The sequence below is a fragment of the Rhipicephalus sanguineus genome, unplaced genomic scaffold (assembly GCF_013339695.2).
Source record: "Rhipicephalus sanguineus isolate Rsan-2018 unplaced genomic scaffold, BIME_Rsan_1.4 Seq316, whole genome shotgun sequence".
Lineage (NCBI taxonomy): Eukaryota > Metazoa > Arthropoda > Arachnida > Ixodida > Ixodidae > Rhipicephalus > Rhipicephalus sanguineus.
Window position 1 is genome coordinate 205,504 of NW_023615002.1, and position 72,089 is coordinate 277,592.

Genomic DNA, 72,089 nt, shown 5'->3' on the forward strand with positions numbered 1-72,089 from the left:
AAGCATTCCGCGGAGGCGGCAGCAACCACAGAACAACAGACGTGAGTAAACAAGTATTGCTTATAAAAGTTCCCGACAGTAAAGTACAGAATGCAACAATGCTATCCTATGCAGTCCAGATAAAGCAAAGTGCGAGCAGCTGATCAATGCTAGGCTACTTAAAGATACATATATGGAGTGCATGACAGCCATTTGTACAGGATGAAATCACTCGAATTTGACGCACTTGCGAGACTGCTACAGTTGAATGAGTAAAATTTGGTTAGCAGTGTAAGCCTTATCGTGTAGCCCAGCAGACCGACGCTTCACTCACACCAAGTAAATAACATTAGCAGTTGTAATCTTGGAGATAACATTAACAAATTACTTCAGGGAAAACATTGCTGATATCATTACGTTAACACCGGCGCGGTGTTTCCAAAAACGCTCGTGAAGGGAGTGTGCAAGTGCGCAAGTATGTACATGTGCCCAGTTCTTGTACTGCTGCCCTTCATTTCGGTGGCCGAAAACTGTTGCGCACTGTCGCATTCTGAATGTCCAAGATTATGCAATTTTTGCGGCACAGTGTCTCGCTGTCCTGCGTCCATATATTGCTGCCGGGTACAATCACATTGGATCACACAATAAATAAGCAACATATGGTAGCATATATGTTCCCTTAGCAATAAGCACAAAAAAGCAAATATGGTAGAGCACATCAGTCTCGCATTGAAATAAAACAAGAACTGAATGTTAAGTACACTTCCATGGAGCTACCATAGCTTATCAGAACGCAGTCATAGCAGCGATCACCAAAATATCTCCTGAGCCTCACAATCTCCTAGAAGTCGCTTACTTTGCAACTAAAGCACGCCATTACTCCATCTGCTGGGTGAACCATGGTACATATGTTCAAGAGCACAAGTAGGCGCATGGTAGAGTTAATTACCTGCACAGCTGCAAATAATTCAGCAAAAGCGTGAGCAAAGTACTGTAGATATGACAAACTATTGACATTGCAAGGAAGCTTGCTGAGGTAAATGGTACACGAAAATACATAAACAGTTTGTACAGAGAGCTCCATTTTAAGGGAATACAGGCAGGCAGCGGGATAACATTATACAGGAGATAAAGGAGAGAAAAGTGCACATAAGGAACAGTAAGGATCGTATTTCATAGATATAGGTGCTCCAGAGTTTACACCAGTTCATTTATGCTGTGCGTGTGCTTCTTCAGCAAGAAAGTAAAAAAAATGAAAAAAAAATGGCCCACAGTGCTGGCTTAGCACCTACTGGGTTGCAGCACCAACATGCAAACAGTTTTGATTGCCGAGCACGGCAGCTACTCTGTGGGCGGAAAATGCAAGGGTGCTGGGCACTTTACTTTCAGAGCGCCATAAATGGAACACACTTTCCATATTGAAGTGCAAGGAACTACAGCACGATATACTGCTTAAAGCCTGAAGTGCATGCACACCAGCAGCCACCATACAATTCAAAGTTTTCCAGCCATTGCGAAGTACTTTTCGTTCGGACTTGCGCAGTGAAGAGCCCGGCACAGTCACTGGTAGTCCCTGTTCATTTGTCGCCCTTCCTTGAGCCACAGAGCACATGATGATGACTGTCCGTTGTCATGACATTACTGGAACGTAGAAAAAATACAAATGGTCATTACAGCAGTGGTGTTCACGAAAGTGCACAGGTGATACAATTAGGTGCTAAGAACTTCTGCTCTTGTATTTTCAGAGATATCTGAAATGTTCGAGGAGATCCTCCCGACACAACGGAAGCTCCTGAGGGCTCAAAGGCACACAGCGAGAGATCTCGAAAGAATTGTTGAAGTAAAACTGTATAAATATATTGTACGTTTCGAGGGCAACGTGCTTGTGCCCAATTCCGATGAGCGAAATTAAAACTTTCTTGAACTGAACGTGTGACTCTTGTATTTTCAGAGATATCTGAAATGTTCGAGGAGATCCTCACGCCACAACGGAAGCTCCTGAGGGCTCAAAGGCGCACAGCAAGAGATCTCGAAAGAATTGTTGAAGTAAAACTGTATAAATATATTGTACGTTTCGAGGGCAACGTGCTTGTGCCCAATTCCGATGAGCGAAATTAAAACTTTGTTGAACTGAATGTGTGACTCTTGTATTTTCAGAGATATCTGAAATGTTCGAGGATATCCTCACGCCACAACGGAAGCTCCTGAGGGCTCAAAGGCGCACAGCGAGAGATCTCGAAAGAATTGTTGAAGTAAAACTGTACAAATATATTGTAAGTTTCGAGGGCAACGTGCTTGTGTCCAATTCCGATGAGCGAAATTAAAACTTTGTTGAACTCAATGTGTGACTCTTGTATTTTCAGAGATATCTGAAATGTTCGAGGAGATCCTCACGACACAACGGAAGCTCCTGAGGGCTCAAAGGCGCACAGCGAGAGATCTCGAAAGAGTTGTTGAAGTAAAACTGTATAAATATATTGTACGTTTCGAGGGCAACGTGCTTGTGTCCAATTCCGATGAGCGAAATTAAAACTTTCTTGAACTGAATGTGTGACTCTTGTATTTTCAGAGATATCTGAAATGTCCGAGGAGATCCTCACGACACAACGGAAGCTCCTGAGGGCTCAAAGGCGCACAGCGAGAGATCTCGAAAGAATTGTTGAAGTAAAACTGTATAAATATATTGTACGTTTCGAGGGCAACGTGCTTGTGCCCAATTCCGATGAGCGAAATTAAAACTTTCTTGAACTGAACGTGTGACTCTTGTATTTTCAGAGATATCTGAAATGTTCGAGGAGATCCTCACGCCACAACGGAAGCTCCTGAGGGCTCAAAGGCGCACAGCAAGAGATCTCAGAATCAGAATTAGAATCAGAATTTATTATTAAAAAGTTGAGCGAAGTTACAAGCGTTTAGTATACAGGAGGAGGTCCCATAGTCAAGAGACTGTATCGGGACCTCCTGTACAAAATGAAATAAGGTAATATGCACATCATAGTAGCAACAGTAGCGAGATCAATCATTTAAGCAAAAAAAAAACATAGCATTCACAGAAAAATTATACATGTCATTACATAGACTAATACGCTTTTAAAATTTCACAGCAAAGCAAAAATGATGAGACAAAAGGAAAAGAAAAGAAACAATACAATAGTCAGATAATCTATGTCCAAAATACACTGAACAACTAAGCACACGTACCTTAAATGAAAACACAGTTGCTCTATCGTTATTCAGAATGAAGTAAGTGCATTTTTAGTTCTTTCTTAAAATGATGTAATGGTCTTGTGGTTTTCAAGATAAGCGGAAGAGTGTTCCAAAGGGAAATAGAGGTGAAGGCTACAGATTGCTTCCCATAATTAGTCCGAATTTTGGGTAAAAGAAAATTGTTGTTCATCGCGAATCGAGTAGTGCTGTAGATCATGAGATTAGACGATGGAAAAATGGCTGGCGGAAGTTCGTTATTTATAAGCCTGTAGAAAAAAATACCTAAGTTGTATTTAGTGAGTCCAGTGATAGTGAGAATGTTATTCTCGCGTAGTAGTGCTTTGGCATTACAGAGGCGTGGGCTGCATGTAATTATTCTTATAGCATGATTCTGGACAACCTGGAGGGACGCAATATGAGTATTGTAAGTATTTCCCCAGCAGGTTATACCATAGGTGAAATGAGAATGGACGAAGGAATGATAGATAGACAGTAATGTGGTGCGTGAGAAGTAAGGGCGCGTTTTAATTAGGACGCGTATACCATACGCAATTTTCTTTTATGCCAGCAATATGACTATGATATTTTAAATTATTCCAGAAGAATTCCTAGAAAACAGGAACTTGAGCTATGCGAGAGGGAGTGGGGACCAAAACTGATATGTGGTATTGATGATACGTTTCGCTGATGTGAACTGAATACAACAAATTTGGTTTTAGTAGCATTAATAGATAACATGTTGGTATTACACCAATTTAGAATGTTATTTAAATCTGCATTCAAAATATTTACGAGAGATGAGATATCTTTATGAGAGGTGAATATAGTGGTATCATCGGCATACAAAATGCACTGGGATGAAGAAAGACAATTAGGTAAATCATTAATATAAATCAAAAACAAAAGTGGCCCCAGAATAGAGCCTTGGGGCACACCGATGTTGGTAGTTCGCTGTCGAGAATAAACGTCTGATATAGAAACAACTTGAACTCTGTTATATAAGTAGCTTTTTATTAGTGAAAGAGCGGGGCCAGAGATGCCAATTGACTCAAGTTTAGTGAACAGAATATTATGATTTATACTGTCAAAGGCTTTAGTTAGATCGATGAATACTGAGGCAACTAGGAATCCTTCGTCGATTAACTTTTTTAGCTGGTCAGTAAGATGAATAAGCGCCATCTCAGTTGAATGTCCATGGCGGAACCCAAACTGACAAGAAGAGAGGATGTTAAATTAGAGAGATATTTGTTAACCGTGTTTCAATTAGTTTCTCAATAACTTTTCCAAAGAACGGCAAAATACAAATGGGTCGGTAGTTATGTAATAATGATCTGTCACCTTTTTTTAGAACAGGTATCACTTTGCCACGCTTAAGTTCACAAGGAAATATACCATTTTTAAATAATAAATTAACAATAAATGAAAATAATCAGCTATTAGGTGCACAATTGATTTAATGTTCGCAGGATGGATCTCATCTATTCCAGCACTTGTCAATTTTAAATTACGTATTACGGCAATGATTTCGTTCGGTGTAGTAGGAAATAAGAAGAATGATTGGGGTAAACGACTCAAGTTGATGATTTCTGAAGGAGAATTTGAATTATCACGGAAGAAGAAACTACTGAAAGCCTCAGCTATATCGGAAGGACAATCGTGCTCTATTCCGTCAATTAAAAGTCGACGTACCTCGTCCTGCCGCGTGTTTGTATTTAAGAAGGAGTTGATAATCTCCCATTTCTTTTTAGCGTTGTTAGCCGCCTGTAAGATTCTTTGTTCAAAATAAGACCTTTTTGCAGTTCTAAGTTTGCAGTTAAGAGAATTACATAGGCTCTTGTAACGGGAACGTAATTTCTTGTTAAATGGCTGTTTTTTAGTTTTCCTATATAAATTATCTCTTTTGCGCATTTCCGCGAATAGCTGTTGCGAGATCCACGGATTGTGAGAAAAAGCACAATTTTTTTACATTTCTTTGGACGTGAACTTTCTTAAATGCGATGAAATTAGTGAACTAAATGTGGAAAACGCTTTCTGTGGGTCGTTTATTGACTTAATTTCAGACCAGTTAGTGTTAGCAACAGCGGTTATGAAGCCGTCTTTATCCAATACATATCTGGTGTGTGAAGAGGAACAAGGGAGTACATTGGTTTTGAAGCGTAAGACGATGGGGTAATGATCACTAATGTCTACATGCAGAACTTTCGCCTCTGGTTGGTCAAGCAGGTTAGAGAGAGCGTGATCAATAAGCGTTCCTGAGCCGTTAAAATCTTCACGTGTGGGAATGTCAATTAAACAGTCATATCCATAACCGTGAAACAAACTACTATAGGTAATACAGGCAGGTGATGCTTCATCAAGTAAGTTAATGTTCATGTGACCCATTATGACGACATTTTTATTTTCTAGTGAAACTGTATGCAAAAGATGGTCAAGACAGGTACAGAAATCATTAACCGATGATGAAGGAGAGCGGTAGATGCAGCCAAATATGAGGTTCTTCTTAGCTCTAGTTAGAAAGAAGTTATCAATTTCAATCCAAACAGATTCACAATTGGCAACGGTCAGTACTAGGTCATGTCTTCGTCGATAAGCAATTCCAGAAGAAACATAAATAGCTGCACCACCATGATTGTTCGCAACCCTATTGCAGTATTCAGATTTATAATTATGAAAGCAATACAAATTTTTGTCATCGTCAGATAACCAAGTTTCAGTTATAGCAATTAACGAAAGTGAGCAAGATAGCGAAGTGAAAAAATCGTCAATACTGTCAAAGCGTTTACGAAGACTTCTTGCGTTAAAGTGAATGATAGAATGAAATTCATTTAAGAAAGAATGCACTTGATCCGGTTTTAATACGGAAGCCATACTAGTTGCGCCAAAAAATTTGACAATAAGCTCTATTCTATTCTGTTTAGGTCGGATTCGTCTCGAATGCGCAGTACTTTGCTGTTAATTGTTTTTCTAGCCTTGATTTGGCAGTTGTCCGTCCACAGGAACATCCAGTTTCTTTCTTTTTTCAGTGTTAGAGCTTTGGAGAAGAGAGCCTTGTTACATGCCGTAAGGTGCTCATTTACAAACACGGGATAATTGGAAGGGCCAGAGAAATGTCACTAAGACAGAGCTTGGCTTTACGCGCTTTACTAACAAAGTCAGCCTTCTTGGCTCTAGAACAAAATCGTGCGATGATGTTCTTCTTGTCATTAGAACGAGTAGGCACACGATGAACAATATCGAGGTCATTCGACGATACGGGACAACCAATTTTGTCCCCTACTGATTTCATGATTTCAACACAATCTTTCTTGGGAGCAAGGAACTCCCTTGATTTCGACGTTGCTAAGGCGAGAGTACTGTTCGAGCTCCTCGACTCTGCGGGTCAATGATTGGTTCTGGGATCTCAGTGTTTGTTTTCATCGGTCAACGTAGCGTTCCCGCTACGCAGATCCTCAACAAGACCGTTCAAATGCTCAACACTGGTCCTCAGCGAATCAACTTCTCTCTTAAGTTCAACAACATCGATTCCAGATTCTTTCATCCTCAGTAGGATCTTACCAAACGTGAGCTCATGCGTGCTTTTAGCTAAGTTGCTCAACTTATCTTCCAATTCATCCACCTTTTTAGACAGTTCTACATTCGTCGGCATGGTGCAGGTATGCAAAAAAAAACAGAGAAAAAGAGAAGAACAAGACAACACTTGGTGGCAGCAGCAGCAGCAGTGGAAAATAAATAACAAGGCAAAATTCTACGTAGGAATACCTGCGTAAAACAGAGGATTCAGGCTTAGATGGCGATCATGGGATGCCGCTGCTGCCAGTGAAGAGTGGGCGTCGATGCCGGCTTGTTTATAGGGCTAGCCGCGATAGCAGCGATCTCCAGTGGTGAATTTTCCGATTCTAGTAACACAGCACGAAGTGGCTGCGCAGTCGCAGATTCACCCCGTGTGGGTGATTCAGCGCCGTCCAAGAGAGCGAATCGGCAGTGCAGCACCAACGAAGACGATCACCGAAGAAACAGCTACCGACAAGGACGGCTGCGTAAAACAGAGGATTCAGGCTTAGATGGCGATCATGGGATGCCGCTGCTGCCAGTGAAGAGTGGGCGTCGATGCCGGCTTGTTATAGGGCTAGCCGCGATAGCAGCGATCTCCAGTGGTGAATTTTCCGATTCTAGTAACACAGCACGAAGTGGCTGCGCAGTCGCAGATTCACCCCGTGTGGGTGATTCAGCGCCGTCCAAGAGAGCGAATCGGCAGTGCAGCACCAACGAAGACGATCACCGAAGAAACAGCTACCGACAAGGACGGCTGCGTAAAACAGAGGATTCAGGCTTAGATGGCGATCATGGGATGCCGCTGCTGCCAGTCAAGAATTGACTGGCAGCAGCGGAAGAATTGTTGAAGTAAAACTGTATAAATATATTGTACGTTTCGAGGGCAACGTGCTTGTGCCCAATTCCGATGAGCGAAATTAAAACTTTGTTGAACTGAATGTGTGACTCTTGTATTTTCAGAGATATCTGAAATGTTCGAGGAGATCCTCACGCCACAACGGAAGCTCCTGAGGGCTCAAAGGCGCACAGCGAGAGATCTCGAAAGAATTGTTGAAGTAAAACTGTATAATATTTGTAAGTTTCGAGGGCAACGTGCTTGTGTCCAATTCCGATGAGCGAAATTAAAACTTTGTTGAACTCAATGTGTGACTCTTGTATTTTCAGAGATATCTGAAATGTTCGAGGAGATCCTCACGACACAACGGAAGCTCCTGAGGGCTCAAAGGCGCACAGCGAGAGATCTCGAAAGAGTTGTTGAAGTAAAACTGTATAAATATATTGTACGTTTCGAGGGCAACGTGCTTGTGTCCAATTCCGATGAGCGAAATTAAAACTTTCTTGAGCTGAATGTGTGACTCTTGTATTTTCAGAGATATCTGAAATGTCTGAGGAGATCCTCACGACACAACGGAAGCTCCTGAGGGCTCAAAGGCGCACAGCGAGAGATCTCGAAAGAATTGTTGAAGTAAAACTGTATAAAATATTGTACGTTTCGAGGGCAACGTGCTTGTGCCCAATTCCGATGAGCGAAATTAAAACTTTGTTGAACTGAATGTGTGACTCTTGTATTTTCAGAGATATCTGAAATGTTCGAGGAGATCCTCACGCCACAACGGAAGCTCCTGAGGGCTCAAAGGCGCACAGCGAGAGATCTCGAAAGAATTGTTGAAATAAAACTGTATAAATATATTGTACGTTTCGAGTGCAACGTGCTTGTGCCCAATTCCGATGAGCGAAATTAAAACTTTGTTGAACTGAATGTGTGACTCTTGTATTTTCAGAAATATCTGAAATGTTCGAGGAGATCCTCACGACACAACGGAAGCTCCTGAGGGCTCAAAGGCGCACAGCGAGAGATCTCGAAAGAATTGTTGAAATAAAACTGTATAAATATATTGTACGTTTCGAGTGCAACGTGCTTGTGCCCAATTCCGATGAGCAAAATTAAAACTTTGTTGAACTGAATGTGTGACTCTTGTATTTTCTGAAATATCTGAAATGTTCGAGGAGATCCTCACGACACAACGGAAGCTCCTGAGGGCTCAAAGGCGCACAGCGAGAGATCTCGAAAGAATTGTTGAAATAAAACTGTAAAATATTGTACGTTTCGAGGGCAACGTGCTTGTGCCCAATTCCGATGAGCGAAATTAAAACTTTGTTGAACTGAATGTGTGACTCTTGTATTTTCAGAGATATCTGAAATGTTCGAGGAGATCCTCACGACACAACGGAAGCTCCTGAGGGCTCAAAGGCGCACAGCGAGAGATCTCGAAAGAGTTGTTGAAGTAAAACTGTATAAATATATTGTACGTTTCGAGGGCAACGTGCTTGTGCCCAATTCCGATGAGCGAAATTAAAACTTTGTTGAACTGAATGTGTGACTCTTGTATTTTGAGAGATATCTGAAATGTTCGAGGAGATCCTCACGACACAACGGAAGCTCCTGAGGGCTCAAAGGCGCACAGCGAGAGATCTCGAAAGAGTTGTTGAAGTAAAACTGTATAATATATTGTACGTTTCGAGGGCAACGTGCTTGTGCCCAATTCCGATGAGCGAAATTAAAACTTTGTTGAACTGAATGTGTGACTCCTGTATTTTCAGAGATATCTGAAATGTTCGAGGAGATCCTCACGACACAACGGAAGCTCCTGAGGGCTCAAAGGCGCACAGCGAGAGATCTCGAAAGAATTGTTGAAGTAAAACTGTATAAATATTGTACGTTTCGAGGGCAACGTGCTTGTGTCCAATTCCGATGAGCGAAATTAAAACTTTCTTGAACTGAATGTGTGACTCTTGTATTTTCAGAGATATCTGAAATGTTCGAGGAGCTCCACGCCACAAGGGAAGCTCCTGAGGGCTCAAAGGCGCACAGCGAGAGATCTCGAAGAACTGTTGAAGTAAAACTGTATAAATATATTGTACGTTTCGAGGGCAACGTGCTTGTGCCCAATTTCGATGAGCGAAGTTAAAACTTTCTTGAACTGAATGTGTGACTCTTGTATTTTCAGAGATATCTTAAATGTTCGAGGAGATCCTCACGACACAACGGAAGCTCCTGAGTGCTCAAAGGCGCACAGCGAGAGATCTCGAAAGAATTGTTGAAGTAAAACTGTATAAATATATTGTACGTTTCGAGGGCAACGTGCTTGTGCCCAATTCCGATGAGCGAAATTAAAACTTTCTTGAACTGAATGTGTGACTCTGTAAGAAGCTGACCAAAAATGAGTTCACAATGCTAAAACAAATTGTGTATTTAACACATTTAATGTGTTGGCGTGTGGGAATGTAATGTGGGTGAACCAACTATCTCTGTGTATTTCTCTAATACACTTACTCTGTAATACACTGTACAACACTTTTTGTCAATAGACGTCTGGAGGGACACACTTATCAGAACTGAATCTTTGGTACACAGTCATCATTTAAGCGGTTGCAAGCACCCATCTTTAATTTCTCAGCAACATCATAAACTTGAATACGGCAAGTAAAGTGCACACATACGACACAAAAAAGAAGCACACTGTTCTCTTGCAATAATACCCTCCAATGGCCTGCAATATGTACCAAACTATGTGTATTTCTCAGGTCTCTTCAGTGTACTTCTGGTCTCACGACTACTCTGCCTTACCAGCGAAACAGCTATAAGAATCAATTTCCTAACGTATTCTTCCATTTTGAAAGCCTTGCCTAAGTGCAAAGCGATTCATGTGACATATATGTAGCATAGCAAGCAGCGTTCCCAGGTTGAAAAGACAAACAGAGCCAGAAAATTGGAAAAAGTAGCCAAAAGTTGCCACGCATGAGTGAAAACCACCTACACATTTTTTTGTATTTAAATGACTAAATGCAAAAGCCTTTCGGCAAAAATGTAAATGTGTACTGCACGGACACTTCAACTGCATTGAAGCATAAATTGAAGCCACTTTCGAATCCAGTGTCTCAGTCCATACCTAAGACTAAGAAATGATACAAGCAGTTCGTCGGATATCCTAGAAGGATTGATTGGTGGGCGAGTTGGTACGACATTTTAAAAAGAGCACTAAGAACCCAGGAAACAAGAGGAAACGACAGCAACACAATTGCATACTAATAGCTGTTAATGAGCGCTTGTGTTATCCTGCCTTTGCCTCATGTGTCCTGATTTTTCAGTGCTCACTTGAAATGTGGGATATCCGATGTTTAATGTCGATGAATGTCAAGCGGCCTAGATGCAAAGTGCTTTCGATTCCGCGTTCAGTAATGCCTGATCTGCAAAATGAGATCCCATGCAACTGTCTTCAGCGAGTCCCAACCAGGTATTCAAAGCATTTCGCATGTGTGTGTGTGGTGTGTGTGTGTGTGTGTGGTGTGTGTGTGTGTGTGTGTGGGTGTGTGTGTGTGTGTGTGTGTGTGTGTGCATGCGAGGTTGCTTCACTGGCAGGTTATAAACATGTAGTTTTTTATATTTCTGCTACGATCGACAATTGACCCTTACGCTTGCTTAGGCCACTGCGACATCCCTTTCAATAATGTTTATTGTCTGCGTAATCAAAGCGCGGAATTGGATTTACAGGGCTGGAAGCACGCTTTGACTGCCATGTTTCGGCACCGTATACTCGAATACCAGCGGCTGCGACGTCACCAAATATTGATAATCTCGCTGCATTATAGGGGCGAAAAAGTTGCCAACAAGGAGCCAAGTAGCTAAGAGTATTTTTCTGCCACCACTGGCCTAAGAAAGTAACCCAATTTGCGCAATGTAGCCAGAGCTGAAAACCCTGATAGCAAGGCACATGCAAGAAGAACCTCTGATCTTATCCCTTTGCTACAAACAAATATTGAAGCTGTATACATGAGCTCTGAAATAAGGCACATACGGTATGGATCACTGCTGCAGGAAATACAATGTGAACCAGTTGAAACGGCATAGCCGCTATTGGCACACAAGCAACATGCACTGGCAGAGGGTATACCAAAGTAGTGTACATTGTTATAGGATGCCTCCATGACCAACTGAAAGCTTCCTGATGAAATTCTAGGAGTTTGAACACTTGCTAAAGGGAACAAATTGTGCGGGTGCCACACTCTTACATAACGTATTTCAGTGGAGCCCACTGTGCTTCCGTAGTGCCAACGGACACTTCATGATGGAACATATTGCTGAACTTAGTGCAACGATATACATTGTACAAAATATCTGCCGTTTGGTGAAAATGTCTCGAGCATGTTTTGGTGAAAATGTCTCGAGCATGTGCTCAGATATTATTATTCATTACTACTTATTTGAAGGCAACAAAACAGGAAATTATCCTTTCGTGACATTACTCTTGATTACGTCTTAGGTATATACACTTTGTAAGAGCCTTCGGCAGCCCGTTTGCATTGCGTGTTAGATTTTTCAACATGAGGACTTCAAACCCACTTTTTACACCTTAGAAAGACTCATAAGCTCATCTTGGAGTGGATGGGCCAATATTGTCTGGCTATATTACTCTAAGGCCCTCTAGGCTCCGACGCCCCCATATTGTGGAGATACTAATTACACGTCTCCATTCTACATAACCAGCCCCGCCACGGTGGTCTAGTGGTTATGGCGCTCGACTGCTGACCCGAAGGTCGCGGGATCGAATCCCGGCCGCGGCGGCTGCATTTTCGATGGAGGCGAAAATGTTTGAGGCCCGTGTACTTAGATTTAGGTGCACGTTAAAGAACCCCAGGTGGTCGAAATTTCCGGAGCCCTTCACTACGGCGTCTCTCATAATCAAATCGTGGTTTTGGGACGTTAAACCCCAGATATTATTATTATTCTACATAACCAATAAATGATATGATGACGTGGTTTAACACAGCAAATGCCCTTTAAGTCACCAATGCAGTGCACGCCGTGCGAGTGTTCTCAAAATTGCAGTTGCTGGAGTATAAGCATGAATTATAGCCACTATCAATAGCTTATCACACACTGACAAGTCCGAGCAAGTTAATACTATACCCAAAACACAGTCCATGCCTACTCCTCAGAAAGAGTACAAAAAGTTCGTCAGCTATCCGATCTGCAATGCTGATGCGTGCAGAGGGTGGATGTGGAGTACTTCAATTTTCCTGTTAACTTCGAATTAGCTTGAAGTAGAGGTGTGCGCCGCCGAGCCGCGCCGCCGCCGAAGTCCCGAGACAGATTACGCCGCCGCCGCCGCCGCCGCACAATAATTGCGGCGCGCCGCCGTTAGTCTTTTTTTAACCCGGACGGACAATCGGGACATAAAGTACATAACTGCGCCGGGGCAGCTTTTCTTGATGTGTCTATGTAATGGACTGCCCGTTTCAGCCGCCGCTGGTTCGTAACGTGATTTTGACCTTACGAAGCTTTCACAACCCTCGACAAAAATGAGAGGAACGGAATGTGGTTCAACCACGGAAATGAAAACAGCAGATAGCTGAGGTAGTTGTTAAGTATTGATGTTAAAAAGACAGGACGGTGCAAACACGAACACAAGCGAGAAGTCAAGAAAATGAACGTTTATTTCTCACGTAGGCCGTCACGTGCACTCGATTGATAGGTATCGCCTCTTGCCTGCAGGCGCAGATAAGTATTTGCGTCTACCTATTTTCGCCGCTGTATAATTTTTCAGTTGTTAGCGGCACTTGCGATGCCGTGACTACTCTTGGGTCCGTGTTTCTTGCATTGTCATTTTAAAGGGCCCCAAAAGAGCCTCTGAAAACACAAAAAACGGGCAGTTTGCACTAAGTCGCGCAAAGCTCGGCACAGCGAAAGACGGGCACGTCGCTGCTCATACTCTCCGTCTGCCGACACGTCTAGCATTGAGATCCGCGGCTTCCTCTTCGGGAGTACGCACTTTCTTAGGACGCCCCATGACTCTGGACACAATCGGGCGCAGCCAGGCTATGCACTATATAGCGGAGGTTGCGGGCGATGTTTCCGTCAGTGAGCGTGGCTTAGATACCGCGCATGTGCGGCTTCGCCAGGTGGTACGGTATCTGGTAGCTAGAAGACGCGATGCTTACTGCCACTATCTTTCCATCTTTTTCTCTCTCTCTTTCGTTGATGCTCTCTCTGTCTCTCTACCTTTTCATTCTGCCTTTCGTTCGCTCTCGTTCTCTCTTTCTCATTCTTTCTGAGCTACGCTTTACTCTCTCCCCTCCTCGTTTCCCTCCTCCTCCTCACCATCACATATCTCCTCCACATGCTCACTTCCCATTCCCACCCCTTGCTACTCTATGCTATACAAGGCTATGCTATGCTCTGCTAGCGTGCCTGAATTCGCAATGCCCATAGACTGTCGCGCCGCCAAGCGGAATTCAGGAGCGTCCTCTCGAGGAGGGTTAGTAGACGACAAAATGGCAGCACTACGCAGTCGCTCCCTTGTTCGGCTGTGCTAGCCTCAGTGTTAACGCGTTGGCAAGAAAGGAACACTACGACTTTGCATGCTCCCTGCATCATTGAACAAACCGGGCCCTCCGTGACACGAGAAATTTGATTCGTTCTTGCCAGACGCGAAGTTTTCGTGAAAATACGTGGCAACTCGCGCTTTCAATGCTAGCCCAGAGCGTACACATACTATCAGCTTCCCGAGGCTTTCTGTAGCCACATAGGTTAGTTAAATGTTATCGTCTGACATATTCAGTTGAAGCTCACCCTGTTTTACTTGCATATAGCATTGGTCAGTGTTTCTTGTAGTGCATGAGTCCCGTAACACTGTACGCGGGAGGTCGCGCGGGCTCGCGACTTGTATAACTGAGCGATCTCAAGCTGGCGATGCATTAAAATAGGGCCTCTATCCTTTGTCATCAAAGCGCTGTTACGAATCGTGCGAGCGACGTTTTAATCACTCGAGGACGCGTCTGCTCGACGCCTTTCATGGAGCGAACGCTTTCCATCCACGCCGTCCTTCGCCAGTGTGTTGGGTTTCATAGCCACCGATGCGCCGCTTGTTTTTGTACGTTTGTTGATAGGTGGCAGCACACTGCAAGCGATTTGCTTGTTGACCGGTCTGAGAGCAAAACGTTCTCCGCGCCCAGACGTCTCTCTGGTGACGCGGAGTGGTCGAAGTCGTTCGGCGGAGGAAATTTTTCAGATTGCTTTCAGCAGTGATGTTGAAAGAAACCATCTTGACGACGAGGATTTTTCAATGGACGTAGAAGACTGTGAAAGCACCGATAGTGACAGCGACGATGAACCACCAGCTGCTAACTCACGAGGAGCGAGTTGCAATTCACGTCCCCTCGTGCGTTAATGTTCTTTCACGCTCGTAAGTCACTTTGATTTTATTTAATGTATAATATCCTTGAGCGAGATCAAAATAAAAGCATAGCTCCTCTTGTGCATTGCATGTATCACAATTATTGTGGATATTATGGAGCGCCGCATGCCGCCAACACGCTAGAGGTCTACCAGCGAAGCGAAATGGTTAGAGCGATTTAACGTACGGCCACAATCCACGCCTCTCGGCTAACTTCTTCGACGTTGCGAAAGGCATACGTGTGCATTCTTTTCGATATTCATGTTTCGATCGTGCTGATCGAACCTGCAACATGCCAGTGAAGTGAATTGCACACGGCTAGAGTCTCAGCATGGCTGTGACACAAGCGCTACTGAATGGGATGTTAAATGCTTGTGTTCCGTTGAAGACGTAACTCCGCGTTGCAGACTGCGCAAGTAATGACGATGGCGTAATATGTTTGCAAACCATCACCACGATAAACGCGTCGTCCTGTGCAGAAGCGATGGCGCTACTCGCTGACGGCCTACTACTGCCGCAATTAAATTCGTCAGGCAGGCTCGGAACGTACTACCTCGGAGCTCCATTCAGCTCATACGTCAATTCTAGTTCATGCGGTTTTATGTATCACGCACAGGATTTCGCAAAGCATCGTTATGCACGGTAACGGAGCGGACATGTAACGTTTCACACCGCAGCAAATAATTAGGTGGCGAGTACTTAGCACTTTCCATGGTTTGAGTGGTTTGGGAAAGTATTTTAGTCTCATATCCATTTCAGCGCAGCTCAGGACTTCATCCGGTGAAAGTGGCACGGGCCGTACGTCCGCACGTCCTATCTGTTCTTATGCTAACCAACGGGTCGACCCTCCTCCTGGCGCCATCTTGAAAAGCACGGCGCGCCACCTATAGTTCGTGGGCATTGCGAATAGCCGAGTGGTATAGGACGCTCGAACGACGTCGGATCGAGGGTACGCGGGTTCGAATCCGGCCTCGAGAAGAATTTTTCCCTTTCTCGTTCTTTAAATCTTTCTTTCCGTCTCTCTGTTAGTTTCTTCTTTTTCTCCCTCTCTCTCTCTCTCTAACTCGTTCTTTCCCCCATTGGGGTTATTACAGGCCCCGCCGTAGTTGGGTCTGTCCAAATGCTGTGGAACATACCCGTTCATGATGATGACGGTTTTCGGGCACGGTGAGACACTTTACGCCGAGCTAGAACAGCTTCGCTGTTAGAAAACGAGCGTCTACTTCTCTATTGGCATTCCTTGTCTTTTTGACGCACTTAGTGACGCCAGAACGGTGATTCACCTGACATCTTTCGGGTACATACTCTCCACTGGTCCATATACGAGAAATATCACTTGTAATTTGTCTCCCACCATACGTTGCCATGCAGTCGCCCACCCGTTCTTCCTTGTCTCGCATGGCCATCGTGCGCGATCAACTGCTTTCGCTCCATTTTGTGCGTTTCCTATTGCGCAAGCGGATATAAACAGGGTGTAGTCGACAAGCGCGAAATATTCATAGGCTCAACGCTTAGTGATGACATTGTACGCGTGTTTTTTTATCGAAATAAGTGGCGAGGAGATATCGCTTGTAAGAAGGGTAATGAAGGCGAGAAAGAAACCAATGAAAAAGGCGCCCGATTATTCGATTCTTCCAACGGACGAACTGTTTACAGCGAAGGCAATGCAGCTCTCCAGAAAAAAGGCGAGCCAGCATCCACGATTTTTCTATATTTTTTTATTGCGATAGCAATTATTTAGACACTCTGGACAGGTTTCAACCATCACCGTCATGTTACGTATAAAGCCCAAATCCGTAACATCGCTCCGCGCATCGTATGTTCTACCCGCGAGTAAACGCTGGCGAGCACTGGCGAGGAACACGGATGAAGCAGAGATGAGCAAGCTGGCCATCTCCGACGCACAGAGGGCGCATGCGATAACATCACCCAGCGTGCGAGGCCTGTCATCGATTGTTCCTCAACGAGAAAGGAAAAGCCCCGCCCGTCTTTCCTGGACGAAGGAGTATGAACTGATGCCGGGGGAGGCGGGGCTGCGTGGCTCGAGTAGCAAATGTGAACATTCACTATAGGGCCGCGGTCGGGAGCACTGGCGTGTGCGCTATCTCGGCAGTTATCAGTAAATGGCTCGATTGCCCTCCTACGCGCTGTGATCCCACCGCTACGAAAACCGCTTCTCTCCCGTGAGCGGCCGTATTTGAACACACCAGCGTTTTGTAGCGTTACGAGAGATGGGATCAAAACGTTAGCTACTAGCTATAGTTCGTAGAAGGTTACGACATATTTATATCGCATTTCCAGCTTCGCTTTTTCGTTGAAACACTTTTTTTCCAAAATTCGAGGGACAAATATATCTCCCCACCAACTCTCAAATCTACCCCTCTCCCTCCCGCGCCGTTCACGCGCCGCCGCCGGAGGTGGAAACACTGGCGCGCCGCCACCGGCGATTTTGGGACCGGCGCACATGTCTAGTTGAAGTCACGTTCCTCAATAGGTAGCTCTGCAATGTGAGGCTCCATGCAGCAGTTTTCCCCTAGTCCAGCCATCCAAAAGCATGTTATTTTGCATATTGCAACTGTCGAACTAAATTTCGGGAGCAGGAAACACTCCTTGGCTGCCATGCATTGACACCTCATGGTCAGCAGCAGCTCTGAGGGCAAATGGCACTGATAATTTCATCCACATCAAGTGAACATGAAAGTAGATAAGGCGCTTCTCTACCACCACCTGCCCGAAAAAAGAAGGCAAACTGGTGCACAGTAGTCAAACCTGGCAGCCCTGATCCTGGGAACACTAGACACCACAAGATAGTTTGCGGTCCATACAGCACCATGTTTCTTGGCCTTCATAATGAAAGTGTGTGAACATTTGTATGCGGCCTAAATTAATGTCATAGGGGAAACTAATGCAGTACACAAACTGCAAGGGCAAAAGCATTTCATTCTTTCTCTATTCTTAAAAATTCGGCAGATCCCACGCCTTGTGGGAATTGGTTTCATGCAAAGCAGGCAGTCAGTAGTTCTATGCTGAATGTTTTGGACTATCGACGTTTTTTGTAAATGGACGAGTTGTTTGCACAACGTGGGCTTACCAAGCACGCCGACTACACTGACGTTTAAATAGTAACTTATGGTATGACGTAGTATCAGCACTCACATTAGAGCACAGACGTCTGTGTTATCGAAACAGAGTGCATGCGATGGTGCGATGACGTGAATTTGATACGTCACTTTCGTTAGCGTATTCTTCCGGGGTCTAGTAACGCTCCAATATAGCTTGCCGAATCAGGAATACAAATGTAATGTTTATTGGAATGCTATAAAAGCGGAGCCAACACTGGAACCACAATTGATGTCGACCCGACATGACGCATGGATCATAGCAGTACATATGCAGTGTTTATTGCTTTGTTATAAAATTAGACACACATCACTACAATCAAAATCTACGTTACACCGACCTGCATAGGGTCTTTTTTCAAAGCAGTTTCTTGACCTGGCGTGGCTCTGATCGATCGATCGATACAGACAGACAGACAGACAGACAGACAGACAGATAGAAGCGCTCAAAGTGCCTAGGGTTCGCTAAGAAATGCTTCGCATTTAAAAACTACAAATACAGTAATTCAGAATATGGCCAAAGGGTGTACGAAATACTGATCAGTGACGTCTGCTGTACAAATACAACTTATACTCTTATACAACTTATACCTGAATGCCCAGTGACAATTAACTGCTGCCCCCCACCTCAAGTATGCATGTTGTGAAATACAATAGGAGTTCAGAAAATAAATGTTCATTCTCTTGCTTGCCCCATATATAAAGAGGCAAATGAGTTTAGACACCGCAGCATGCATTGTTTTCTTTTAATTGCAAAGCAAGGCAGCAATGATCTGTAAACATCATAATGGCAAATAATAATAACAACACATGACATCTGCTAATGAACTCGATTGCTGCATGGATGCTGACTTTGCCAAATCCAAACCATGACCGTTAAATAAAATACACACAGCCTAGCGGAAGTTTTCTCTCGCCACCCGGACCTAGGCACGCTCATGTGGACATTCTGGTTTCCGCACAAAAGTTTACTTGTGCAATGTTGAACAAAGCGAAGCTGAAAAGGAGTGTGCTTTGCGATAGACCAAACAACTGTTTTGAAAGGACTGCTAGTTACACAATTTGCATAGGTGAAGATGACTGAAGACTGACAAGCTTCTATTTCATAACTGGTACATGTTTTTTAAAGGGATACCTTCCATATCATTTATTAACCAATTTCTGAATATCGTACTTCAAACTAATCCTGAAGTCTCATGCCTGAAAAGACAAGCACATCTTTTGCGCCCACTTTAATGCCTTTACTTATTTGAAGCAACATTCACAGACGATGTCATTGCAGTATTTGTCAGCATGGACTCAGCGTGCTTACACCGTTTTGTTACCAAAGTCTAATGAACCATTAATGAACGCCGCATTAAAAAAGCTCTCATGCAGCAAAATGCTATCACAGCAAAGAAATTGTGTAGTGCAAAGCGGAGCGTTTGAGTTTGCCAAACAAATCGCAATGCTCTAACTCGAAACTGTATATGAAAGGTAAATTGCTTATAGAAAGCTGTTGATATGAAAATAGGTGACCGTCACATCTACTAATCTCCCTTTTTTATATATCTGTGAAATTCATTAATAATAATAATATTTGGGGTTTTACACCCCAAAACAGCAATATGGTTATGGGAGACAGTAGTGCAGCGCTCCAGAAATTTCAACCATGTGGTGTTTATTTATTTATTTATTATTTTGTTACCCTCAATCGCCGAAGCTTTACAGAGGGGAGTGGGTTACAACATGAAAAATACAAAACAACGGAAAAAGAACGTGCTATTTTATACATGAATAAGACTAAAGCAAGTAACATCTCTACTCAATGAAACGCAACAAAAATGAAACGTAAAAATAAGGAAATCACAAAAAGCAAATAGTGAATGTGGTAAAATTATACAGTACTAGCAAGAAAGTGTAAAAGTAAGAGAAATGACACGCACACACAAAAAATCAAGAATCCACTAAAAAACGCTGGCATCTTGACACGTGGAGACAGAAATTCGTAGGGAGGGGGAATAGATCGGATGACTAAGGAGAGCTATCGCGAAATAGGTGAGCTGATAAAGAATGACGAAAGAGGGAATGATCAGAGATGGAAACGATGTCACCTGGTAGCCGATTCCAATCGTTTGATGTGACCGGTATGAAGGAGCAAGAAAATGTGTTTGTGTAGCAGAAAGTACCTTTAACCTTGTGTTCGTGGTCGATCCGAGAGGAGTGATATGTGGGAGGCGTAATGAGCTCACTACGCAGTGATGGATGATGGTAGGTCTTATGGAAAAGGCAAAGGCGGAAGTACTTGCGACGCAGTGATAGAGGTGGCAGTGACAAATGGTGCTTCATTGCTGTTACGCTTGATGTACGGTGATAATCCGATAGAATAAAACGTGCAGCGTTATTTTGAATTAGCTCAAGGTGCCTAATCAAGTTTTCGTGGTGAGGGTTCCAGATTGCAGCAGCGTACTCCAATTTCGAGCGCACGAGGGTTTTATAAAGAAGCATCTTCAAGGAAAGTGGGGCGTTGCTAAAATTTCGACGTATGTATCCCAATGTACGGTTAGCATTGTTCGTGATGACGTTAATATGGGCATTCCATGTTAGATTGAAAGAAATGGTAACGCCTAAGTATCGGTATGACGACACGTGGTCAAGATAAACATCACCCAGTTTGTATGTTGAGGAGTTATTAAACTGGCGGGAGACTGTCATTAGCTTGCATTTTTTGGGATTTAATTTCATAAGCCATTTATCGCACCAATTCCTAATGTTATTTAAGTCTGTCTGCAAGATGTTCCTATCATCATCGGTACGTATTTCTCTGTAAAGCACACAGTCGTCGGCATATAAATGAACGGATGAAGAAACGCAGTCAGGGAGGTCATTAATATATATTAAAAACAGCAGAGGTCCCAGAACTGAGCCCTGCGGTACACCCGATGTTACACTTATTTCCGGCGAGTCATGACCGTTAACAGTGACGTACTGAAGACGGTTTGTTAGAAAGTAGTCGAGCCATGCCAGTACATTCGAGTCAAGGTTGAGAGAGGAGAGCTTATGCATTAGTAAAGCGTGATTGACTTTTTCAAATGCTTTTGCAAAATCCAGGAAAATGCAGTCAATTAGAGATTGTTTATCAAGAATGGTATGCAGGTGATGAGTGAAAAGAAGCAACTGGGTTTCACAGGAAAACGTACGCCTAAAACCGTGTTGGGCCGATGTAAAAAATGAATTCGATTCTAAAAATTTCGCAATATGTGAGTGCAGTACATGTTCCATTAGTTTACACGGAATGCTCGTTAGTGAAATGGGCCGATAGTTAAGAGCGGAGTGTTTATTACCAGACTTGTGTATCGGCACAACCTTACCGACCTTCCAGTCCAGCGGCAAGGTTGCTTGGTCAAGTGACTGCTGGAAAATCTTACACAAGAAGAGAGACGAATATGCGCTTGTTTGTTTGAGAAACTTTGAGTTGATACCGTCAGTCCCACATGATGAGGATGTTTTTAAGGTGTCAATTAACTTCGAAATTCCTGCAGAATCAAAAGTGATAGGAAACATTGAGCGGTAGTCACGGCACACAACTGCGTCAACAGGTGCAGCAGTGTTTCCCGAGAAATTGGCTGAAAAAATATTGTTAAATAACGCGGCACATTCAGATGGTGGTAGCGGCTCACCAGAGTCATCGTTGATTGATAAATCCACATTTTGGTTAGAATTGATAACGTTCCAAAATTGCCGGGGGTTCCTTGATAACAATTCAGGCAACGTATGCGTTTGGAAACGATTCTTAGCAGCACGCACAGCTTCCACGTATTCTGCCTCAGCATTTTGATACGCTACCCAGCAATCTCTAGTATTTTGCAACTTGGCTGTGCGGAAAAGGCGCTTTTTTCTATTAGACAAACGTTTGAGATGCGTGTTATACCACGGTCTTTTTGTGTTGTTCCGTATGCGTCGAAGGGGAATGTGCGCATTGGTGAGATTAGTAACTAAGGTTTTGAAAAGATCCCAGTTCTCTTGTACACTTCTCTCTTCAAAATTGCAACAAAATGTGTCTATGTACGCGCACATATCTTGGTTAATGGCGTCAAAATCTGCATTGCGGTAGTCCCGGATGTACTTGTCTTCTTCAGTTCCACGTGAAAAAGACATGGTGATGTCGAAATGTAACACCAAATGGTCGCTCAGACCAGGAAGATAGATAATTGGGGATATGAAGTCTGGATGTGTTGACAAAACTAGGTCTAATGTATTAGACGATTCATTAGTTACCCTTGTTGGTTTGGTTACAACCTGGGTGAAGTTAAAACAATTACAAAAATCTAGGAACTGTTGGGATTGTGTTGAAAAGGGGTCGAGCAGAGGAACACCAGTGTGCCAGGTGATGTTAGGAAAATTCATGTCACCAAAAAGAAAAATTGGTGACGAAGGATACCGAGTGACGACATAGCCGAGAACGTCATGCAATTCATCGACGAATGACGATGTATAGTTTGGAGGACGATAGCATACGCCTAATATAATCTTTGTGTGCTTACTTGAAATACCAACCCAGACTGTTTCCAGAGAGGACACAACTTCTACTTGAAAAGAGGAAATTGTTTGCGATACGGCTATCAATACACCACCACCCTGTCTATCTTCTCTATCGCACCGATACACATCATATGTGACGTCAGTCTGGAAAATTTCTGTATTTTCCACCGTTGAGTTGAGCCATGTCTCGGTTAATATACTAATTTTGCCTCCATTGTGGAAATAATAGAATTAAGCTGAATCCTGTGTTTCATAATGCTCCTTATGTTGGAAAAAAAGAACAGGGACATTGAAAAGAGCAGTCACGTCATCATTCCTACCTCCGGCTAATTGTTATTTGTGCGAACGACTGGAATGAGTAGAATTCGCATTAATTTTGCGGTTACGAGTACTAAAGGCGGGTCCATTGCGACTACCCGATGGCTTATCTTGGGTGACACTGTCGTTTGGAACGGGAGTTGTAGTCTTACGAGTTTCCTTCTCTAGTATACCATCAGTTGCACGGTCATAAATGTAGCAAGTGTTACCTACATACAACTTATCATGCCGAACTGAGAAAGCTGGTGACTGTGGGCGTGTTCTTTAAGGTGTGCTGACATCGCATTTTACACGGGCCTCTACCATAATGCTCCCATCGAAATGTGACTGCCGCGGACAGGAAAATTTGTGAAGTTCACTCACACCCAAAGAAACAATGATGAAGCCACAAGGCTAAAGAAAGGGTCACGAGAAAGCGACAATACATGAAAATCCTGTTCCTGTGTTAAGCGTTTTACCTAATACACTCTCCCCGTTGCAACATTCTGTTCCTGCACAGCGCGATCTTTTCTCTTCATACCTTCACTACTGTGGTACGCTACTAAAACTCATGTATGTTTGTATCAGTACAGCTATGTACCAATTTCTAAGCCGTATTTACAGAAACTGGAAAATCATGTGCAGTGGTTTGAGCAAGTTCGATATTTTCCTAAAGAATCAAGTTGTGAGGTAGGAGCTGACCGAGCTAATGATGAACTTTTCATTATGAGGAATAAAATATCTCACGTGTATAGCTTTAAAGCTTGAGCAACATCACTTTTCTGAGCTGCATGGCAGTTGCGAATTGCTAGTGCATTTGTTGGTCATCAATATTTCTACTAACGAAGTACTTTTGCAAAACACATAATAATAAGCTACTACAGCAACAACAAACACTCACCATCAGTAGCGTCAAGGCTAATGGCATGCCGGACACACATTGTGCAGCACCGCACTTGCCACCATAATTTTGGCGCACATTGCTGGGCTATACTGCAGAACACCCCCGGATTGATGCAGGCAGGTGAAGCGTCCCTTGAGAATTCCAAAGGTCCGCTCAATGACCTGCCTCGTCCGGGTATGGGCTGCTTTAGAGCGTTCCTCCGCTGGGCCAGCCGCAGACCTTAGAGGGGTGAGCAGCCATGGCTCTAAGGCATACCCAGAGTCACATTAACAGAGGAACAAGGTTGTATGCATGTCACATGGGACGGGTTGAAATAAACGCACTACTAAGGACACTGCATATAGCATGAAAATATGTATGGTGCCGAAATAACAAGGCATAATGTTTGAAAAATTATGGTGTGGCAGGCAAATTGCACTATTACTCCATTTGAGTGGCGTCATGTTTAAACTGATACTCTGTGTCCCTGCTAGTTGCAAAACAGCAGTATATATATAGATATATATATATATATATATATTATATATATATATATATATATATATATATATACAGACAATTGGGTATAAGAGACTCAGGTGCCTACTAACTAGGGATTGAGAGAAAATGTAAACGTGGTACCCTGGCTAAAGAGGCACCTCTTATAAAACACAAGATGCCCCCGTGCAAGTCTATTATAAAGGGGTTCAACTGTGTGTGTGTGTGTGTCGCTCTCTCTCTCATATATATATATATATATATATATATATAATATATATAGAAAGAGAAGAGACACAACTAAGCGGTTGTCTTAATTTTATTTGCCAACGGTTTCGACCGGAGGACCGGTCTTCGTCAGGGCTAGACCGGTCCTCCGGTCGAAACCGTTGGCAAATAAAATTAAGACAACCGCTTAGTTGTGTCTCTTCTCTTCCCAAGTACGTTTGGCCCATTGGAAAAGCTTCTTCAGTGTGTATATATATATATTATATATATATATATATATATATATATGAATACAGAGTTCGCAGTAGTTTACTTCATAATGACAGTACAATTGACACCAATGTGGGTGAATAATACAATCAGCCACTATTAAAAAACAGTCTGAAGGCGTGCACATGAACTGCTGTTTGCTTTGTCATCTATATCTTTAAAAAGAACTTACCTAGCAACCAGCCGTCAGGCAATTCCCCTCTTTCAGAGCACCTCCGCAGGTCACAGCTTGCCCAAACAAAGCTGTCGTGAGTGCTTCCGGGCAACCATGATGCCAGCTGCGTGATGGCACCCTCAGCATTGCAGATAGCCTGTACATTGTTTGAGTAGAGGCCTTTCCTGTTTCGGTACACGTGTTCCTGGTCCTTAGGAGGCTTGATTTGCACATGTGTGCTATCTATGCATCCCAGGACCTCCGGGAACTGTGCGATCTGCGAAAAGGCTAAAAAGAAGATTAATAAACAGCTATTGAAAGTGCTGTTAAGACATATTAGGCAGCAACGTAATCATACCATTCCGTTAAGCCCATCTAGTATGCTTACGCACCATGAAACACTGAAGCAGGCACGCAGGCAGGATTTTTTTTCAGGGGGGGGGGGGGCAAGGCCTAATTGTTCGAAAAAAGTCTTTCCATGGCAAAAAGCAAAAAGAAGTTGCCAGGGAATATGGAAGGCTAGACGAATTTTTTTTTTTGGGGGGGGGGGGCTGACACCCCCCTCTTGCCTACGTGCCTGCACTGAAGTGCCACATAAGCTCTGCATATTTTGGTATGTTTTCGTAATCAAGTGTGTTAAGGCATCTCATGAATGATTAACTTCTCAAGACGGTGAGCAAGACGGTGTGTGATAGTGGAAATGAACATTTTGCAGCATAACCGTGTATTCTCGTGAAATACTGGTGCTGCCACAAGAACAACATTGCATGCAACTAATGAGAAGAAACCAAGGCAATTTGTAAAAAGCCTATTCATGACTCCTGGAATGTTAATTTACCTAAATCACTTTCCGCAAAACTGTGACACATCCTAGATAACAGAAAGGCACCAATTAATCTGAAAAAAACTATGCGTAGGCCAAACAACAAAAAAATTGCTCAACAATGTCAGCTGTAGAAACTTATCCCTCGTACATGATATCGTGTGCATTATTACTGGTACCAAGATGCATAGTGGGCTAGTAGTAACACATGTGTCATTCCAGAGATTTACATCGGTTAACAATAAATCTGCAGCGCTTACAAAAAACTACAGCCGTTATGACACTGCACGTGAAGCAACAAGGTTAGTTGCGAAAGTTCAACTCACCGATGACGGAAGCATTAGCAGCCCTCAGTGTCGCCGGGAAGCGTATGTGCTCCGCAGCCAGCGAGCACGGGGCGTCAGTAACATCTCCCACAACGCGCAACGCACTCGCCTGGCTAACGCCAACCGTGTCCCCTACCGTATTCTGGAAGCTGCCCCTTGCGTAAAAAGGCAAAGCGAGCAGGACTTGCACGTCCACTGGGCGCTGCAGTCGAGGCTCGAGTGCCGTGCAGAGGGTCAGGATATGCTGCCTCGGAAACCTGTAATTGCGCAGTTGCTGGTCCGGAATGTCATGCAAGGCTAGGCGGAACCGCCGGCGGGAAGTGCACTCTCTCCGGAGGGAAGGTTGACGCTCACGAGCGATGGCAGCCATGAAGTCATCATCATTATCAGCCTATCTACGGCCACTGCAGGGCAAACGCCTCTCCCATGTTCCGCCAATCAGCCCGGTCCTGTGCTTTCTGCTGCCACGTTATACCTACAAACTTCTTAATCTCATCTACCCACCTAATTTTCTGTCTCCCCCTCACACGTTTGCCACCTCTTGGAATCCAGTCAGTTACCCTTAATGTCCAATGGTTATCCTGCCGACGTGCTGCGTGCCCGGCCCATATCCATTTCTTCTTGATTTGAACTATGATATCCTTAACTCCCGTTTGTTCCCTGACCCACTCTGCTCTCTTCCTGTCTCTTAAGGTTACACCTATCATTTTCGTTTCCATCGCTCACTGCGTCGTCCTCAATTTAAGTTGAACCCACTTTGCAAGTCTCCAGGTTTCTGCTCCGTAGGTAAGTACCGGTAAGATGCAGCTGTTATATTCGCAATGCCCACGAACTATAGGTGGCGCGCCGTGCTTTTCAAGATGGCGCCAGGAGGAGGGTTAACCCGTTTGTTAGCATAGGAACAGATAGGACGTACGGCCCGTGCACTTTCACCGGATGAAGTCATGAGCTGCGCTGAAATGGATATGAGACTAAAATGCTTTCCCAACCATGGAAAATGCTAAGTACTCGCCACCTAATTATTTGCTGCGGTGTGAAACGTTACATGTCCGCTCCGTTACCGTGCATAACGATGCTTTGCGAAATCCTGTGCGTGATACATAAAACTGCATGAACTAGAATTGACGTATGAGCTGAACGGCACTCCAAGGTAGTACGTACCGAGCCTGCCTGACGGATTTGCCGCACTAGTAGGCCGCCAGCGAGTAGCGTGATCGCTGCTGCACGGGACCGCACGGGTAACGTGTTGATGGTTTGCAAACATAATACGCCGTCATTACTTGCGCAGTCGGGAACAAGGAGTTCCGTCTTCAACGGAACACAAGCATTTAACATCCCATTCAGTAGCGCTTGTGTCACAGCCATGCCGAGACTCTAGCCGTGTGCAATTCACATGTTGCAGGTTCGATCAGCACGATCGAAACATGAATATCGAAAAGAATGCGCACGTATGTTTTCGCAACGTCAAAGAACTTAGCCGAGAGGCGTGCATTGTGGCCGTGACTGCCCGTTTCATCGCTCTAACCATTTCGCTGGTCGAGCTCGAGCGTGTTGGCGGCATGCGGCACTCCATAATATCCACAATAATTGTGATACATGCAATGCACAAGAGGAGCTATGCTTTTATTTTGATCTCGCTCAGGGATATTATACACCAAATACAATCAAAGTGACTCACGAGCGTGAAAGAACATTAATGCACGAGGGGACGTGAAGTGCAACTCGCTCCTCGTGATTTAGCAGCTGATCGTTCATCGTCGCTGTCACTATCGGTGCTTTCACAGTCTACTACGTCTAGTGAAAAATCCTCGACGTCAAGATGGTTTTTTCAACATCACTGCTGAAAGCAATCTGAAGAATTTCCTTCCCCGAACGACTTCGACCACTCCGCGTCACCACGTAATATCCATAATAATTGTGATGTATGCAATGCACGTTTACAATTAGAGAGACGCCTGGGAGCGGAGAACATTTTGCTCTCAGACCGGTCAACAAAGAAATCGCTTGCAGTGTGCTGCCACCTATCAACAAACGTACAAAAACAAGCGGCGCAGCGCTGGCTATGAAACCAACACACTGGCGAAGGACGGCGTGGAAAGCTTTCGCTCCACGAAAGGCGTCGAGCAGACGCGTCCTCGAATGATTGAAACGTCGCTCACACGATTCGTAACAGCGCTTTGCTGACAAAGAATATAGTCCCTATTTTAATGTATCGCCAACTTGAGATCGCTCAGTTATACAAGAGCACATCGCGAGCCCGCGCGACCTCCCGCGTACAGTGTTATGAGATTCATGCACTACAAGAAACACTGACCAATGCTATATGCAAGTAAAACAGGGTGAGCTTCAACTGAATGTTAGACGATAACATTTAACTAACCTACGTGGCTACAGAAAGCCTCGTGAAGCTGTGGGCTAGCATTGAAAGCGCGAGTTGCCACGTATTTTCACGAAAACTTCGCGTCTTGCAAGAGCGAATCAGATTTCTCGTGTCATGGAGGGCCCGGTTTGTTCACTGATGCAGGGAACATGCCAAGTCGTAGTGTTCCTTTCTTTCCAACGCGTTAACACTGAGGCTAGCACAGCCGAACAAGGGAAGCGACTGCGTAGCGCTGCCATTTTGTCGTCTACTAACCCTCCTCGAGAGGACGCTCCGGAATTCCGCTTGGCGGCGCCACAGTCTAGGGACATTGCGAATACCTTCCTCTTGAGGGATAGTGGTAGACGACCATTCATGATTTTATAATGCATGCCGAATGAGCCCCATCCCAACCTTATTCTGCTAGTTATTTCACTCTCATGGTTCAGCTCCGCGGCTACTACCTCTCTTAAGTAGACGTACTCCTTTACAACTTCCAGTGCCTCGCCACCTATCACAAAGCGCTGTTCTCTGCCAAGATTTCTCCAGATTACTTTAGTTTTATGCATATTAATTTTCAGACCTACCCTTCTACTTTCCGTATCCAGTTCATTAATCATGAGCTGTAATTCGTCTCCCGCGCTACTCATCAATGCAATATCATCAGCGAATCGCAGGTTACTGAGATACTGGGTTACCTCCCACATGCTAAGCCATGAAGTACTCCATGGTTTCTCTGGCGAAAGTCAAGGATGGCTGCTGCTGAGGCAGCCATATTTATAGCAGAACGCATTTGCGTGCGACTTCCGGTTCCGCGCGTTACGACGTTGGGTTTACCACATGAACCAGGAGAAGCAATAGGTTGGCAGACAAAAGCTACGCCAAATCCTTCAAGTTCGCCTAAAGCATCACGACAACTTTTTAGCACAAGAAACCTGCAATTACTTGTCCTCAGACACGCAGTCGTCAACGCCGTTGAGCTATTGACCTTCTGTCACACAACCTCAGACATTGTTCTTTTAAAGGTGTCACAGCCCTTCTGTCCTTTTACGCCTGTATAGTGTGTGGTTTGTACTGGATGGACGATTTATGAAGGTATATAAATGTCTGTAATAATTGTATTTTTGATTGAACGTATGCCACTAATAAAAATGTAAAATCATGTGTATTTTGCCCGTTCATTGCCTGGCACATTGCAACAGCCGCACATGGAGTGCGACGTACAGGAAAACAAATTGTCATTACGAGAATAAAGTTTGTAAAGCGATAGCTGCAAAAAATATCACAATGTCACACGTGGTGTCCTCTTGCGTATGCTAAGGAAATCGCGCTCTCCTCGGTTGCGCGCACAGTCGACGATAAGCACTGCCGCTTTTTTTTTTATCGAGCTTCAGCAAAGCCGATGCCAAGGATGCGTGCTTGGTTTGTTCTCGGATTGCAATCCGAGGTGCAGAATGAAATCACTGACCATTGTAAGTATTTCCGCTTGCGGGTGGAGGGAGAGGATATACGGATGCATTATTAAGCCGAAAGCCTTATATGCCTCATGGAACTGCAAAAGTGACCGCCGGGAGCCATTCGGGGCTGCCTGGGCGCGAGCTTAGCGTTAACTTTTTACACTTCCCAGTGATTCCACTCCTGCGCAAACTGCTCGGAAGTTCACCAAATTAGATTTACTGCGATATCCTCAAAAAATCGACGTAAATTGCGCCAAACTGCACCAGAGTCTCAGGTTTGACAGCATCTATCACCGGCAATGGCATCGCCGGCGCGTCAATACATGTGAAGCTTAATCTTGAGGCCACCAACTTCACAGCCACGAACGAAGGATTACTTTGCAGACGACACAGCGCTCGAGCGCAGCGTTTCTAGATACTTAACTACATGCAGTCGTACAACAGATGTAACGTTTAGATTGCTGAGCAGGGCGCGAGCGCGGCTGGGAATCTGCAGACAGAAGTAAGTACCGCGTCCCTGAAGAACAAGCAACAACTGACATTATTTCCGTGACCGTACAACTCTGCAGCTCGGTTGCGCTCCCTCGCCCCACTTCCCTTTCGCATACAACGCGATTAGACTACCGACAGTCAAAGGTAGGAAAGGGTGTCTGCCTGGCGTGCGGATGTGAGGCTGCCACATCACTTCCCCTCCTAGTGAGTTAGCGAACGTTCACAGGACGATTTAAATTGTTCACAAGTCCATACGACGGGCGCCCTGGAGACTCGTCCACTGCGTGTCCTTGTGACTTGGCGTGTTTGAACGCGTAGAGCCTTGGAGGGCGGTGTAACAAATGATGATGCATGTGAAACGATGTCTGCAACTTCAATATGCGCTGGCTTCAGCCGATCGACTGATACCGCTTCTTGACGACCACGCACGTCGATAGTGAAACTTCTCACCTCGACGTAGCACTCGGAATGGCCCGTCATACGGTGGTTGGAGTGGCCGATGAACTGCGTCATGGCGCACAAACACGTGTGTGCACGAAGCGAGTTCGTTGTTACGTACACCGGGCGTGGCGCTGCCCGTTGCGGTGGCTTAGGGCGACGGTTTTCCATTATGTCACGTAGCCTCAGTGGGTAGGCTGTGGTGCCTATACAACCGTCTTGCGGACTGCCCGTGAAGAATTCTCCAGGAAGGTGTAGTGTCGTTCCGTAGACCAGTTCGGTCGCGCTGCAGCCGATGTCTGATTTGACAGCTGTCCAGATTCCCAAGAAAATGAGTGGCAGTGCCTCCCCCTAGCTGCGCTCTTCTGTTGCGACGAGCGCAGACTTGAGCTGGCGGTGGAAAGGTTCCACCATGCCGTTGCTAATCAGGTGGTAGGCGGTTGTTCTGATGCGAGACGCACCAAGGGAACGAGTAATGCTGGCAAAAGTGATGCGTTTAACTGCCTTCCACGGTCCGCTGTTATTATGGATGATGCACGGAAACGAGCAACTCTATGGTGCAAAAAGGCGGGGGCATCCGTGTCAGCAGTGATGTCCGCTATAGGTATGGCTTCCGCCAAGCGCGTGAATCTGTCAATGCACGTCAAAATAGGCATGTTCTTGGCAAGGCGGCAGTGGTCGGACAAGGTAGAGGTGTACGTGGTCGAAGCGCGCGTCTGGAGGCATGAACTTTGCCAACGGGGTCACAGCATGTCGATGAATTTTGGCACGCTAACATGGTACGCGTCCTCTTGCCCAGAAACGCACGTCTCGGTTGATACATGGCCAGATGAACCTTGCTGTGAGAAACGTTTGCGTAGCTTTGATTGCACGATACGCGAAGGGGCGTGGGTTGCGTGTGGAGGTGTCACAGAAAATCTGGTCGCCTGATCCCGGAATCTGCGTCCAGTGTAGTTTAAGGGCCGTTTTTGTTGTTAGGAGGCTTTTTCGCTCTTCGTCTTCTCTTTGGGCTGCTGCCATCGCGTCGAAGTTAACTCCTTCTGGATCGTTGACGGCGTTTATAGCGCTCCGCGACAGGGTGTCGGCAACGATGTTGTCGCTCACTTTTAGGTGGCCGATGTCTGTTGTGAACTCGGAGATGTAGCCAGTTGCCCAAGTTCACGGGCCGTGTGCGTGCCACCGTCCTAACGCACAGAGCGAAGGGTATAGGTCAGCGACTTATGGTCGGTTAAAATGAACTCCACCCCTTCCAAGAAATGTGATAAGTTGCGTATACTTGAGTAGACGGCTAGCAGTTCGCGCCCGAAATCGCTATACCGGCGCGCAGGAGGTGTCAGCTTTCTCGAGAAGAATGCAGTTGGGTGTTTTGTACCTTCGCTCAGCTGTTGCAACACGGCACCAATAGATCTCTCTGAGGCATCGACCATTTAACACTGGGGTACGCCAGGAGAGCCGCATTTTCCAAGGCCTGCATGCTTTAGTTGAAATCACTTTGCGCTTCTTTGCACCAAGGAAGGTCATTTGAAGACCCTTGCGGTGCCTTGAACAGTCCGTGAAGCGGTTGTATGATATGGGCGCATTTAGGCACAAAGCGGTGGTAAATTTAGCAATCCGAGGAATTCACGCAGTTGACGCTTCGTGGTTGGCAGTGGGAAGTCTTGCACGGCCTGCACTTTACATGGGTGGGATCGTGCTCGCGAGTTCGAAATGATGTGGCCCAGAACTGATAACTCGGGCGCGCCGAGTTCAATTTTGGCCGCGTTCACGATTACGCAGTGCTCAGATAGGTGCCGAAAAACAATCCGCAGGTGCTTTTCATGTTCTTCTGGGGTGGTGCTCGCGATAAGAAAGTCGTCGAGGTAGGCGTGACAAACATTTAGGCGCCGTAGAACACCGTCGATGAGCCTTTGGAACGTTGAGCTGCACTGAAAACGCCAAATGACATGCGCAGGAATTCCAATGAACCAAAGGGTGTAGTGATAGCAGTCTTGGGACGTCTTCCGGGGACACGGTATCTGGTGGTATGCACGGACGAGATCAATTTTCGCAAAAATTGTGGCCCCATGCAGACCTGCCCGTATGTCTGAATATGGCACAGGTACCTGTCGGGCGTGTGACACTGTTCAGAGCTCGAGTCCTACGCAAGGCGCCAGTCACCCGATGACCGCTTAGGGACCATGTGCAGGGAGATACCCAAGAACTGGAAGATGGGTTGGATGATGCCTACCAAATATCGAGCCACGGCAGTTTCAAGAAACAATCGACGTGGTCGATCGGAACCGGTGGCCCAGAAGTGGTGATGTGGTGAAACGCGCCGTGTTTTACTGGGGATCCCACTTGGTGCTGGTGTGTCAGGTCTTAAAATTCGCCCAGTATGGAAGGGAAATGAAGAGGGCCTGCTGGCTTGATTAGTGTAGGTCCGAGTGGCGTATGTCTTGAAGGCTTGCCCTTTACATCGCTTTGTGACACAGGATCATGTAGCCACGCCTTACGCACGTCAACTAAAGTCCGAAATGGCACAAAAAATCCGCCCGAGAAGAAAAAATTCACGTCGGCTACTATAAAGATCCATTGTAGCATTCTCTGCAGGACCAAACTGACGGTTAGGGAGCGGTTTCGGTACGTGGCGATGACCATGTTGTTGACTGCTTGCAGAGGCGATGTGTTCGGGCGCATGCGGTCCGCGGGCGATGCTGCCAGTATGCTCACTTTGGCGCCTGTGTCGACAAGGAAGCGCAAGACACTGTTAAGGTCGGTTAGGAAGGGGACTGCTGAGCGACGTTCTCGTATGGCGGCAGCGTTGTTAGCCCTCTGCCTCTGCCCGGGGCATTTTCCGAGAGCTCGCATGGTAGTAAGCATTTGCGTGCAGCATTGCCGAACCTGCGATGGTACCAACATAACTTTGGCGTTTCATTGGTTACTGCGCAGCACTCTGACTGGTTGACCGTGACACGGTATGGAGGGCAGCTACGGAGTCCACGAGACGCGAGATTTGGTTCATGTCTTGAAGCTGCTCATGTGGAGACGGTGCGCTTGTGACGGCCGCGACTGATGTGGGAGCTACCACCACGAGCTTGTCAGCTAACTCGGCCAGTTTGGATAGATCGTTTTCATTTGAGGCAGTCATCACCATTCTGACGTTCGGTGGAATTTTCTGTAGAAGTATTTATGGGAGCAGCCGGCTCTCAAGACCATCCACTTGCTGCCCAATAATTGCTGCTTGCGACGCAGCAGCTCGCTTGGCGTTCTGTCACCGAGATTGGCTTCCAGGAGAAGCTGTCGCAGCCGTTGGCGTTCGGGGGTGATCCTGCGAATGAATGTTGCCTTCAACGCCTCGTAAACGTTGTCTGCGGGTGGGGAAAGCAACATGCCTCGAATTTCGCTAGCGGTTGATGGGGGCAGACTGCTCTCCACATAATGGTATTTCGTGCAATCGGCTGTGGTGCGCCATACAGCGAACTGTGATTAAACCTGAATGAACCACAATGCACGATCCACAGTCCAAAAGGGAGACGGTCTGACGTCGACGCTGGAGAGTGTCGTTGCCTTGAAATGTGTCCATAGCACTTACTGCTCTTCCGGCTCACCCAGTTGTTGTGCGGGACGCGCGCGCAGCAGGGAATCAGCAGAAAGAAGCGAGTAGTGCGTCCCTGAAGAACAAGCACAACTGACTTTATTTCCGCCTACGGCTCCCTCTCCCCACTTCCCTTTCCCGCACACAACGCGATAAGATTTCACCGACAGTCACAGATGGGAAAGGGTGTCTGGCTGCTCCTGTGAGACCGTGAGGCCGCCACAATATATCTATAAACGCTGCTAGCGCGTGCGTACCTATTAAGCTACGACGCCATGCACGGTGCCTATGTAGCCTCTCCTGTGTAGTGCTTAAAGTCAGGGGTCTCGTAGGTTCACAGCCCCCCCCCCCCAATATTGACGAGGAATCTGACACCCCCGTTGCTAGAATGCAGAATTGTGTGTTTGCAAAATGTACAGGCTGTCATTTGCACCACGGAACGTTGTTATGGCGTCTCTCCACGCAATAAAGTGCACACTGTTTGTTCGCCTTCACTCTATGTGTATGGCTTCCTGCTCGATTTGTCTTGCGCTCCTGAGATTGGCGCTGAGATTGCCTGCGACGGGACCATTTCAAAAACGTTTGGGGCCCCTGCACCTACGTCCTCGCACTTGAATCATGCTGCTTTATCACCCCATACCGTCGAAGCTGTTAAGGAAAGCTACACGAGTCTTTTAATAATTAATAATTTAATATCTGGGTTTAACGTCCCAAAACCACGATATGATTATGAGAGACGCCGTAGTGGAGGGCTCCGGAAATTTCGACCACCTGGGGTTCTTTAACGTGCACCTAAATCTAAGTACACGGGCCTCAAACATTTTCGCCTCAAACAGTCTTTGATGTCATGGTTACTATAAAAGTCGTTTCGCGAATTTGTGCCATGCATACGTTAGAAGCGCTAACGCTCGGTTTCACATAGAGTTGTTTTGCGTCGGATATCCACGAGCACGATGGCAGAGGTTGGGGATTGCTTGTTTCAAGTCTCCGTCATTATGTGAGCAAAAAAAACATTAAAAATTTATTTCGCCTGTTTGTATAACATTACATGTAATACAATCTAATATCCATCCGTTTCTTTATCCCTCTTTATTTCCCTCTCCAACATTTTTCGAATAACTACAATTAAGCACTGCTGTTCGGCTCGACAACAAAACGCCTTATGTTTGGAGGGTTATTTCATTATGTACAATTCTTAAGGTGAAAGACTTACATGCCTTATCAAACACGAAAACTGACCGTCAGCGTCCCGCGCCATCGGGCACAGCACGAGTGATAAAAAATCAACATGTAATAACGTCATCATGACGTCACAAATTCTACCTTGATGCCACGTGACGTAACTCCAGATGATGCCGTCATCACATGAAATCGTAGCTTGGTCAAAGGTTGCCGATCACGGAGGAAGTGCAAAACCAGGTGACATGTCTTCGATCCTGCACAATACTATTGGAGGGTGGCGGGACAGCATCAATACATGGACAGAGAAGAAAAAGATGTCTGTCGCCTTCGAGTCGTCTTGGGTGAATGCACAAGTGACCCTGTGAGTTTATTTGGTCCAGGTTTCTGCTTATTTGATTGTCGAAAAAATATCTGAAGATATTATTCCACAACATCCAACTGCATGACGCCTTTATGTTTGCATAATTGAGTGAAATAACGAGTGCTCCGGGCTACATTTTCTCTGTGAGATTTGCAAGAAATCAAGATGTTTATCTAACTCTTTATAAGAGCCCCATAATAATTATTCAGGTATCTGAAAGTAAATGCTACTTGCTTTTCCAGTGTACTCCAGAATGTGAAATTCGCTGTTTCAGGGTGCACCATTCCGCGAAATTACCAGCTCCAAAGTGCTCCTATATGGAAACTTTTGCTGCTCCAAAATGCGCCAAAATGACAATTTCGCTGCTCCAGAAATTGCTACAAATAAGAAGTCCTCGGTAGCATCCCTAAGTTCCTCTTCGCGCTGTGCTCGTTATTGAGAAAACAATGGCGCTCGCCTGAATCTCGCTTATTTACGAAAGCGTGAAACCGACGCAATGAGAAGAATATCCCACACCCATGGCTTTCGACTTCGAGTCGTCTTATGCAAAATGTGTAGGAACCATATGGTTTTTAGGCCCGTATTCTGAAACGCTCCTTACCTCATACCATTTCCTTACCTTACGTGAGGATCCCTTTGTGCCTCCTTATCTTAAGAAGCTCTTTAAGGGAGCCATTGTATTCTAAAAGCTTCCTTCAACCTTCCTTTCCTAAGGGCCGCCTCAGTAAGCAAAGGCGTGCGTTTCACAAGTCTGGGATCGAGAGTACGTGTAAAATACGGACTAAATGTCCGTTTTCAAGCAAGGATAAGGACTATTTTGTGTGCGTAACGGTGAACAATAACGTGTACACTGCTTTTTTCGTGATACTGGCACACAACATTTCCCGTTTATTTAACTTTCGCATTTTGTAGCAGCAAAAAGTTTGATCGAGCAACCTTGGAGCTCATTGCTTTCATTGATGCATTTCAACGCCCCAATACGTGGGAGCGAGTAATAAAGATCGTTTAAAGAATTTACGACATGGGTGAGATTGATATTCAGAACCAAGCAGTGTTAAGCTTGTGAAATTCCCTCGCTTTGGCGCAATATTTTTTACTATGTGCGTATGTCTAAAGCAAGATGTTTACATTCAGAACAAGGGCGCGTCTATCGGGTCGTGCATCGCGCCTTCGTGGAGCGACAGTTTGGTGTCTCGGGTTTGCATTCTCTGTAGTCACAAACGGTCGGAGCATTTTAAGAATGTCTATGTACCTGACCATAACAGATGAGAGCTCGCTTTCCCCGATGAGTATGTTTGCTGAACATGAGAACCACGCGTGAACAAACCACTCTCTTCTGCGCACAGTAAACTTGTCCAAAGGTCTATTGTTCAAGCTCGCTTCTCGAACGCGTTTAACAAGTCCTGCTGCCTCACAGTACGCTAGCTTTCATGGACAGGACACTCACCTGAAAGCCTCATCCCGACGGATTACCAATCTCAGTAGCTGAGTCAATCCGCAGAAAACTGAAAGCGGACAGCACGTGTAGTTATTTCTCACCCCCCCCCTCCCCAGAAGCTTTGCGGTTCATTAAGAAGCAGCATTCCTATACAGAATCCCTTTGCGACGTGAACCCCCGCAACCATTTTTTGGTATGTACGATGAACGTCATGCTGTTTGCCTGTACGTTGATGTTGGAACGATAGACTGAGAATATGCCAGCAATGTTTGGAACGAAAAATTGGCCGCGCATCTGCGTGCTTCGCTGCAAATGTCGTCTAAAGACGATAGAAGAGGCGCTGCGTGAGATATGGACGCCATCTGGCAATACGTCGGGAAACATTAGTGCTCTGTTGCGGGCTGGTAGTCCCGGCGCAGCAGCAGGCGAAGACCGGCGGTGACCAACGCGAGCGGCGGGGACGCCAGCCAGCCCGAACACACGGTTTGACGCGATGCGCTGAAGCAGAAGAAACGTCCGCACTCAACGAGTACTCTCTACACACTTTTATTTACACGTCGCCTGCGTAAAACAGGAATGCCAGAGCGGTGCCCCATGGCATTCGTACAGTGCAGTACAGAACCGAAACCGAAACACACAATGAGCTCGTGCAGAGGTCACGGAGGAAGGCAAGTTTCAGCGCAGTCGCTTAAAAAACTAGGGTCTTTAGAATTGTTTGTGTATGCATTTCTATTAAAGGAGACACCACCTAATACTTACCTAGTGATGTTGCGCCTCAAGTATGCGTGATATTTCCTTTTTGATCGACAACGTTCGCAAGTATGAACAGCCGTACCAGTTCAAGATGGCTGGCCCTTGGGCAAGTGGTTCAACTTTGGCCGAGTGGCTGAATCGAGTGACGTGCCGACAACAGAAAGACAGACAGACAGAAAGACAGACCAAAATTTCTCCGTTTAAGTATGCCAAGAAAGACTATCGTCTTTAAAAGAGGGTTTCCTGCACCGCTGGGTTTGCTCAGACCACGGCGATTTTCTCCAACGCAGACAACAGCACCTGCATCATCGTGGAAGCAGGATGCCCTACATAAAAGCTATCGTTAGCTTTATGCATACGAGAGCTGTCATTACTGCGGGACGCCAGCATGAATCTCTCTTCCTTCTTTTTTTTCTCTCTTCTCTAAATATGTATCCAGAAGAGAATAAGAAGAGCTTGAGGTGGCAGTAACCATTCCGTCTTCGTCGTCTCTGCGTACCTTGCACTTTGCGCGCTGCACCATCTGAACGAAGAACATTGACAGCCGTTCGACCGCACGTTGTAAAACATGCCTGGGAAGCAATTCTTCAGCGACGACAAGAAGGATATAGTTACCGAGCTCATGCAGGAATACAAATCATCGATAGAAAATAAGAAATCAGACTCAGTGTCGCTGGCAAGAAGGCAAAAGGCTTGGGAGGCCTTGGCTGCCGATTTCAAGAGCGTGGAAAATGTGCGGCCACGCACTGTTCCCCAGCTGCGGAAGCTGTAGGACAATCTCAAGCAGCGCTGAAAAAGGCGAAAGCTCGGCAAATAAGGGATGCTATGGCTACAGGTGAGATTGACCCATATTAGAGTTTGTTCTTGTGTTAAAGAGGTATCTAATGCAGGAGGTGGGCCGCCGTCAGAACAAATGGACGAGAAGCTGTCCCAAATCGAGGCTGCGGTTCCACACCTTTCTGAGCGCGTAAACAACCCCTACGACAGCGACCGTCAACTGACATCACCACAGGGTGATAGTGTTGAGGATATCATCACCAGAATGACGGAGAACAACGCGGAAGACAGTGACAACGGTCAGTGCACTATACGCACTACCACAGTTTGTGTTTCTGTGGGACACTGGGAGGTTTCATAAATAGTTTTGCATTGCCAACGGTGTATTGGCGTCTCGAGGCCGCTATAACACTTCTACACAGAATACCAAAAAGGCGTGCATTCAATGCGGATGCACGGCCGCGCTGGAAAGGTACTATGCATTGCAAGATGTTCGTGGTCGAGGCGACGCATTCTTGCAAGCAGAGGCGTAGCCAGAAATGTTTTTCGAGGTGGTTCAGCCACCCTTTATGTAGGTTCGTACGTGTGTATGTGTATGTGTGTGTTTATATGCACATGCAAAATTGAAAAAAATTTCGGGGGGTTTGAGCATCCCATCGCGTTTGATGCATAATTTCTATTGCAGTAATTAATTTAAGCCTTTTTCACCATTACCGAATTCTCCGTGGCCTACTGTGTCTTAGTGCAAATTATCTTCAGTTGTAAGCATGTGAGCTTGCCGCATGATGTACAAACAGCAGACATTGATGTGCGGAAGATTTTTATTTCACTGTATCATAGAGCGGCATATAGCATCACTCTAGACAGGCATTCTTGTTGAAGAAAAGCTTTGAATTTTGTGTAAACACATTTCTATTTTTTGCAGATCAGACCATCGAACTTAGCAGCACGGATTTGCATACGGATACCGTGAAAGCGAAATTCCCGTTGCTTGCAGACCGTAATGAGGGCTCCTCCAGGCCCACACCGGCTACAACAAGCTCGCACGAAACTCTCAGCAAACACGGGGTACCACGACAGAGACAGGACAAGACACAGCAGCCAGCCAGCGGGCGCGTCTGCAGCAGACCTTATCAACCGAGCTTGATTCTCGGCTGCAAGTGCTGCAGGAAGAGAGGCGCCAGAAACTCGCTGTGCATAATGAGGATGATGGAGGAGGAGCATAACTGGAAAAGGCTCCAGTATTCTGATGAGGACAAAAAGAGGCGGTCACAACACAGGATGAAACTGCGTGTTTTTAAAGTCAAGCTGAAGGTGTTTTCAGTGAGAGCGGATGTGCTTGCCAAGCAGCTGGCTGGTCACGAAGAAAAGTAGCCCCAAATAAATAAGTTGTTGCACGGTCAGTCTGTGTCTCTATTGTTCTGAGCTACAGTGCTCGAAAAGCGTCTGGTAATCAGGCACCTTCGCAGCTGGTTGCCACGAGCAGTGCCAGGCGGTGCAGGCCCTGGATGACATGTATCTTCTTCATCGCCATTCAGCGAGATGTCACGCAATTTAGACGCCACATTATGAAGTGCTGCACATGCTGTTATTATTGCACAGGTCCTCTCCTTTTTTGTTTGAATCGTTGTCTTGAGGCAGGCAAGCTGTCTTTTCCAAATCTCAAACGTTCTCTCGACTGTGTTTCTTGTTTTGATTTGGCTCTTGTTGTACCTGCGCAAAAATACACAATGTTACAGCCTTACTTATTAGTCAGTGAAATCAACCGGCCTCTCAGGCCAGATTACTTTAATTTGTTGGCACTTATTCTAGACACACACGTGACGTACATTCTCGTTAAAATTTGATGTTATGCGCAGCCATAACGCCCTACATTTCATAAAAGGCGTTGTCAAAAAATCGCAAAGGGCTGATTTCCTTGAACAAACCATTTTGTAAAACTTTATATTCTTAAAATTCGAGCCGTGCAAGCTGTCTGTGGTACTCACCATAAGGTGCATATATAACGCAAAACTGCACAGAATCGAGAGATGTGATGAAATAAAAAAAAGGCGCATAGTGCCTTTTTTCTGCAGCTGTCTTGGGGTTTCTCAAAGGTGGCATGAGGTACGGCAGACAGGCGTATCCTTGGTCGCCCAGAAGCACACCAGATGCAGCTCCGCGCTCGTACAACATCATGACGCGACTGTTTCCAAAAATGCGGCTGTCGTGAACAGACCCAGGCCAACCTACAACAATGTAAGTAAACTGCAGCTCGGGACCCGTCACAGCCTGGAACAGATAATTTGTTCCGTTTCAGAAATATTGCTCACCTCTACACACAGCAAAACTTCCACAGAAAACGAAGAAAATGTATGTGAAACGCAGCAGTTGATCTATAAAAGAGACCAGAACTTACCTGCACATTTATGGAGAATACGCCTTTTCGATTTCTATAAACTTCCGCGTTCTATCCTCCGGGACTGATTATTTGCACGTGCGTGCAGTCAATGCAGCCAGTCACGCCCGGAAAGCCATCAATATTGTAAAATCTTCTCTTCACGGATTTCACTTCTGCAATGCTAGGTAGGCGCACGTATTTCGGGAAGAGTCTCACGCAAATTTCTTGCGTCACTTCCCAGATGCTTCTGCTCACCGACGGCTGCGACACGTTGACAAGGTCCCCAACAACACACTGCCTCGTGCCGGTTGCGTAGAATCGCAGAGTGATTAGTAGCTTTAGCAAATGCAGGATAGGCTCCTCTGTTATCACTTCTTCTGTTCAGGCGCAGCTCTTCCAGTATGTGCACCATAGACTGCTTCGGGAAACGATACTTCACGCGGAATTCTTCGTCGTTCTATACGTCTAGAGGGCTCAACCGATCCCTCAGGTTTCTGACTGATGGTGCCGCATAGCGGTACAGGTCATCGTACAAGAAATCACTCGCTCGTAGCGCGAAGTCAGCCAACGACACGTCGTGCGCCATTCTGTTTTTTCAACTGACTGGCAGAGGCGGCGGAGCGCTGCGCGGCGCTGCCTCCCTTCCCTCCCTCTGTCACCAGACCAAAAGTACTGGAGAGAAGCACCCTTTCAGTGCAAGGAGCGAGGTAAGGAGACAGGAAGGTTGCCCCTGAGCTACCTTAACCTGAGGGAGCACCCAAGGAAGGCCTCAGTGAGGAAACCTTGGTAAGGAGCGTTCCAGAATACGCGGTAAGGCCAGTGGAGTGACATACCCATAGGGCCAATGGGGACGTTTTTCCGCTTCCGGCGACGGTGGCGGTTCCTGGGATGGGCGGTAAGTGACTGGATTTTGGATTTCTGCTGGAGGCGAGCCAATCCGAAAGGAAAAAATCCCATATGGCCGCGCCCGTTTACGGTCGCTTCCTCGCTCGTGGTGCCGCCGGCCCCGCGGCCGCGACGTCGGTTAGAGCATTTGCGCACTAATTGCTACTGCACTGTCTTCTCTCTTATTGCCGATGTACGTACGTAATGTGTGTAGTTGTTTTTCTGCTTCGTTGTAGCCTCTGTGGTAGCATGGCGAATGGTGGCGAGCGGCGCCGTCGCAGCTGCATAGCAGCCGCTTTCGGCGCTCGCTCGAGAAGCAAAAAGCGCATATAACTTTCTTCACATGACATTTTATTGAAGGAAACGTAAATTGCTGCACGTTTAGGCAATATTTGGGCTATAATATCGGTAACAATAACAAAAGAAAACGAAAAAGATTCGAAATACTGCTGTGGTAAAAACCTGAATACAGGAATGCGTACATCGAGCACGCGTACAATAAATAGGATACGAAAACGCATAATACAGCATAATACAATCACATAAGCAGGGTAAGCATATAAAGTGCTACATCAGCGTAAATAAGTGTACACATACGAGTTGTACAGATTATGACTAGCAGCATGAAGCGACAATCCCGCGCATTGAAATATCATAAACAAAACAAGTTGTTCGAATGGTTGGTGTACTGTGCAAAAGATAATGACGCAACGCAAGCCGAAAAACAAGGGGTATAGGAAAAACACCCTTTCCTGCACTTTTTTTTATGCCCTGCGTTGTGTCACTCCCTTTTGCACATACACACACACATACTTTTGCATAATGTACACAGAAAGTGCACCTAACAGTCATAGCCTTTGGCTCATGTAGACGAACCCATGGAGCATAAGTAGATCAATGTCATAATATGCTGCAGTGCTACAGCATATTATTTTGTAAAAGCAGTGAGACAAATCTACCATTTGGCTCAGCTATCCCTGATCATGTTTTCCTCCAGGTAAATGTGTTGTAGGCAAGCTCACGTGATGTGAACAGACACGCATGCTTTAATTTTCAAGTAATAAAGGGAGAAAACGCAACAAAGGTGGTCTAGACTCAGTTGCAGAGGTGACCTTTGAAATTTGTGGAAACATTGTGGTTGTGACTGGTGCAACAGGAATGATCACAGGTCATTAGTCAAGTTCGAAGTGTGCGAAATACTCAAGGTAACATGAAATATACACGAAGATAAGCATCTTATCAAAGAAATAAGTAGAGTAAAGTGCAAAGTTGAACGCAGCTTCCCTATTATTTTTCTACCAGGTATCATGTTGGATCCATCACAATGTCAGAAGATTTTCTGAGCAGTACTTAAATTGCAGATGGGGAACGCTGCACAGTTTCATCATAATGTGTCACTAACTAGAACTGCATCGCTTGTCATTCGTTGGTTCAGGAAGTGGAATGTCGGAGTTTGCAGAGTTTAGTTAAACAAGAAACACAGTTGCTCTACACAAACAGTACGTTGTGAATAGTTTCAGTGAGTATGGATGCATGCTATTTCAAACTAACATGCATGTCAACCGAGTCGCAGCTTCTGCACAAACCCCTCTGGAATCCTCACAGAGCTGAGCACTTCATCAATGTATCTTTTATGCCTGTGAATAGCTGACACCATCAGTTCTTTGCAGTGGCACAACAGTCATGACCAGAGGTTTGTAATTGAAAAGTGACAGAGCCCCTGGGTGCTGAAAATCTTTTGGACTTGGTGAGCACCTGAATTCATGCATGCTTCAACCTTCGTGGCCCGTCGCAGTGGTCTAGTGGTTACGGTGCTCAACTGCTGGCCCGAACGTAGTGGGATTGAATCCCGGCTGCATATCAATGGATGCAATATGCTTGAGGCCCATCTGCCTAGATTTAGGTGCACGTTAAAAAAACGCCAGGTGCTCAAAATATCTGAAGTGCTCCACTACTGCATGCCTCATATTCGTATCATGGTTTTTGGACATAAAACCTCCACATTTTTTATTAATCAACCTATTTTTGCAACGTTCATTGTGAATTAATCACACTGTTACTGTTTGTAAAGACTGCTTCAGTGTAAAACGAGTCGTCAGTATTATATAAATTTTGGCATTTTTTGGGAGGCTGGATGTTTGATTGCCTTCCAAACCATGTCAAGCAAACAGAAAGAAAGCAGAACGAGCAGGGTTTTCCAGTGCATTTTGGGAAGTGTTGGCATTTCCCAATACTAAAGCAATCCAGAACCTCTGGTTGTAATACTCATGCTGATAGGGGCACACAAGGCTTCAAAAAAAAAGTTAGTCGGTTAAACTTGTATAATACAAAAGTAACGCAGCAGGAGCAAAAGTAGTCAATGCATTACATACAACCACAGCAGAATTATAAATACACATATATAAATATACCTACATAAAATATACATATATACATAAAAATACGTACATATACACATAAAAAAAGAAATAGTGCAACACATCTAAAAAATGGATAGGAAATGGGTGCAGAAGGCTGCACTAGAATCCAATTTACATAATCATGTTCTAGAAAGGCACAGGATAAATTTAGCCTGCTACTTTACGTTATTGCTGGCAGAAGCACTGTGCCTTGACTTTGTTTCTCGTGTGTTTTTGTTTACAAATGTAATGTGCCAATGTAGCCTTGTGCGGCAGAATATTAAGAAATTTCTCAGTGCAGCCAACTGAACAGAAAATAGCTTGCCGGATTGGCATCCTTTCCACCAGATTTTTGCACACATTGGAAAAATGTGCACAATAGTTGATTTCATGTCTGAAGGCCGAATCTAATTCCTTTATGTAATTCAGACATGATTCAGAGGTTACTGCAATGGAACCGAGGAGTTTCTCGGGTACACCACTTTCCTTGAGTAGTGCAAAGAATTGGTGTCGTCCATGGAGAGAGCCTCCATCCACTTCAAGGAGTGTTCTCTCACATATGCACTCACTAGTCCTCAGTTCAAGAAAGCTGTTCACAAGAGTACCAGCGACATGGTACACAACATTTTCATACACCATGTCGGTCGCATCTTGTGAAGATGCCTGCACATCAGATGAATCAGAGGCCTGCTGCGTGCTGTGGCTTGTGGTTGGTGTGCTGCTATAGTTGACAACAATGCAGATGCACTCTCCAAGTTGTTGAGGAAAGCAATTGTTGTCACCTCACAGTTTCCTTGAGAAAGCTTGAAGAGCTTGCCAATCCAAATATGTTTTAGAGCCGCCACGAATTGGTACACATTTGGTGTCTCATTGCAGCCATGTTTTTGACAAATGATTCCAAAAAAGTTTTCTAGGGGATCTTGCTGCAATCAACGTGTGAAAAGATGAGTGAAATCAAAGTCCTCTTTTAAACCAGTCCACAGCAACAACAAGGCTTTGATTCTAATCTGCCAACCTTTAACAGTGCGCGGCTGCTTGTCCCGAGGACTACCAAAGTGCCATTGGGCAATCCAACTGATGCATGACTCAAGGGAAGCACGGTGTTCCGACCCATCAATCATTGCATACCGCAACTTATCATCCTGATTTTTTGGGGTCGAACTGTTCTGGCTGTCAAAAATCTTATCCATTCTTTCTGTGAACAGAGCTGTAAATTTAGCATCAAGAGGAAGCTCTTGAATGGCAATGAGAGTGGGGAGTGCCACAGAGACAGATTCACTGAATACTTGTGTGGCATACTTCACTCTTATGTCAGCCACGGCCGCTGGATGAAAAAGCGCACTTTTTATCCAGCGGCCGTGTGTCAGCAAAGGGCATCTTGTAGATATGTTGCTCTTTGAGCTTCCTTAGCAATCTTTCTTTTTTAGATGTTCAGTTGGTGTGTTAGAGGCGTGATTTGCGAGTATTTTTGTAAAAGGTTTCAATGTACGCCCAGTCAACAACCTCGGAGCCAATCGTGAGCTTGTGTTTTCTCAAATTATTCCGCGTGCATTTTATCAGGTGTGGGATGTCAAACATGAAGTATAGTTTGCAGTTGTTGACAGTAAAACATGGTTCATGAAGAGAATGGATCAGCATTCTTGACAGGCTGACATTGTTTGACCCTTGATCATAGATGACCACTTTTACCAAAAGACCTTTTTTTTTCAAGCTGCATAATTACATCTAATAGCAGCTTGTGCATTGCAAGAGCTGACGTTGCATTGCGGGACACTGCAAAGGCTACTGGCTGCATCCAAATTCTCGATATGCCAGACACAGCCATTAGAATGGCTGCATTTGCCACACGAGAAGTCCTTGTGTTTCCATCATATGTGTAGCCAATCACTATATCTTTTGATTGATCGTACATCAAATGTCTTTTCAAGGCTATTTAATCGAATAAAAGACAGCATGCTTTGTCTTGCAGAGGCCAAGCTTTAATGATTGATTCTATTGCATCCATGGCACCTGGAATGATACCAGGTGTCATTGGGATGTCTGCCAGCCAGCACCTGAGTGTCCGCACATGTGGCAAGTGAAGCATTTCTTTGAGGAAGCGTGAATTGAGAGTGAATTGTTTCATCCATTTGGACCAATGTTTTTTTTTTGGGGGGGAATGTACCAAGCCTGATTCGTGCTTTAAGCAGTTCAAAAAAGGTCCTTTGACAAATCCGGTTCAAGCTTGTTTAAAACCTCCTGCTGCGTTACTCGCCTCGCCTCGTCCCTTTTTTTCATCTGACCGACTGCCTTGCGGTACCTTTCACTTCGTGAGTGAAGTGTTAGCAGCTTCTTTTTGGTGCGAAGGGTGTGCACAGAGCTGCGTTTTCTTCGCCCACTTTCTTGGCGTTTCTTGCATCTGCTCCGCGCTGCTGCCCTCCTTGGAAAATTGGAGGCCGCTCGGACTAGGCTCAGCTGAAAAAAAAAGACATGGAAGAATGCGAAGGTATAGGCTTTCATCAGTCTTGTAGAGAAAAAAAAATCACGATTAAGCTATCAGGGCGCAATCACAGGGCTACTAATATACGGACCACTATGTGCTGCCATGCCATTTTTCATTGGAAGCAATGTGTATTCTGCGACTGAGACAGGAATCATAATTGATTTATACATTCCAAGCATTTTATCTTCAAAGAATCATCCATGATTAAGGAAATATCACAAAGCATTGCAAAAATGAACATTTCATGAAATGCTGAACAGAGGCAATGACATTTACAAAGTGGAGGATTTTGAATTATTCATCTCATAAATAGCTATCTGGGCTGCATAAGCCACATTTACATGAATGCACACCTTGATTGTGCATCATATTCCGCTGGCCTATCTCGCAGAGCTACGCTCATCACAACAAATCGGACAGCACAATTTTCAGTGTGAACTATGTAGGTCCAACTGCACCCACCTTATATTGAAATATAAATAATTGCGTGAACTAAATCACGGGTTGCAGGCCCTGAACTATATGTATGGTTTTGTCAACATTATAGGTTGTGACAATATTACACAGGCTTAGGTGTCCATATCTACTAGGAAAACATCAAGACTACTGGTCCATACTTCCTTATGCAGATGCAGGATGTGTACTTTGCAATAATTCTCTCTCTCACTTTTTGCACTTACCATCACTTGGTGAAACCTGTGACGGTGGTGTGGGCCTTCTTGTGGTTGTGCTTGGCGAAGCGGCTGTTGAAAAAGAAATAAATATGCTATAAAAGGCTGGCAAGCAGGTATTTTAATACCCTCACTTTGCATTGCACGTGTGAATACTGAGCAACAGACTTATGGAGCAATTTTCACATGTGCCTGAGGAAAACTACTCAGTGTTTTCATCTCTATGGAATGAGCTCAACAAAGAAAGCACTGAGTCTATGCATGATGTAGAAAAAGAAAAGATATCTATACCACGCAACAAAGTTTTCTTGCAGGGAGGTTGGTTTGTTGTGAACTCATACCGAGCTCCACAAACACTAGAGGAGTAAGGACGGAAACAGGACAGAGTACAAACTATTTATACTGTGAGATGCCAAAAGCCATTTTCGCTGCTCTATCTCCCTGTTTCTTCATTTTGCGTTTGTGCAGCATGCTATCAGTTCATCCATACCATGTAAACAGTGCACTCAGACATTTTACTGGAAAGCATGCAAAATGCTTCCTATGAGTGCAAGCAAACAACATTTTTTTCCCCTAGAGTACATTTCCTGCATTTAAGGTTTACGTACAGCAATTGTTCTCATAGCACTGGTAATTGAAAAACAGCTGTGGCATTTCTACCTACTGTTCTAATTTCAGAGAACAATCTGCTCGAGTGTGCAGGTGTAGAATACAAAATAGTACCGCTCTTTGTTTTTATTTTTTGCAAGCTATTCGTGCAGTATTACAGTGGCACCACCAACCAAATATTCTGTACCCTTTCATTCCAAGCAGAAAGGTGAAACAGATCCTTGTTCGGTACACCTACCTTCCACACTAGGGGGGCAGTCTCAGCAGCAGGGACGGCAACTCGCTTGCAGTAAACTGGTTGTCTGCAATTAAAGTACTCGAACTTAGTCACCTACGGTGAAAAAACAGCTGGTAGAGTAAATACACTTGCAAGCTTTTAAAGGCATGGCACTAAGCTTAATAAATGTGCTTGCTTTTAATCTCCACTAAATTATAATTACAGATAATTACATATATCCCGACAATATTCTCTGAATTAAAACTTGATATATGAAACACAACTCGATCGAGTTCTTGTTTTTCCACTGCTTTTGCGAGTCGAAACGATATTGAAAGCTTATAAGGAATTATGGTGTGTAAACGCTAAGCGCAAACAGCGCATTGAAAAAAAAATACAGAAAAGTGAAAGGGTGGCGGTGGGGATGGGTCCAGATTAGAGAGGGAAAAAAAAGTGGCCCCGCGCGATAAGCGCGGCCTGTTTCATGAACATCCAAAACCGAGCTTGGCCATGCCTTCGCCCGTTGGAAGCATCACGAGGGAGTAATGAAGAGATAAGCGAAACTGTTTCCGGTAGCTTCCCGAGAGCGAAAAGGGGCAGGTGGGTATCACGCTTGGTTCAAGGTCCCCCGTCGAGCAGCGCGGCAAGGTACGCCGAAGGGAAGGAATGCGGACAATTTACGGCGACAAAAATCCGAGCAGGCGGTCGGTGTGTAAACAGACACACAGATGAGGAACGCGGTGGTTTTCACTTGTGCAACACCGCAGCACACATTCGAATCTGAGGGCAGTGTCCCGAGTTCGCTACTGGGGCCTCCGCAATAACTTTGCGAGCGATACTTTCGTCGGCTGCGAGCACCACCCATAAACTACACGGACATGATGTATACGCACGCATTAAAGCGCTTAAAAAAACAGCTGCAGCGAGCACAACTATCCCACTCCGTTAATGTTACTAGCACGCATAAGTTAAAGTAACACGTAACAAAACACCCTGAAGACACGGTTGCATGACACGGTAATCCGAATTGGTTAGATTTCATGAGATAGTAGAGGTAACGTCAGGCAGTGAGGCACGCACATATATACTAACGTGAGCAACCATAACTAGCGAACAGCTCCGCTTTTGAGAGGTGACGCGCGTCGAGCCACAAACTGCAGCCCGCCCACTAATTTTAACTTATTATCGTAACCATTTCTCAAACAGATAGCTGCAGCAACGAATGGCAGCAAGAAAATTCGCTGTTCATTCAGCAGTTTCAAATCATAACGGTCAACGACAGTCAAATCAAAACTTTGCGAACATCTTGGGAAATATAGTGAAAGTATAAATACCTGTGGTCAGCAGGGATTCTGAAGAAGTGTTCGCCTTCATTCCCCGAGGAATCGCACCACTTCACGCCGCAATAAAGGTGCGACATCGCTGCTCCTCGCTGCGGTGGTAAAGTTTGCGTTTCTATGCGCTCTCGTGCTTGCGCGTCGTCTGCTTGTGCGCTGCGCAGGCGTGATGGCGGCGGTACCTAGCGGAGCCACGCACAGTCATGTTTACAAAACTTCTTTAAAACTTTGCCTTGTAATACTCGTGGCTGGTTATAGTTTAATGCAGAAGCACGTTTTTATTTACTACTGTGTACTACCGTGGCCGCGTTATTTTATTTTAATTAGGCTTACTGAGGCCTTCACTCCCCGCCCGTACCAGGTTCGCTGCAATCGTTTCGACGGTAGCGACGCCCCATGGCTCGGACGCCAAACTGCCATCATGCCTCGGGCCTGGTAAGGCGTCCTCAAACAGTTGAGGCCCCCCACTGAGGTAAGGAGCGTTTCAAAATACGGCCCTTACATCTACAGAGAAGAAAAAGGAGATGGCTTTCGCCTTTGAGTCGTCTTAGTGAATGCACAAGGAACCCTGTGAGTTTATTTGGTCCAGTTTTCTGTTTATTTGATTGTCAAAAAATATATGAAGATATTATTCCCAAGATCCAACTGCATGACGCCTTCATGTTTGCATAATCCAGTGAAATAACGAGTGCTCCGGGATACATATTTTCTGTGACACCTCAACAAATTGAGATGTATATCTAACTCTTTATAAGAGCCCCATAATATTTATTTCGGTATATGAAAGTAATGTCACTTGCTATTCCAGTGTACTCCAGAATGTGAAATTCGCGGCTCCAGGGTGCACCATACCGCAAAATTAACCGCTCCAAAGTGCTCCTATATGGAACTTTTGCTGCTTAAAAATGCGCAAAATGACATTTGCGCTGCTCCAGAAATTGCTTCAAAACAGATGTCCTCGGTAGCATCACGAAGTTCCTCTTCGCGCCGCGCTCCTGATTGAAAAAAAAAAACAAATGGTGCTCGCTTGAGTCTCGCTTCATTACGAAAGCGTGAAACCGACGCAATGAGAAGACTATCCCACACCTATGGCTTTCGTCTTCGAGTCGTCTTATGCAAAATGTGTGGGGACCATATGGTTTTTAGGGCCGAAGCCTTAAGGCCGCATGTCCATCCGTGTGGCGTCCGCGTCCACCTACTCACCCACTGGTCGATTCACTTGTGGAGATGCGTGAATTTATTAATAGGTTTAAACAATAGACTAATATCAATCATAATTGTGACAAAACAATGTAAAACACCTGCAAGCACAACCATTTGAACTGGTCGGCCACTTCAACGTACACATTATGGACCTTAGGACCTAGCTTTGTCGTCGACTCTCACTGTCTGCTGCCACGGTATATAGAAAACCGTTGCTGTATCGAAACATATGTGTTTAAGTGAATAAAAGAAAGGTTTTACAATAAACGAACATCAATCATAATTGTGACAGAACAATAAAACACCTACAAGCGGAAGCCCTTTATTCTACTCGGCGACTTCAAAGTAGACATGGACCTTAGGACCTAGCTTTGTCGTCGACTCTTTATGTCACTTTATGGCACTCAATTTATCTTATATGGGGCAACGCTCGGTTAACGTACGGTTACTCACCCATACGATACCCAGAGTTTCGCCCACTCGTCATGATTCACTTCGTGAGATGCGTGGATTTTTTAATAGCTGTTGTTATGAGTGCTTTTCTGCATACGTGTACATATAAGCAATACTTGTTTTCGCTGTGCGTTTTCAGTAGTTTCATTTGCAGAGGAGTTGCACGCAAATGGTGATTAAGCGACGGGAACTGATAATGGAGGATATATTTCATTCATCTTAAACATGTATAGGAAAGCCGGGGCTCATTTGTATTTTTCATCGGTTTCTGCCACTGATACAGACTAAAAGGCCGTTTATAGAAGTGTTGATTATATGTCTTGGCCCAAGAAATAGGGTGGAATGAGGGACATTGAGACTTGCTCTCACTCTTAGCTTTGAGCTTCTACAGCGAATTGGAACAACAATATTCATATTTATCGCAAGAAGCGAAAGTGATCGCTGTCGAAGACGTACTCCCGACAACCTGACGCCTCACACCGCGGTGGTCTCGTAGTTGTGGTGCTCGACCGCTGGACCCGAAGCTCTCGGGATCATTTGCTTCGATTTTGGTGCCTATTAAAAAATACCAGGTGGTCAAAATTCTCGGAGCCCTTCACTGCGGCCTTGCTCAGACATATCGTGGTTTCGACATGTCGATGATATCGAAATTAGAACGCTCACTTTAGTCAACGAATATAACACACATACTGTAATATATCAACATAAATCATTTTCACCTCCGTCGCAAAAAGCCAATGTGACCACTGTCAAATACGTCCGCGCCAGCTGACCCGCCGGGCTGTTGCAGATAGCGCACGCCACTGCTCAATGAAGGCGCGAAGCAAGTGCAATCGTTTCTCTGCAGCAAGCTGTTCACAACGAGTTCTCTTTGGAGCGGTAGAGGAGCACTGTAGAGTCCCACCTGTTTTATGTCCGGTATGCAGGCGAGGAAGTTAGACGAACGACAGGAGTACGCGTCTAATGCAGAGAAACCATTGAATACTTTGCTTATCCGCATGTCAACAGGATGCAAGGTGAAGTCAAGAGTTAAACGGAACCCCGCCTGAGCAATGAATACGAGGACAATAAATAAATTCCTAGAAAAACTTTCGTCTCCCGCACGAGACGTATTTTTGAGAATATATTTTTACTCTGAAAGGTACACTGTATTCGTCCAGGACCCAAGATGCCAACACGCTTCCTAATAAGCCGATCAGAGCTCACAAATCTTTTCTTCCTAGCACAGCATGTACCCAGGCACTGGCAAAACGATTTTCTTTCTTCATTTGCACTTAGGTATCATGCATATTTCAGAATGACGCTTGTGAAGCTTATAACGCCCGCACCGAGAGTCCCACTGAGTTCTACATTGGGTCCTCGTCTGGTTGCTGTCGAATTATTTCTTGTACGGTAAATCTGTATCAATGAACTCAAGGTCGACAGTCATTTATTCACTTGAAAGTACGTTTTGCTTTATGAACCTTCACACTTGTATAAAGAATAGCCTTTAGGAAGAGCTACCTAAGGGCTTCAAGTATCTGGACTTTATCGCGCTCATTACTCGCTCATTCCGGCTTCGGTCTTCGAAGTTGTAGTTTTTCATGCAGTAAAGGAGAAATTTAGTCGGGAAGATTACTGCCGAGATTGTCTCAAGGTGGAACTTATGTACGTTTAGAGATTTCGCGAATTTTCCCGAGCTCAACACTCCTTTTTTGTTGCGCATGATTTGCATGACGGTGATTGTGTGGTGCCTTTCGAGCACAATGCACCCAGCAGAGGCAGTGACATGGATGTTTCACATTTTTCGAAAACGGTGCTCACCCCACATTCACTGAAATGCTAGCACGGGCGCACGTATCGCGCCAATCATGTTTGTATGAAAATACGTACTATATAGAGCACAGCGTGCGGTACAGTGGGTCCGACAATCTCTAATGTCCGCCGTTACTCAGCAGAGCGCCGAGTACGGTCTGTGGACACGAGGCCTATAAATACTGTTAAATCAATCGCGCCAAGCATCGAGCCTACACCAAAAGGAATCTTCTATAGATAGTGCTATTCGTCAGACCAGACAACTGTAGATGGCAATGCAAATAGCTGAAGACGCTGAATGCCGTGTGACAAGGTTAGCGCAACGAAGCACCGACTTCAGTCACAGCATCAAAGGGAACTCTGTGCAAACGCCCCAAAAGCGTCGCGCTCTTATTGTCCCTATGGAAGCGTCGGACTTTGTAATTAATGTGATCGCGACGTAGAAATGAATATTCCACGTGTACATACCGCCACTTCTTGCTAAACGTCATGTTAGTCAGGACCGATGCACATTCTCGTACGTGGACGTTGAGAAGAAGTTAGAGAGTGGTCTGAGGAAAGACGATGCGTTCGCAATAAATAACATGGCTGACACCACAGCCTAACCCATATGTATTATTACAAATTGGCGCAGCTGCATACTTTCAGTGCGGACATTCAAGTCGAGAGGTGGTTGCACTTCACCATTGGAGCCAATCAACGCGATGGCATCTAGATCTTGGCTGCATCGCCTCACATGAAGAGGAACAAGCTCTTCCGGAGAGCAGTGAGCACTGACGCATTTGTCTCCTATGAAGCACTAAAACGAAGCTCACTTCAGATAATTTCTTGCGAAAGGAACAGTGAGTATCAACAAGAAACTTCAAGGTTATCAAATTTAGTTATGGCTCCAATTGGAAATGGCACGAAGCCTGCTACCGTTGCTTCGTCTGATATATCCCTCGAGCTGATCACCAAGTTTCGCGAAGTGCAACAGGAACAGAACTGGTAGCAAAATAATTTATTTCATTTGCTTTAAACCTGACTGAAAGAAAAGCAAACAGAGTCTCGCAGACGTGAAGCAAGGAATGTGTGACAGAGGGTCTAGCAGTCCCGGCTCCTGGCTAACATTTTATGAATATATTGCAATAAAAATTACTTGCGCATCGACAGGAGAAATGCAAAACTGCAGTTATTCCTATCGGGAATAGCGAAGCGTTGGTTATGAATTTCGTGGCAACGTTCAAAGCTACAGCCATGCTAGAGTGGAAAGGAAGTGCAAGAAAGTGTGTAATCGGCAGCTTCAGTTTGGTTTGGACAAGGTCTCTAATGGGCAGATGAGATTCAGACTGGATCCACAAAAAGCACTTGTGTCTTATTCTCCAGAGAGGTCTCGTCTAAATTCCCAAAACTCAGTCATGGTGAGCGGTACCTGTTGGGGCAGATCATAAATTCCTAGGCCTAATTCTGGACTCCAACTAACATCTGTATCTCACTTCAAATGTACAAAAAAACCAGTTCCCGAAAACAATGAGTAGTGTAAAAGTGCTGTCACGCACTGCATGGGATAGCGACAGGAAGTGCCTGATGAACTCTTAAATCCTCAGCCCCATGCGCCTAGATTATGGCGCCGTTGTTAATCAACCTGCGACAACAACCGCCTTGAAGATGCTTGACGGTGTCCACCATCTAGGCATTTTGCATTTCTACGGGTGCATTTCGAAGGAGCCTCGTAGAAATCCCCAACCTTGAATCCACGAGTGGTTGCTCCGCCTGCAGAGATCCTACTGTCTTTCGCATAATTCTCAAGGTGAACGGAAAGAACAAACACCTCACACCTCTACAGTCAATGATTTCTCTAGTTCTGCCCTCTCACAGTCGTCCTGCGGTGAGAGAGCCCTACTCACTCCGGGGAAGGGGCCTAGCTAAAGAAATGGGCTTGCCACTTCTTGAATATCGTTTTGTGGGTCCCGCTGTATATCTCCCGCCGTGGCAGCGTTAAGTTATAGATTGCGATATATGCTTCGTGGAAGTTACGAAGCACGCGCCTATTGCATATTCGTACTACTCACTCGAACTCCAGCAAAATACACTTGTCCAGAATGCTTTACCGATGCCTAAATACTCACACTTCTCTGTCAATGCAGTGATCGGTCCATCCTTTCAGATGTTGGAGTTCTCACCCGAATACAAGTATCCCCACAGCTGAGGCTTCTATGATATCTTGTGGCCGTTAAATACTATAAAAGAATTAAAAACTGCAAAGTGCAGTTTTAAACATAGATTCTCTAAAGCGTCGTAAAGGCTTTGAAAACTCGAAACAACCATACAAATCTTGTCCTTGTCTCTTTACTCACTCTTATGCACAATTTATGCACTCAAACAGCATACGCGGTAGTGTGCTGGGTGCGAGGGCACCGTGACATCGAGGGCACTGTGTTGACGGACCAGCTAGCTGCATCTCTCGCGACAACGCTGCCAATAGATCCTTAGCTGTCCCTGCATTAGACCTAAAGCCTTCCTAAAACGAAGCTCAGGGCTTACCGCCAGCGCTTATGGACAGTGAAAACACGAAATAAACGGCACTTTGTGAAGCCATGCTTCGTTAACTGGCCACCCATGTCAAAACTCGTCATACGGATATCACATTTTGAACACTTAGCATAGGACACAGACAGCACAAGAGCCTTTTTATCCGTTGTGTCCCACCGAGCTGCGTTATGTGTGGTGAGCGACTAACAGTGCTGCATATACGCGTACAATGCGCTGGAATAGTCTCTAAAAAGAAAGCGTTTTGCATTGTTACACCAGCAACGAATACCACTCAATCCTTCAATGCTAACAGAAAATGAATTCTTTTTAATCATGAATCAATATTATGATTTGTAAAAGATATGCAAGCTGTTAACGTTATATGCCCAAGAACTCCGTAGCACGGCCTCTCAGCAGAGGTTGCTGCTGCGGCAGTTGCATTCCAGCAAGCACCGGTTCTTCTAGCCCTTGGATTCTAGGGTGCTGACGAGGCACTCTTGCTAATGCTACACTTCCATATTTTAGTATCAGCATCGCCTGTCCTAATTTTCATCACGCATGTTTCACGTCAATCTCACGATTTTAATAATTATAAGTTTTTACACGCCTTTAGTGCGCCGAATATGAGGCCCTTATACATCCACTAAACACCATCACTGATCACATCCTATGCCCCATGACGTCGCGCTCTTTGGCCACCTCTGGTCTATGCGCCATAAACACCATATATCATCACCATCAGCATTTCTTTATTTCTTACAACTAGCTTCAGTTGCTACGCATTTCCACAAAAGGTAACGTGAAATGTGAAGTAAAAAGAAGAAAAATTTGATAGTGAGCATAATTATTTGCAGAGCTACCGCAGGGGATTCAATGAAAACGTAAAGTATGGTCTCCAGTATTTTGCGAATACAGTCTGCGTGTGTTCGATATGCTGCTCTTGGTTGCCGGCCGCTGGCTCGCAGCAAAAGAAAAACAGAAAGTAGTAGACATTCGGTCACTGGGATACGGCAAAGTTTTGAATACTGCAGAAGCAGCAATATTCTTTCTGTGTTTTCACTGTTCCTTCTGACTCTAAGGAAAAAGCATTTGGATGGCAACTTTTATTAAGTGATCACGAGATGCACGCAAATAGGTAAACGGGCTCACATTTGTAGATACGCATATACTTTTCCTGTACAGCTGGTTTTTGTCAACGTATACCTGAAATATTAAGGAAAATTTACGCTGTATTAATGGCAGAAATAAGATAGACTAAATGTTGGAAACGAATATTTTTGTCCCCTATGCGTCTATGATCGCCTTGTCCCAATAGCTAAGGGTTAATTCCACGCGAAACGTCCAGCCATTTTGGCGACCATCTCAAATGTGACCGAAAGAAATTGTGCTGCTTTTTTGCATTGATAACAGTAACTTGCTAGGATATTTCGGAGCAATTTTGTCTGTCACGTCGGAGCCGTCCAAATTACCCAGACTGGTCGTCTTAGTGACGTTTGTTAAACATTATTTCTGAGAGTATTGTTTCCTATTTGAATGCAAAATTTGGTTTACTTATTGAGCGAAAGCGTCTGCAAAAGATGTACGAGTCTCGATTATATAACTACAACTTTTCTGCCACATACGCCTTCACAAGTTCTGTCAAAATGTTCTGTATTTGCAGAGTAAATGTTCTGTATTTGCAGAGACCGCGTTCTGCAAACCATGCGGGAAAATGTGAGCCGACGTGTTTTACAATGCGTGAGTGTTCAATGATTATCCGACACTATGAAGGCGTCCAATGTGCCGCGTTGGGTGGCATCTAGCGGGCATGGCTGCGGTTCGCTTTTCACTTATATTGTTCGTTGCAATAAGAAAAGGAAGGAGGCACCTGCATTGATTCGCAAAGTGCAGACAGCGCTCCTTGGGTCCTTATTTTGCGTGCTAGTTCTGTTTGTATAGTTTTAAACTTTCAATACCATTGAGGTTAATGGAACAAAATGTGTTACAAACGTTGTGGTAGCGACTCGCCCCACTACGTACCATCCCTGTGTGCTGCAATAGGCGTACATGGAGACATTTGCTGATCGAACGACTGTTTGATCGGTTGATACTCAAAGACGATGTTTCAAAAGGATAGCGCTGATGTACAGAGCACGTTTTTATGCTTTGCACTAAACATTCGTTAACACGAGGTCCACCTGGTAGTTGCACGGCTAAACACATGGGGACGCTAGCGAAAATGACCGAGGTAAGCCACGCCAAGTCAGTACTCAATTGAATTATGGTACGTTATCCGCTACCGTGGTGGTTAATACTTGCCACCGTTGAGTTTAGCGGATTGACGGCGTGCTTGCTGAGTAAGAGAAGAGAAGAGAAGAAGAGCGAATTTATTAGAAGGCAGAGATGTCGGTGTGAGCTTGAGCGCTCTAGCCTGCTACTCTGCATAGGGGAAAAAGGGAACGGGAAAAAAAGAGTAATGGAGATGATGATAGGGACAGGAAGAGGTGATGCGTATGCACAATAACCACGTAACACAGTGGTCTTATGAAAGTCTATTGTCAAGTCCAGTATTCTTGAGAAACTATAAATGCCCTTGTAGCAGTCGTTGATGCTGTCTGGTCGGACATTGGGACAATAGATGAGTTTCACTTAGAGGGTTCACACCGATGCCGGCCAACGTTGAAGCCAGCGTCTTCCGTTGGGACGCGTACAGAGTGCAGTCGCACAATAGATGGTTTGAAGTTTCAACTTCTTGGCAGCGCTCACAGTTCGGCTGTTCGCACGGGCGATAAGGTGCGCGTATCTTCGAGTGAAGGCGACGCCTAGTCAAAGCCGGTGCAGCAGACTGGCGTGGCGTCGCTTTACTTTAGTCTGGAGTCTAAAGGCCATGTGGGGTCTGTTTCCCGCGACGCCTATGCCGATGGTCTGGGTTAGACCAGTAAGTTGTTGTGAACTCTCGCATAAGCGATCCTAACAAAACAGTTCACGTCACTTCGCGAATACGGAATTTTCATGAGAACGGCGTTGTTATCCCAGCGGCTTTTGCTGTAGCATCAGCTAGCACGTTGCCTGCCAACCCACAGTGTCGAGGCAACCATTGGAAGATGACAGAGTGACCATTCCGTTACGTGAGATCGAATGCCTGTATGATTTCGGAAGCCAATACGTAATATTGTCCTTTTCTTCAGCATGAATGCGGATTCTGCATCGGAGAGTATTGTCCATTTGCATGGCGCTTGGTCGGATACAAATCCAACAGCTTCTCGTATAGCATCCAATTCTGCTGCGGTTGATCATGACTTATGGTCTAGCTTTTACTGCCGGGAAATATCCAGTTGAGGGATCACAAAGGCGGCAGTCGAAACGCGAGGAGTCACAGACCCATCAGTGTATACGTGTATAGTATCGTTGTATCGCTCCGTCAAATATGTCAAGGTGAGTGGCCTGAGGCCAACATAGGGAACACGTAATTCTTCGGAATCCTCGGTACTTTAAGGTACACCAGTGGTTTACGCATTGTCCACAATGGCATTTCAGGGATGACGGTTCGTTAAAACCTACAGGAATGGTACGCCTGTGAGTATTGAGCATTCTGAGTAGGCGCAGCCTGGTTGGTTCGTCTGCAGTGAAGATAAGTGGTGGTGCGCATGCCTGGTCAGCAGCTGAAGGTGGAATCGAAGAGGTTCACAAGACATGTAAAAATCTATAGGGTGGCTGCGTGACTCTTCAATGGTGCCTGATGTTGTAGTACATCGCTGGAGGCCTAGGCATGTCCAGAGTGATCGCGCGTGAGGCTCTTAACGCACGAATGCATGTTGTACGCATACGTGAAAGCACAGGCGAGCTGTAACGTAGATATCCCACAAAGAATGCCTGGTATAACTGCAGAATTTTTTTCTCAGAGGGCCCCATGTTAGTCCCGCTACAACACGAAGCACGTCTACAAAGCTGACTAGTTTGGTCCGAAGCGCCGTGACATGCTTCGACCAAGATAGAATAACAGAGAGCTGAGCTACTTGGTAAGTATTCATCCTAAAAAGACAGGGCGTGCAAACACGGACACAAGAAAGAAGTCAGGACACCACAAACGCCGACTAAACAACTGGGAGACGCACAACGGCTGAAAAGAAAGAAGGCACGAAAACTTATCTGCGCCCATGCAACAGGCGAACCTATCAATCCGGCACGCGTGGCGGTCTACGTGGAAGATAACTGCTAAGGCATTTAATTTCATCGTTATGCAAGTTAATCGACGGTTGGCTCACGCATGCGCTACCACTATTCTCGATATGCCATGCTTCAATCATCAGGCGCGTTTCTTCAATTCTATGCCGGTACAACACTGCGCATTCATCTAATTTTGGCGTGCACTTACAATCTCGACAATGTAAAGATAGATTAGAAGGTGAGCCTCCTGTTAGCGATCTATTATGGTCCAACAATCTCTGGTTGATGCATCGGCCCGTCTGTCCTACGTAGAAGCGGCCGCAGCTGAAAGGGGACCTTATACACCACACTCCTACGGCAATCAGTGAATTTGTTGGTTTGTTTTACGAAACAATATCGGTCCTCTTCTTGTCTTTTACTCGCTCATTCTTCTCTGCACAGCGGCACAAATCTTACCTAGCTTATTGGCAGCCGTGAAAACAACATTAACGCCGTATCAAGTTCCTACTTTCTTAGCCTGTGAGATACGCGATGAATGTACGGTATACCTACGACACGTTTGCTCACATCGCTGACAATGCATGCGTGAAGTCGACCCTCTATATCAACGGCTTCAACCGCATCGAGAATGGCCTCATGAAGGAATTTATCGTAGGCGCCTTTATGTCCAAAAATTGCGCCCGCTATTCGCCCACGTAGAGGTAGTACAGGAGAACGAGATCACCGTTAGGCCTGTCTACACCTCGCCAAACACAGCGACGCGTACTCCGACACCTTGATAAGCTAATGAGCTAATGATAATAATAATGATAATGAGTAAGATTAAGATGACGTCCGTCAAACCTGAGCTGCTTGCGCTTCGAATACGTTGTCGTCGTATGACGCGCGTGGTGGCCCTCTGTTGAAGTGCAGTTGTGCCATCAAATAGAACGCGGCAGGGAAATTCGAGCACTTCGCTGAGGAAGTTGGAATGTCTAGCCCTATCGAAAAATCTCACATGACACGTATGACACATATCCAATAATCTCGTATGATCATACGAGAACACATATGATTCATATGTGTTCATACGAGATTATTGGATACGAGGCATACGTGTCATATGAGAATTTTCGATACTGATGCTTGCAGTATTGATTTATCTTGTGCTAGCACGTCAGGATACTTAGTGTTAGCATGATCAACGATGCATTGAAATGGAGTATATTATTCTTATTTAAGAAATCCTAACGCATTTGCGCAAATTCCTTGCGAGAAAAGCACCATCTGGCACAGCATGAGAAGATGGACGATCACCTTGTTAATCGCGACGAGCTCGCAACATCCAAACAGTCGTTTTAGGGGCGAAGCTCCTTAGGGTGTGGGTTTTCCCTCCTCTGTAGTAGTAGTATGTATGTATGTAGCCAGCTCTAGTTTAATGAATTGCTCACTAGATGGCGTTTCGTGTATTCTTAGAGTTGCTTTAAAGATGACAGATGGCGCTTGTATAATGCGAATGGCGCATGTTATTGGATGCCTGCGACCGTAAAAGGCGCTCGCTCTTGGCGCGCTTTCCCTTTCGCTCGGAGTCGCCGGATGGAGGCAGACAGGCGCTCGTTCTTTGCGCGCTTTCTCTTTCGCTCGGAGTCGCCGGATGGAGGCAGACAAGGCGCTCGCTCTTGGCGCGCTTTCTCTTTCGCTCGGAGTCGCCGGATGGAGGCAGACAAGGCGCTCGCTCTTGGCGCGCTTTCCTCTCGCTCGGAGTCGCCGGATGGAGGCAGACAAGGCGCTCGTTCTTGGCGCGCTTTCTCTTTCGCTCGGAGTCGCCGGATGGAGGCAGACAAGGCGCTCGCTCTTGGCGCGCTTTCTCTTCGCTCGGAGTCGCCGGATGGAGGCAGACAAGGCGCTCGCTCTTGGCGCGCTTTCCCTCTCGCTCGGAGTCGCCGGATGGAGGCAGACAAGGCGCTCGTTCTTGGCGCGCTTTCTCTTTCGCTCGGAGTCGCCGGATGGAGGCAGACAAGGCGCTCGCTCTTGGCGCGCTTTCTCTTTCGCTCGGAGTCGCCGGATGGAGGCAGACAAGGCGCTCGCTTGGCGCGCTTTCCCTCTCGCTCGGAGTCGCCGGATGGAAGCAGACAAGGCGCTCGTTCTTGGCGCGCTTTCTCTTCGCTCGGAGTCGCCGGATGGAGACAGACAAGGCGCTCGCTCTTGGCGCGCTTTCTCTTTCGCTCGGGAGCGGACTCTTTCCATGCATTTCACCGATCACAAAGCGTGATAATGAAGGGAGCACGTAAACCAACAGTACAATAAACGTTTGATGTTTATATACACGGTTTCACATTTTATATGATGTACTGGCGAATTTCACGGAAGAGTTTCACGGTTACCGATGATTCTCTCCGTAGCTTCGCCCCACTCATCATCATTCACCCCGTGATATGCTGTGATTTTTTTGACAACAGCCTTCAATGATGACAGGACGAACGCTTTTAACGTCGATTTGTGCGAGGCCCTAGTGGCTGAAAACATTCCTTGGGTCAAGGTTGAAAATCCTGCGCTGAAACAATTCCTACAGAAATATTGAAACAACGGCGTGACGTCTGAGTCAACGTTGCAAAAGAACTACCTCCGGCCTTTGCATGGAAAAACATTAAGGAGAATCAGAGAAGAGCTTGGCAGTTCCTGCATTTGGATTTCCGTAAACGAAACAACAGACGTCAAGGGGCGCTTTGTCACTCACTTTCCAGCGAAGAAGCTAGCAGCTCACAAGAAGACATGGGCTTTCTTTGTGTGTTCGAAGCTTTTGGGAGAGGACAAATGGGGAGTCTATAGCATACTTCATAAACGAATCCCTGGAGGTTCACTACACTGCAAGACTCTACGATACCAAGGTTCTGTTGCTCTACACAGACGCCGCAGCCTAAAAGCACAAGGCGTCTCATCTGCTGAAGACCTTCCAGATGCAGATGGTACATGTCACATGCCTAGCGCATGAGCTACACTGTGTTTGCGAAGATCGAGGAAGCACTTCAACACGTCAACGAGCTTGTTGCTTCAGTCAAGGGCGTATTCCTGATGGCACTCTCTCGCCTGCGTTCATTTCGGGATAAGTAGCCGCATGTAGCGCTTCCACCAGAGCCCATCGTGACACGTTGGGGAACATGATAGAAGCTGTTGAGTATTAGAACTCCTACTTTCGGACATAAAAGTCGCGTTTAACGGCTTTTCAAGTGACAAAAGTGCTGCACTCAGGAAGGCTGCAGCTGTCCTCTCTGTGCATGGACTCCAAGGAGATCTCGCGTACTAGTGCGCCAACTTTACGTTCGTCGAACACTGTCAAGAAATTAGAAAGTTCGGGAGAGACTTCAATTACGAACATTGTGGTTATTCACCAAGCACAGCAAAGAATCGCCGTGGTCCTGGAGGACCAGTAGCCGAAAAGGCGCGTGCGAAATTGCACTCGGTCTTGGGCAAGAACGAATAATTTTCTCTCCTTAAATAAATTGCAGGAGCCCTTGCCAGTGAGAACTCAAGGATCCCGTGTCGGTTAAGCCATCGAAGGTTCCTAAGTACAACAACGCTACAGTAATGATTACTCGCTGTCTTCTCGCAAGTTGAATGAGTTACGGTTGTAGGTGAAACGACTTTGTGTTTTGATTCCCCGTGTTCGTGAGACCTACCCATCGTTGTCGAACGTTCACACTCGCGTTATACTGTTAGCGTTGCGCGGTTGGTTAAATTCAACTGAACTCAGCACATTGTCAAAAGTTCGGCGCCTGCAATTTACGCGTCGGGAAGGCTGCTTTATCACACTGGAACGTCGTCTGTGCAATTTCAGCAAACTTTCGCACTGCTGGTTTGCTTGTTTTGTCACTTTTATTAGAGTGATATATATTTAAACCGCTAAATATACTGGCACCTACTACATGCTTCGCAAGTGCCACCTTGCAGTAGACACCTTCCGACTTTGTGCGATTTTCTAGCCGTCTTCGCGCAGCAGGTTTATACGCCTGTAAAGTCGATTCATAAAAAGAGAGTGCAAGCATGATGCGAGAGCCGGAAAAATTAGGAGAGTAGTTCATCTTGCTTCACAGTGGTTAAAGCTCATCTAGCTGCCTCAACTTAATCGACTGATCGACGGGTTGCTTCAGGGGCACGGAGGACTTCACTCTAACCTTCTCAGCAAAAGTGCCATGGCCCTATAATTTCTTTTTTTTTCGCACGCAGCGAACGTTTGTTCATGAAAGTACACAGCTGCTACTGCAGCATGCCATATCAAAACAATTATATGAGTCATAGCCCACAACGCAGAACATCGATAGCATGCACGGCTTTATTTCGGAGTGCATGGACCATTACGCATCTTTAACATGACAGAATGACACTTACCTCGAGGTATACGTCCTACACGGTGTAATCGCGACTTGGGAAATGCATTTCAATTGAGTCGAGCGTCGTTGCCGTCGATCGTCTGCTCTTCGCCGTAAAGGTGATTGACGAGCCTTTCTCCTTTTATCAAGTTCGCTTTTCGGAAGTGCCTGTCCAGCTTGAAGATCTTTTTGAAGCTGCACTGCAGGCGGTACATTGTGAGGCCCGCAAGTGCACCGTGCGAGCTCTGCACGTGCACGTAAGCGAGGGGCAGTGGGTTGGAGAGAAGGGAAAACGCACGTGTTTGGCCCCAGTATCTATTTTTATGCCAGAGATGGCGCTGCCTGTCAAGAGTAGCAGCGCCACTAAGCACTGCTTGGGGACTCTATTCAAGTATTGTTTTTCGCGCCTGTTTCTCTATAGTGACGGTCGAGTAAGACAGCGGCCGATGAACATTAATGTGAGTGGTGTCCTTGATGAATTAAGCCAATTGATTGTCATTAATTAATCGAGCAGTTTATCAGACAATTGTACTGCTATGTTCAATGTTGGCGCCATTGTGCAATCCTAACCAGCAGTCAGTCAAGAACTTATTCACGGTCCTGAGGAGTTTTAAGCCGCCGGGGGATCCAGGGGGGAACCCTAGCAGTCACGACCGTAGGCGACGCCCGAGTCGGGGCGGAACGTGGTGGCGTTCCGCCAGTTCTGGGCCCTCTGGACTGCCTTGAGTTGTTGTGGAGCTCGGAGCTCCTGAGGGCCTCTTCCCAGTCGTACTCACTGGTGAGAGCTCCCTGAGGTAACGCGGGACATTGCCATAGCATGTGCGAGAGTGAACAATAGGGTTCTCTGCAATCTGGGCATTGGGGAGTGATGTCTGTGTTGTAATGGCTCAGTCGACCCCGTGATAGGTACGATCTCGTTTGTAGCAATCCTAAACAGTAACATTTTTTTCCTGTCGTAGACAGGGTTCACCCACGTCTTAGAGTCAAATTATTTTCATTTATGTAAAACAATATTCTGCCTATATTTACGACGTTGGAGGTCTAGAACATTGTTTTGCCTCCGTATTTTTCGCACCTGGAACGCGTTTTAATGCCTGAAAATGGGGCCTCTAGGCACCACATTTTGCATTGGCCTGGCGCAGGCCGTGGCCAGGAGGGGGGTGTTTTACCGAAAATAAATAATGGAAATCTGTGTTTTTTTAAATAGTCAAGGCCTTCAGAATGCAGCTAGCACAAAAGAGATATAATTCGTTTTATTCAGGGATATCTTGTCTCAACCGTCAGCACGCCAGATTAAGGAAGTCTGCTTCAGGACGAATTTAATCAAGAGTGAAAATTTTGCGATAAGGCGTACTTTTAGAGGCACAAGTGTCTCATCATTGTAATTTTTGCTGTTTACGAATATATTTTCTTAGGCGTCAGCAATACGGACTGAAGAAGTCGATTTCAATGAGGATATAATTAGAACTTGAAATCCCGCTATAACACAGATTTTTAAAGACCCGTTTTCTCGCCAAGCAGCAGATCGCGCGTTATTTGGTCAGTGCATGCACGGACATGCATGGACCGCCGCGAACTGAAATTTGAATTCGAGCCTGCGCACGCCACTCTCATTGCGATGAAGAAAGTAACGGGCAGAAGGATAAATGCGTGTAGTGTACACAGGGGTCCACTGTTAAAGGGAACACCGGAGCGCGTGTCATCCGCTCGGCGCCACCGGCGGCCGGCGGCGGCAACTATTTTGGGCGCTGTGGACGGTGAGCGCTGAGGGCGGTGCTCGTTTGTCGTCTGCTACCGTCTATTGCGGCGTTTCGGATCGCCGCGAAGCTAGCCGTCCATGCGCTTTGAAAGTTGGCCGTGGACTGGATGGTCACGCTCAGATGGAAAGCCTTCGCAAAGCTGAAAGTGACTTAGTCGATGTAAATACTACCTCAATGATATCTTTGATGGTTAAAGAAACATGACTTTTTTTTACGGACGCCCCTTTCTAGCATAGCTATATTAAAGAATATTTTTGCTTGTGGATTGTGTATTTCATGTGCACTAATGAAGATTCGAGCTGCTGCAGTGCGTAGGCTGAATAAAGAATTTTCAAGTGCCTTTAACCAGCGTTTGATGGAATTCACACTGATAAACACGATGGGGAAACGTATTGATGTGTGTAACGTGTTGCGCTCCTGCAGTTGTAGAGACCTCAGGAACGAATAGATGCTGATGTTAGCAGCCCGTAAAAGTGTTTTGAAGCTTCAGGTTATTACGGGGACAAATGTGCCTTCGTTATTACGGTAGGCATTTTAGGGTATGCGTTCAAAATGCAGCTTGCTATAACGTTTTTAATAGGAAATGGCATCAAATGTGTCATCAGAAACTCCCGTCATCTTCTCGGGCTTGAAAAAAACAAAAGCATATTCCGCGCATGCACGTTGTTCAATATACGGTCACGTCGCCGTTTGCCTCTTGTACTGCCTCCATTCGAGAAGGAAGGGATGCGTACAACGAGTCACAAAATGGGGCCTCCTGTTTCAGACGCTCCCATTTGACCTTGACATCTCCGCGGAGCCATGCAGGCATTGACTTGCTAAGGCCTTCTTCCTTTTACCCCAAACGTTCTGTATGGGCTCAAGTCGGGCGACTGTGGCGGCCAGCTCCTAACTTCCACCTGATGACGCTGCAGAAGTGACGTAACTTTTTTGCAGCATGCACAGGGGAGTTGTTATGCTGGAATACGAAGTCTTGTGGCTTGGAAGCACCGTTCGCAGAATGGGGGAGTGCAACTTGCTCGATGATGTTGCAATATTTGTCAGCCGTGAATTTACCTTCCAGCCTGGACCAGAGGCCCGAGGCCGTCGTTCGTGATGCACCCCCACACGCTTGCTACGGTCCTTCCACTTACAGCGAGCCGCTGGACGTATTCTGGCCTGTAGCTGAAGTATGAATAACGATCTGTTCTGCACGATGTCAGGCAATGCAAATAATGCTTCTATTAATTAAATTGCGAACTTATCGCTCTATTTTCTGCACAAGAAACACTGCTAATGTGTGTTCGACGCTGCGTCGCCTCATTCAATGAGGTCCTCCGACATCTAGCGTTCAGTGGGTGCCATGCAAAGACTTCCACGTAATGAAAATACATACATCTTTATAAAGCTCTAAGCATAATAACTGGCACTGCTCTTCACGGTTTGTTATATTTGCGACATAAGAGACCCCTGAAGTGCATCGTAATGTGTCATCGGTGATATCACTGGTATATATTAGCTACCAATTCTATATGTTGCTATCAGAAATTATCGTGCATATGTTTTTGAAGCTACTCTTCAAATATCAATCACTTGAGAGCAGTTTTTCTATATCATCTACCGTCATAGGCTGCGCGTGAAATATGGTGTTCTATAAATGATACTGTATATTTTTTATGATATTCAGAGCACCAGAGACATGTTTCTATCTATAGTTGAAACAAAACTTCGTTCAAGGAGCTACATCTGATTACAGGTATATATTACCAAGTGCAGTCAGGGCGCCAAATGCGCGTCTTCTGGTGCCAAGAGGTCGTGAAAGTCGAATTGTCCTCAAAGACGACCTTCTTCCTGTCCTGTGAATCCAGTCTGCGTGGCGCTGGGCAAACTGAAGTCGCTCGTCCTTGGTAGTGCGGACGAGGACCTTCTGTGCCACTGTTCGGCTTTTCAGACCGGCCTGATATAGGCGGCGCTTCACAGTGGTCTTCGAAGCGTTCAGTCCAAGGGTTACCTTAATCTCTTGAACAGAAGACCTAGGCTTGTCGGCCACAGCAGCTACGATGGCAAGGTCTTTCCCATGGCTCGTGGCTCGACGCCGTGGCTTCCGACGAGCGTCCTTTATCCGTCGGTCGACCTTGTACGCATGAACATTTCTGGTCACTGTTTTAAGTGATTTGTGCGTTAGTTTTACAATAGCGCGTTGACTGCAATTTCCTAGCCACAGTTCAACAATACGCTGCCTTTCATCATGTGGCACTCGAACCATCGTGGAACCACCGCAAGTGACGCACAAAGGATAGCTTCCTCGAAACGGGAAACTTGTCATCTAATGAGAAGACTAACGAAAGACGGCAGGCTCAATCCTGCTGATGTGCCTAGTGACAGTTATTTGATATAGATCATTCCCGTCATTTTCCTTCAAGCTCGAAGGAAAGCGATTATTTCCAAGATTGTTCGACCTTAGCTGCGCTTCGCGACGAGCCGAAGCGCGGCGGCAACTGTAGCAGACGACAAACGAGCGCCGCCTACAGCGCTCACTGCTCCTGCGCGAAACTACAGGTTTTCCCGCACAATTTAATCCAAGCGCCAGCCAAATTAATCTAGGCGCCAGTCAATTTAATCCAGCCGCCACTCAAAGAATCCAGGTGCCATTCATTTTAATCCAAGTGCCACTGAAATTAATCCAACCGCCAACCGATTTAATCCAGACGCCAGCGAATTTATCCTGACGACAGCGTGACTTCAAAGCGACCCAGAATTTTCCGGAACGCGTGGAGTGAATAGCTTCGGAGTGAATTTAAGAGGAAATATTATCAAGATGCGTAGAATAAACAATGAATGAGTCACTAGTGACACAATGTGACTCGCGCGACTTCATCACGCCTATCACCCGCGTACGCACTATTCACACCTTCGACATGTATATCAAAGGAAAGGCCGTCCACACAGTAATAACTTGATACCTATTGCCCAGGCCTATGATCTGATCACTAGTGACTCAGGTGACGTCATCACGCATATTACCCACGCACGCGCTGTCTTAACCTTCCGTCATGCATATCAAATGAAACGTCTTTGAGGGTAATGACTTGAACCTGTCACTGGCCTAGTGATGTGATCACTATGACTCGCGTGACGTCATCACGCCTAACACCCACGCAGCACTCTCTAACCTACCTTCATCTATCAAACGAAACGTTTGAGAGGGTAATAACTTGAACGCAGTCACGCGGCCTAGCGACGTGATCACTAGTGACTCGCGTGACGTCATCACGCACACGCAGTACAAACCTGTCTTCATACATATCAAACGAAACGTGTTGAGAGGGTAATAACTTGAACGCCGTCACTTGGCCTAGTGACGTGATCACTAGTGACTCACGTGACGTCATCACGCCTGACACCCACGCACGCTGTCCTAACCTGTCTTCATGCATATCAAACGAAACGTCTTTGAGAGGGTAATAACTTGAACGCAGTCACTCGGCCTAGCGACGTGATCACTAGTGACTCGCGTGACGTCATCACGCACACGCAGTACAAACCTGTCTTCATACTATCAAAAAACGTCTTTGAGAGGGTAATAACTTGAACGCCGTCACTTGGCCTAGTGACGTGATCACTAGTGACTCGCGTGACGTCATCACGCCTGACACCCACGCACGCGCTGTCCTAACCTGTCTTTATGCATATCAAACGAAACGTCTTTGAGAGGGTAATAACTTGAACGCTGTCACTCGGCCTAGTGAGTGATCACTAGTGACTCGCGTGACGTCATCACGCATTTGAGCCACGCACACGCAGTACAACCTGTCTTCACACATATCAACGAAACGTCTTCGAGAGGGCAATAACTTGAACGCCGTCACTTGGCCTAGTGCGTGATCACTAGTGACTCGCGTGACGTCATCACGCCAACACCCACGTACGCGCGTCCTAACCTGTCTTCATGCATATCAAACGAAACGTCTTTGAGAGGGTATAACTTGAACGCTGTCACTCGGCCTAGTGATGTGATCACTATGACTCGCGTGACGTCATCACGCATTTGAGCCACGCACACGCAGTACAAACCTGTCTTCACATATCAAACGAAACGTCTTCGAGAGGGCATAACTTGAACGCCGTCACTTGGCCTAGTGACGTGATCACTAGTGACTCGTGTGACGTCATCACGCCTAACACCCACGCACGCGCTGTCCTAACTGTCTTCATGCATGTCAAACGAAACGTCTTTGAGAGGGTAATAACTTGAACGCTGTCACTCGGCCTAGTGATGTGATCACTAGTGACTCGCGTGACGTCATCACGCATTTGAGCCACGCACACGCAGTACAAACCTGTCTTCACACATATCAAACGAAACGTCTTGAGAGGGTAATAACTTGAACGCCGTCACTCGGCCAAGTGACGGATCACTAGTGACTCGCGTGACGTCATCACGCCTAACACCCACGCACGCGCTGTCTAACCTGTCTTCATGCATATCAAACGAAACGTCTTGAGAGGGTGAAAACTTGAACGCTGTCACTCGGCCTAGTGATGTGATCACTAGTGACTCACGTGATGTCATCACGCCTGACATTCACGCAAGCACTCTCTAACCTGCCTTCATGCATATCAAACGAAACGTCGTTGAGAGGTAATAACTTGAAGGCCGTGTAGGCAGCGTCTGCTAGTAGAAAACTGACTGATCGCGCTGCACAGCCGTTCACCGGCCAACCCGTATATGTAGGCACCGGATCGCGCGTTTCGAATTCAGTCAAGGGCGTCTTCACATGGCTTTCGCTTGACTTGACGCTTTTCTTGACTCGAGTAGATGCGATGGAAGCAACAGTACCTTCAACCAGTAGTGGGGTACAACCCAACATAGCGTCCCACCACTCGTTGAAGGCAACGCTTCTTCTTCATTCAATAAATAGAATAATAAAGGCGAAATAACAATTAAGCATTTCCAAACCATACTCAATTACGCAACATTCACCCGAAACCGTCACCACTATGCGACGCATTTACTCCAGCTCGTCGTGTGGGAAGATGTGGGCGGCTTTCTTGTTGCTTCTCGTATTTCGCAGCCTTGGAAACGCGGGCAGCCAGGCCGCACTACAGTGAACGAACAGGCGTTCACCACCAAACAGGCACGCTTATTCCAAGCACACTAACCTATAAGAAACGGCGTGGCGTAGAAGGTAGAAAGAAAGGCACGAGTCAGGCACAGCGTTCAACGGCGCATCAGCAAATGGTCACCTGCAATTAGCAATAGTATGTATCTCAAGTACGAGGACTGCCCTCTATTACAACGGATTTGTTTCACAGGATAACCAGATGAATTATTATTTGAGCCGAAGGAGTGGTTGACAAATCCTTTTGTAGCATGTTTTGAAACAGGCAGACCGTGCGTCTTATGCTTGATTATGTATACAGTGTTATGACTTACCTGGCATGTTATCGCAATGCCGAAGCAAAGATGATGCCCGGTTAAAACACCCACCCGACCTTAAGAAACAATCGTTGTTCTTATAACGTCGAGCTTGTTAAATCGGTTATGAAATGGGTGATGAAAGAGAACCGGGGCAAGTCCGTGGAAAACGAAATTTATCATTATACAGGCAAAGCAGTTTTCATAAACACGCAGCCGTACTTGTGCTGCTGAGCAGTGTTTCACATATCAAGGCAGTCGAGGGCAGCTTGTACGAAAGTGTAATTGTGCCTATCATAAGCGGCACAGTCCACACGCTGGATGTGCTGCATAGAGCGCCCCGCGGCCTCAACCAGCAGAGCACGGCGATGTTCTTTCTTGGAGATCCCTCCCGGTGTCGTGAGGAGATCATCCCTCCGCTCGCTTAGAAAGCCCTTCACACCTGCCTTGAACTTTGAGAAAAGCTCCTCAATTGGATTGAAGAATGGGCTGTATGGCGGTAGCCACTTGACTGTGTGGTCGCTTGCCGCGAGGACAGCCTGTTCGGCGCGGCGGTGCGCTGGTGCGTTGTCAAAC

At 45.8% G+C, this 72,089-nt stretch overlaps 1 pseudogene; it reads right to left on the reverse strand.

Moving 5' to 3' along the window:
• Window positions 1-6,969: 6,969 nt before the first annotated feature.
• On the reverse strand, window positions 6,970-37,414 carry LOC125756621 (putative nuclease HARBI1; annotated as a pseudogene).
• Between the last annotated feature and the right edge of the window lie 34,675 nt (window positions 37,415-72,089).